Genomic DNA, 72089 nt, shown 5'->3' on the forward strand with positions numbered 1-72089 from the left:
TTGACGCGTTCTTGACTTAGAATTTGTATAATTACGCCAAAATAAATTGATTTCACCTAATCAATTATTGAATGACTTATATTCGAGGTATGCACTTGAAATATGAATTAAAAAATATATATAACTATTGTCACGTGGATTTAATTTGTCCAAAAAAATCAATAGATTTGAAATTTTTAGTTTCAAATTCACATGCAACCCAAAGGGAAAAGTAATATGTAAAGAAAATAAAATAAAATTGGATGGTCTCAAAAGTGAAAAATAAAAAGTTAGAAAGAAGCTAAAGAAAGTGACGGAGCCGGAATCGCCCGTTCTACCGGGATGGTGAGGGTGACAGACTCTCCATTCCCATCGAAGAAGACGATCATGTGGATGAAGCTGCTGACCAACAAATTCTATAACGATTCGAAGCATGCCATCGATATGTTTTCATTCATATTGTAAGAATTAATGAAAATTATACGTTTTTGCAACTTCGTCGGGAGAAGTTTTTCGATTTCGGGTTGAGTTAGATCCAACTTTCAAATTCGAGTTTGAACTCGAACATACTTAATTCGTTGAACGATTTAACAAGTTGTTAAAACCGGTGAGCCCAGTTAATAATAAAAAAATATTATTACTTTGAAACATCCACATGAATTTCTAATATTACCGAGTTCAAAAAAATTTAAGTTAAATTAAAAATATCAAGCTTCGAATCGAGCTTGAACTCGAACATACTTAATTCGAATCGAATTCGAGACTTAAAATGAAATAATAATAAAAATTGCACTTTCAAAGATGAGCAAGCAAGGCAGATAAGAAAACACACAACATACTAAATCCCGGAGTGCACATGATCCAACAAACATAGGAATTTTCTTGGGCGATAAAACGATGGAGAATTAAACGAATAGTAAAACATTTTTAGAACCATTTTTAAATTTTTTTAAAGTCCGTGGATAGCTCAAACAAACGACCAGTTGACGAACAGAAAACAGATGCAATTCGCGGTTTCGTCATCATTCAGAACTTTCCAAGCCACGGCTCTCTCGTAAGACACCGGCCTGCTCATGCTCGACAAACAGATGCCACCTTGAAGCGACGTAAAACCCTGAAATTAATTAGTTCAAAATGTTTTTAAATTATCAGCAGCTACAAAACTGAAGGTGCTGTATTGATGATATTGTTTTGGTTCGAAGGGATCGCAGTGACCTGATTCATTATGTGTGAAAACTCGGTGACGAGGTTTTTCCGCCCATGATCGTCGAAAATCTTATCCAAAGATATGTCTTGAAGTGCAACCAAGGTTGTCTCGAGCATGTCAAGACCAGCCTGGTTTGCAAATGTACAAACGGGCATAGCCTGCACAAGTTTCGCTCGTTTCATGTTATAAGATTCTAAAGAACTAAAATATTGCATGATTCAATTATAGATCAAAATATTCATACGTGGGAGACTTGAACAATTTACACAATTTAATATTTTAATTTCACTTTTGAAGAGCCAGTTAGTTTGAAAAGTTACCTTCATGGAGCAGCACATAATGGCATCCGAGTGATGCCATAGAGCTTTGAGAATGGATTCACTCCCTTCCCCGTTACAATTTAGAAGCTCGACTCCCATATAGCTCCTGCCAAATTATGAACGATGATTATTTAGCTACAGCGATGAATTAAACCACAGGTTTTGGGTTGAACTGTATCATTATATTACAAATTTGACGTACCTATAACTTTGGCAGATCCAGCGAGTAAGTGTATGTGCCTCGGGAGTTCCAAGATGTGATCGAAGACCAGCAGAACCTAGGTGAGATGGAGAGAGAGCTAATGCCACCCTTTGAACCGAAGATATGATGCTGCGAACATATTGTCGAGCCATCGAGGCGACATTGTCTTGCATGTGACTTTCGAATGCAAACTCAAATGCAATTGTCATGACAGATCTTGTAGAGGCATTTGTGACACCAAGGTCGTTCGAGGGCTTGTTGCCCGCCGCTCCAGTTTCAAGAGCAGATGCAAGGTCCAGCGTTCGGTTTGGACTTGAATTTTCCTATGTAACATATGTTGGGAAGAAATCAAGAACCGAAAGCCCCAAAAATAGAGCTTCAGATATTTAAGATGTTAATGAATTAAAGTACAGACATGACAGAAATTAGTCATGAACACTAACCTTGACAGAATCGAGAGGAATGATGCGAAAACCAGAAGGTAAGAGAGGAGCATCATCAGCAAAAGAGGCATCTATAGGGGCGAATATGAGTTCAGCACATGTTCCAACAGTGTTTTCATCCATTCCACAGCACATCTGCCAACCAGCAAGAAATGAAAAGAGGGGCAACAACGCAAAAATGATGCATAGCCACAATTTCAAATGTACTCTCTGGGAATGCTCAAAGCACTACATTTCAAAACGCAACAGGCCTCTTGGGCCCTGATATATGGACTCATTCCCATGATAACGAGATTTCTATTTCTCGGAAAATAGTCGAACTTGATTGACCAAAAAAAATAGTCGAACATAAAGTCCAATGCTCATTCTTTTCAAAAATTGTATAATCATATGAATGCGGGCCAGTTACTTTCTCCTAATCCTTAGAGTAGAGGACGAAATCTACCTGCAAGAGAAACACGTCCCTCGGCAGCATCACATCTTCAGGAGAATGGCCAACACCTTCCAATTTGATTACCTCCAGTAGCTATTAAGAAGAAGAAAATGTAGAAAAAATTGTGTTGGAAATTGACTTAGGGTTAATACCAAGTTATATCACCACATACTATATTATAGAAGCATTGAATTTAATTGACCAAAAGAAAGATAAGGTGTCTATATGGGTGAACAAATTAATTCACGTAACTTGCCTCTTCGTGCTCAATAGTCTGAGCCAAAGGAAGGATAATTTGACCCCCAAAGTTACCAACTCGGGGCCCTAACAAAGTACAGGGACCCATTTTGACGGCAGCAGCTGAGTAAGCGTCAATGCTGTTGTCAGCCCACTCTGATCTATGCTCACGCAGAAACCTGAGTAGTATTGCAGGAGGCACGTTCTGCACCAAGAAAGATAGGACTTAATGACAGAATTTTACAAAAAAATGCATCATAATCACATTTTCAAGGTTTGAGGTATGCTCTTTTTTATTATTACTTCTCCTTAAAAAATTAAAAGAATGCCCAAAAAGACAAACAAGGAAACGCAAACCGACCTGCAGAAGCATGGATGCTTTGGCGCATAAAACAGCATTGCAAATGGAAGTATATCCGTTGTTGAATGAGATATTTAACCCCATCACCTTGTCTGGATTGGAGTTTACGAGAATAGTAACATCATCCATGCCATTGTTTCCAATCAACGACCACCCTTCATCGCTGAATCCATTAAGAGCCTCGTTGAAACCCCTGAGAACGGCCAAAAATGTTTCTAAAACTTGACAAAATAATATATAAAACAAAAGAAGACACCAAAAGGAGTGTCTCATGTTCACACCGGCTCAACCGAAGGCCAAGGGCACGTAGTGCTGCTGGACGCCTTCCCATGTTGGTGCTATTAGGCTGTGAAACATCCTGAGCTATCTGCCTAAGATGGCGAAGAGCCTGCATTTGGGGAAAAATAATGTTAAACGAAAGGAAACAACACATAAAGCATCAACATTTGCCCTGGTGTTATTCAAGTGCCATCCGGAATTAAGGAAAAAAGAATGAGATCGTTACAGCCATTGTCGTCTTCTGAGCAAGCACTGTTGATGATTCATAGAGTGGCCGCAACACTTCTGGAACACTCCATGCCTAGAAAACAAAACGTTAATCGATACCGATAGATTCGAATTGCAAACAACTGTATTGTTAGAAGGTCAATTCCTCTAAAATCAAACCATACCGATTGCAATTGTTAGTAAAGGATAATCGTCTTGCAGAAAAATCTCAACAAAATGGAATGTTTCTGTCCATTATCAACGCACAAACACAATTTGACATGGCATAGCTATTAGTCAAAGTACCTCTAAATTCATGTGGTCGACAATGTGGATAATTGAACCTCCTCCATCATACGGTCTAACAAGATAGCCACTGGGAAACATTTCCGCTCTCACAAAGTTCTGCACTGGTGGCATGGTTGGACCATTTTGAGTATTGCTAAGTGATCTTTCACTGACCTGAGCATTGCGAAACAAAACAAGTCCAATCATCATCAGGCTGGTATAAAATAAATTCAAAGATTTAACGAGCTTGACTGAAAAATATACAATGCATCCACTTACCACTAGACTACCATCGTCCATGACTGAAGTATAGCGTAACAAACAAAAGTCACGACCTGGGGCCAAAGTTGTCGGCGCATATAGCTACAGTTTCCAATTTCAAAAGCCCGTTAAAGCATATAAATAAGGAAAAACATATGCAAGCCACTATGACAACATTTATAAACCTGCATGTACAAGAGTTCTACAGTTCCACCGTTTGCAGTAGGCAGCACATTGAGAACGTCCACAGCCCTGCAATAGCGAAACCACATGGGCCGATCCTTCAGGATTTCCACGACCTGTATCAAACAACCATAAGCAATTTTTCCTTACAATATAACTGAAGAATCATTAGGTGGAAACACGCAGAGAGAACAAGAGTGGAGGAAACTTACCCTGGTGGGCTCGAGACCAACCAGGCCGCAGGCTCTTGCTGCAACGCCAGTGCAACCATGAGAAATAGCAACGATTCCAATGGAATCCGGACCAGGCTACTCCATATAAACCAAAATTTAATAGGCTAAACAGGTAATATCCAACGGAAATTGCCATGGAACACACAAAAAGAGCACGTGTCTTGACATACTGTACCTTCATTCCAGGCATTTGGACCCACTCTACAGCAGTTCCAGTGGCCTTTGAAAGAAACTCCGTTAAAGTCTCTTCTGCAATGGACAAAAGCCTAAAAAAATGCAAAAAGAAAATGAATTTAATAGAGCCATTCATAAACACACAACACAATGTAGATGAATGATAGAGCATGATAACAAACACAATCTATTCCTGTCCTTCAAGAAAATAAATAGTTAATTCAGGAGTGTTAATGTATTTGAGAGGCCATATGGAAGAATTACGCATGACTTTTTAACTTTGTAACAAACGTAACCTAACACTACTCACCCTGCAGGACTTGCATCCCTTGGAGGATGCTGAGGTGTCAAGTGGTGGTGTTGACCACTCGTCACCACTGATTCACAGCTTGTGTCTTTCGTAGCAAGTGCATTCTACAATGGAAATTAATAAAACAAAAAAGGAAAACCCTTCAATTTCCTCCAGAAACCACTTCGAGTTATCCAAAATTACACCAATGAAGCTGTAAATCATGAAAAGAGCTAAGACTGATAAAGGGATGTTTCATAATTCTCACACTTGGTGTATGCTGGCGAAAGTAACTGTTCTCGTATACCAATTGAGACACTTGTTTCTGCAGCCTATCGTTCTCCTCCATTAAGAGCTTATTCATGGCTGAAAGCTTCCTATTCACAGACTGGAGCCTTGAAGCCTCTTTCCTTTGCTTTTCTCTACATCTATGTTTCCAAGCAAAGAACCAACAAATATAATTTCAGGCCCTCAATTTATTAAAAAAATATTTAAACATTCCATAAATCACAAACCAAGAATTGACCAGAAAAAGGAACACTAGAAATTCACCACTCTGTCCTTAACTTTATAAAGGATTCAAACATTTATTGATATTTCAGTAAGATAATAAATAAGATTAAAACTTCACACCCTAAACATAAAATTCGATAGATCTTAATCTATTGAAATAATCATAACCTGTTAAAAAAGCTGACTAAAGCAAAAACTAGCGCTCAACTTGACTAACAATTCTGTCAAAATAGAATGACAGTACCTCCTATTCTGAAACCACACTTTGATCTGCTTAGGCTCGATGTTGGATAAAATAGGGCACTCACGAATCAGCTGCTGTCGGCGCATTGAGCTCGGCTTCGGACAGTCGTGATAGAGCCTTTCAAGGGCTTCAACCTGTTCAGGTGTATAGCGCACATACTTACCATTATCCATAACTCCTTCCCCCCCGCTGGCTGTCGCCGCCCTGTTACTATCCTTGCAAGACATATCCATATTTCACAATTTCAATCTCCTAACAACCCAAGAGAACCTTCCCTCTAAATATATAAACCAAGAAACTCTCACTCAAACTGCCCTTTTCTTCGCTTCAAAATAGCTCAAAATCTTGTGGGCTACTGGAAAAACCAATCTTTTCAACATATAAGACAGAAATTTTCAACCTTCGAGCATAATCCCAATTCTTTTTTTTGGACAATAAATACTATACTACTATCATAAAGTAGCGGCCAAGTTGAGAATGTTTCTGATTCAGAGGCAGATTGCAACTATATACTAATATAAACGAACACGGAAAGCAAGAATCTTGATGTGTAACGGACGAACAGATTCCTGAACTGCAGCGGCACAACTTCACAGCACCAAACACAAGAACACAAAATCCCAGGAATCAACAAAGCGCCAGAAAACAAACCAAAAACACTTTTATAAGCATCATTTCTTCAATACACCAAGCATGCCTCAAATCCCACAATTTTTTCTTCATAATACAGATCAAGAACCAGTAAAAAGGAGCCAAATACTCCACCCAAAAAGAGCAAGTTAATCCAAAGACCGGATATTTAGGCTTTAAAGCATAAACCCAAAACAAGCAAAATAAGCAAACCAAACATAACACCTCATCTGCTTCCAAGATTCCTTTTCTGCTTCACTGAAATTCAAATTTATCTTCAGTTAACGCAAATCCCACATGAATGTACGAGTATCTACAGCCACATAATTACATATCGCGTGATAATACACAAACATTAGCGAAATGGATCTGGAAATGAATGAAAAACAAAAAAGTAGTTGTTGGTAAAGAAAATGGAAAGGGAAAGGGAAAGGGAACATAGGAGACCGCTTAGTGGAGCACTCTGTTTCCGGATTGGCTTATTTTTTGCCACTTTATTTCTATTTTTTTTCTAATGTCCACGTACAGGTCTACAGGAACAGAACTACATGGGCTCATTTACAATTTTATTTTATCAACCATGGATTTTTTCCTTGGTATTTAATTTTAATTAAATAAGTAAATTTATAAAGATATTTCCATTATAATAGAATTTGAGCTCCAAACTTTGCATGGTTCATCAAAATCTCAAATTTTAGTGATAATATTTATTTCTTCCAACTAAAAAAAATGACTTGGATCAAACATAAATTAAATTCATTTGTACGACAAAAAATATAAAAAAAAAATAGCAAGAAACCTGCGAGTCCTGTCAGGACTACATATCTTGTCCTTAACAACTGGTCAGCAGTAGGAATGATTATTATCCGGGTACATTGCCATTTTACCTAGTAGATACTATATACCATGCTTCTATTTTTAAAACACACGTGAAATAATTTTATTGATCAATTTTATAAAACTATATATTTTATTTAAATTATTATTTTTTTATTAAAAATATTAATTATTATTATAAATATAAACATGATTGATCTGTTTCATAAATAAATATCTATAATAACATACTTACCGAAAAAAAGTTCATCTTTCGACTCACGAATCTATATATTTAAAAATTATATATAAAATGGAGGGAAAATGTTAATTTTAAGAATATATATAATAATAAAAAAAAAGAGAAGAAATGAGTGGGGTGGCAGAGGACAGCATGATTAGGGTTTTGCATGCGCCTCTTCTTGTTTCACACTATTTTATTTATTATTATACTTCCAACTCGGGCAAGTCTTTTTAGGTTATGGCTGGTTCTCTACTCTAGGCATGCAACATCAGTCATTTTATATTTATTATTGTTTTAACACATTAATTATATTTATATTATAGGTGAGCAAATCACAAAAAAAATTTTAATATTTAATTAGTAATATTTCGTTTCTGCGTTGAAAGCTTCGCAAATCAGGTGATTTTAGTGTTTAAAATCTTTGTTTCACAGTTTAATTTGCAGAATCTATTATCGAATTTAAGTTTTCTAATGTAAAAATCTCGGAGTTACTTTGCCCTATTTCGCATAAATCTGAGGAGGCTTCACTGTGTCGTTAACTGACTTTTCTTCCCGTTTATTTTTTCTTGCTAAAATCTGTTCTTTCCTACTTAGTTGACAAAGTTTAACTCAATCTTATTTTGTTTTGTGTTTGTGTTATATGTGTGTGACGTAATCGTTGTATCTCTCCTTTGTTATATTAATTTTCTGCCGACCTTTATGCGATTTCATCAATAATATTTAAATACACTGGAAAACCAAAACCGAATGATAATTTCTCATCTGATTACTTAAGACATGGTGGTAGATGTGCGTGTAATAATCCATATTCAAACAGCGAGGATTTTGTTAATAGTAAATAAAGAATTGCATTTCATATTGACTTAAAATTTATTTTGTGTTATATTAGTATTTATTCTGAAATATAAAGACATAGAAGAAAATTTTTTTGTCCAACTTCCAGTACTGTGTATATGAAATTGTGTTGGGTATTTGTAATTGCATTTTTAAACAAATTTAAAATTGTAATATCTTTTGAAGTATCTGCAATAGATGACCATTATGCGTAGACGCATTCTGCTTTTGGTGATGCTTCATCAAATCATGTGTCGATCCTTCTTGATTATATTACTCTTGAGACGACAACGAATGAAGTTACGTTCGAAACGAAGGTGCCATTCGCGTACAACAACAGTAACCTACAGCATTACACAAAGAATAAATGTCCAATTGAACCATTTGCACCGTATTATTGAAATATGAGATGTTCAATGTGTGGTGAACTTGCGAATGAATAGGAATGGATTTGCACGATTGTGTTACTTGCTAACTAATGTTGGAGGACTAGTCGACTCTACATATGTTCGTATTGAAGAGAAGGTCACAATGTTTCTGTCTATATTGGCTCATCACAAGAAAACTCGACTTGTTGGTCATGACTACATACGTAGTGGCCATACAATCAGCACCCATTTCCATCAAGTGCTCCGTTCAATTATCATGTTACATCCTATACTACTGGTGAAACCATCGCCTGTCGATGATGCTTGCACCAACTAATCTTGGAAATGGTTCAAGGTAAGCTCAAGCTCTGGTTAATTACTTGTACAAAATAAACATTTGAAGTTATCATGTATGAACATGCTGATAGTTACATCGATAGGAACGTATTATTCATAAATTGTACAGGGATGTCTTGGTGCTTTGTCGGAACATATATAAGTGTACATGTACCTACCATGGACAAGGCACGATATAGAACAAGAAAATGTACTATTGCAGTCAACGTTCTTGGAGTTTGCGACCGGGACATGAAGTTCATCTATGCACTGACGGGGTGGGAGGAATCTGTAGCGGATGCTAGAGTTCTTAAAGATGCATTGACTCGTGACGATACAATGAAAATTCCAAGAGGTTTTGTTACTATGATTTTTTCTTATTAACTGTCACATTTTATTTTTTGTATTTCTTAATATTGGTTGCAAACCTTTTTAGTTATTTTTTCATAAATTTATTGCTTACATAATGTTAACGAGATAATAAAATCTTTATTATTTCCAGGTTGTTATTACCTATGTGACAATAAATATGTCAATGTCGAGGGATGCTTGACTCCGTACAGGCGAGTACGAAATCATAGGGATGCTTGGGGAAACAGTGCAAATGGACCACATAATTATAAGGAGTTATTCAATTGGAGACACGCGCAAGCCCGAAACATAATCGAAAGAACCTTTGGTTTGTTGAAGAAAAGATGGGCCATACTTTGAAGTCCTTCGTTCTATCCATTGAAGACACAAAACAGAATAATAATGGCATGTATGTTGTTGCATAACTTCATCAGGTCTGAAATGTCAGATGATCCAATTGAGGACTTGAATGATGACGTAAGTAAGTTCGGCCAATGACACACAAGATGATTTCATCAACAGCTTCGAATCATCGTCTGAGTGGGATACGTGGAGGGAGAACCTCGCAATGTCGATGTGGAACAATTTTAACTAAAACATTCGGATTCGTGTAGTTATGTTGTTGAACCTTTTCAGGAGCTGTATTTGTGGCATTTTATGATCATTACTTTGAAATGTTGATAACATGATTGCATTTTTATTATGTTATTTTGGTTTCATTGATTTCTGGTCCTGTGTTAAATTTTTTTTTCGTAATAAAAATCTGAGACTGTAAGTTATTGATGTTTTTCTTACATGCTTAACTAGTGGTCTGTGTTATTTGCAGGAGTAGGACAACGGAAGTGTCAACATCCTAATTATGGAAAGTGGAGGAACTTCTGAGAGTTGTGTTGGCAAAGCCAAGAAAGCTGAGAAGACACGACGTACTTGGAGTGAACATGAGGAAGAATGGTTGATACAAGCATTGAAAGAGGCTTCCACAGAAGGTTGGAAGAGCGTCAATGGATTTAGGCCAGGCTATTTATCTTTTCTTGAAAACCATATGAAAGTTGCATTCCCTAACACAAACTTACGTGGCAACCCACATATTAACTCCAAAGTGCATGTGTGGAAGAAATTGTATGGCTGCTCTTTGGTGAAAATTTTAAGTAAAAGTGGTGTCGGATGGAACGACACAGAGAAGACCATTGAAGCATCAAACGAAATATGGGAAGCACTAATTAAGGTAATTTTTTGTTCCAAAATGTTGTCCACTTATATTCTTGACAAAAATTTTGCAGCTCATTGTCTTGTTTATAAAATTCTTAGGCAGACAACAATGCACGATCAATGAGACACAAAAGGTTGATGTATTACCATGAATGGTGCGAAATATTTGGTAATGATCGGGCTATCGGAGACAAAGCGGAACATTTTACTGCAGCAGTTCAAGAGGTCCTTACAATGACACCTGAAATACCAAACAATATAGGTATGAGCCTCGAGGAAATGTTCTCTGTTGACGAGGGAGGTGCTGAGTCAATGTCTATCTCTGTAACACCATCGTCGCGACCAACGTCAAATGCAAAGTCGAAGGGTAAGAAACGGAAGCAGGTGGATGCTGATGATGATGCGATAGTGGAAGCCATTAATAATTTCGCCATCATCATGAAAGATACAATGACGGACCTGATCAAACAATTGACAAAATAAAAAGATGCGGAGGACGAGAAGATGCGCATTGCACAAGACAATGTGTTAAAGGTCATGGAGACAATTCTCGAGTTGAGCGAAGACGAGAAAGTATTGTTATTGAGATATTGGTGGACAACCCTGCCAAGTTATCACTTTTCTTGCGTTTGGGTGATGCCAAAAGATTGAGCTTACCGAGACGGTTGCTAAACTAACGTTGACTCTATGCCTGTAGTTGCTCAACTTTTGTTTTGATGTAATATTCAGCTTCACATCCAATCTTTTGGGTTATGAACTTGGGTGCGTTTCAAACTTTCTATGAATTTTGTTGTCTCATTTGTGGATGTGAATTAAGTTGTGATGAAGTCGTCCTGGTTACTTTAATATAGCATCGTTTAAATACATTAAAGCATTATGTAAATACGCGAATTCAAAATCTTATGAAACAATTATACCTCATTTTGTTATCTTTTGTGTAATTACAAGCTACACATTATAATGAAGTTGTTCCTGAAAATAGAGTAAACATGCACGCTTACATCGAACATTTTTGTTGGGCTGGAAATGTGGTAAATACACATAATTCACTGAACAGGAAAAGGTGAAGATCACAAGTTCATTACAAAACAAGTATGCTTAAGCATAAAGCGTACTAATACTGATTCGTACAAATCCCATTACGCCACAGCCTAAAAGAAAACTAGTCTTGCAAACCTAACCATGCAGTATGTATATACAACTATAATACAATCAAAAACAAACAAAAGGGTGGTTGCAAGACCGCATGACATACGGAATAAAGTAACAATTTTAGCCACCTGATTCGTCCGATGTCTCGAGATTGACAACAGGTACACAGTTATCAGTTGCAACACGATTCTTTTTCGACCTACTATCTGCAATACACCCACATCTGTTGGTTGTTAAAATCTTCATTAGTTCTTTGTAGTACATGTCGACGACAGGGTCAAAACTCGTTGTTCGGCCAGCTGTTTTCTTCAACGACAGAGTAGGAGACGTACAAACAATATTTTTGTTCTTTGAGGCTTCTGGAGGTTGATCAGCACCTTCGATTTCGTCATCTGATAACATGGATACCACTGGAATTTTGTATTTGCTAGTAACAGAACCTTCAGAGTAGGTAGGGAAAGTGACGGACATTTTTTTTCCTACAAATGTAAAAGATGTGTTATTTTCAGATACAACAATTCATGCTTCTCAAAGCCCCTTAAATACACACCAACAAGCATTTATTACACAGAAATCTACCAAAATTAATGTCATATCCTCTAAGATATAAAATTAAATTGATTTGATATTTTAGGCAATATAGGTCAAACACTACACATAGACATTAATTTTAATTCAGTTACTATGACAATTACAAGGTAATTGAGACGTAAAGAGACAGAAAGTCATTAATTATTATTCAGACGTGAATTGAAAGCATATCTCATCAATCTGCCTACATGTATGTAAAGAAACATGACAAGTGTGAAGACAACATTTTTAGCTCACTGACCTTCGGATGCAGCAAGATGGAAATTTCAGATTACTTGATTTCTTACAAGAAATGAATGGCATTGAAGAACCACAACTCATCAACACTCCTGCACCTTAATCCCTAGAAATTAATTGTCCTCTGCATTATGGGAAATCCTCTACAAACAGTTGTTGACATAAGTTCTTCTTGAATTAAAAAAAATGGTAAAAATCTGAAAATGAGAGAATGTGTTTCTTACTGTCACCTTACCAATGCGTCAATGCATCCTATTGATGGGGTTAATACTCAAGTTGCATTGATCGATGAAGGAAAGAAGCCAAATGTAATGATGAAAGTGGATTCTAAATTATATTCAACATCAGAATCTAAACTATAATTAAGTAGTATTACCACTATTTTAATGAAAGCAACAAAAAGATTACACAAGCAAATACTTTTATATTCCATAACAAAATAGTGACAACAAGAACTCAATCACACATACGATATCTAACATCAACGTGTTATACATTTCGCAACAGATATTACATAGCAGAAACCTAGTCACAGCAAAATATTTATTCAGAAATTATAATAAGAACCATGAAAAACATCAGTAAACACATTAATAGGCAAAAGCATCCAAAACAACAACAAAGTTGCTCCACAGATAAAGGTGTGTGCTCCGCAGCATTAGTGGGTCTCCCGGATGTGGTAGATGACATAACCGAATCCGCTGTAACGTGTTGTTTCGTGACAATTGTATCGGTATTCTTCAGAGTACAAGTTTGTGAACTAGAAGCTGCATTGCATGCTTGTGTGCGCCGACGAAATGTTAAAGGAGACGTGGGATTTTGTGACGTATTTGAACCCATTTCATTTTTCGATGATGGTTCATTGTTGACAGAAATCTTTTCCACATTATACCCATCGTACCAAAAGAATCGGTTCCGATGTTTCAAACCGACGGGACAGATAAAGTAATATTGGCCCGGTCGGGTTGAGTATTGACCAGCTTCACGTAATACCATAGACCCATTGCCGCACTCGCATTGTGGTGGTGTCTTCACATCCATGAAAGCTATGGAAAAGATTAGTTGAATGAATTTTAAAAATTAGTTACGTAGCTACAGACATGTCCTCGAAATGAAGTTTTACCCAACTATTCATTCGTAAACTACAACAATTTATTTATTACAAAGAACTAGTATAATATTTCTCAAATTCGTCACAGAATATGAAAATTAAATCCTACACGAATGAGAAATAGACAAATCATAGTTGAATAACATTTAAAAACTACACCCATATAACTTGCAATCCATTTCGGTTGTTGTAAACTTACAAAAAAGTTTTTTTTCCAGATATTTACAATAAACAATTCGGAAATGAGACAAAATTTGTAAAAAAACAAAAACACTAACATTGTTCCAGAAATACTCACATTAACGGCTAGTGACAAGGTTGGAGATCCAATTTCCTTCCGCACAATATTTTATCTGTCAAAATTTCTGGCTAAGTCGACGTAAAGAGAACGAGAACAATCGAAAATTCAGTCCTTCGGATGTATGATTCACCTGGAACACATCACGATCCACAGATTGTCGGGAAGATTTCATACATCTATCTGGACGTGTTCACGTTGATGTAGGCTAGGGTTTTCGTCGAAGATATTGGGTGAAGGATAGTTGTCGAAGGAAATTTGAGGATAGGAGATAAAAGTTGGTCTGAATTTAATAATTAAACAAATATGTGAAAGGGTAGTTTTGCTACTACAATGTTAATTTATTAGTTAATCACACACTTGAAAATCAAACCAAACGCAACACCTATTTGAGCGCTACATACAATCTGAAGTAATCACATTTTTAATCATTTATGTGATAATCATTTAGTAATCCTATAATTTGAACCAAACACATCCTTAGTATCTGAGAGGTGTAACAATGTGTAAATTGGCTTCGATAGAGATAAAATATCTTGCATTTAGAACTGGTGAAATAATGTGAGCTCGTATAAAAAGAGTGAATATTTTTTCTCTATATGTATCGTACACATGGATCGAGTTAGTCTCTCCATCCACTAATTAAAACCACCAAAATTATACGAGACTGTCATCTTTCAATGACAAATCGCATCATGAAATGATATGACATAATGTATCAAACTTTATATATATATATATATAGTTTTGATATGTTACACACCTACCGTGCACACCTATGTGAGCACCGATGAGGTGTCACTCACCCATTGGATGCGTAATTTTTCTATATTTCATCACATCCAATAGGTGAGTGACACCTCATCGGTGCTCACATAGGTGTGCACAGTAGGTGTGCAGCATATCAATTTCGTATATATATATATATATATATATATATATATATATATATACATATTTGAGTTCTGATTTAGTCATGTAGAAAAAAAGTTAGGCAAGATCCAAGGAAATTAGGAGCCCAAGTCGACCCATTACCGAGCCTAACTTTTTTTCATTTATTTGTCATTAATTGGTTTTAATGTTCCTGTTCTATTTATGGGTGAGTTGTTAATTAATTCGACATTCAAAAATTGAATTTTATTAATTATGATTCAATAAGTCATGTTAACTATACTATTTATCTTTTTCTATCTTAGTAATATTGAGATAGCAATCATAACGGCCTTTGGTATAACCCAATCTAATTTAAATAGTATGTTTGAAAAAAATGGTATATTTATATTATAAATTTTTGTCATTTAATGTTTATTTTGTAAATTTTTTATTTCTTCTAAATAATTGTGATACCCCTATAAGAGCTTGGGTCATGGATGACCCGAGATGCTAAATAGATAGCCCAAATCTGGCTCAATCTGCAAGATAGATTCTTCAGAAGCCGGGTAGGGAGACGCCCGGGACATTCTCCTCCCGAGCGATCGAAGAGCCCGGGCTCTCATGCAAGTGCCTGATAACTTCCACCCGGTCTACCTCGAGAATCGCACCACACTCGAGTGTATAGATATGGTCAATCTTATCTGTCATAACAACATGTCTTTGCTCTCATGCAAGTGCCCGAAAACTTCCACGCGGTCTACCTCGAGAATTGCACCACACTCGAGTGTATAGATATGGTCAATCTTATCTGTCAGAACAACATGTCTTTGGCGTGTCATATAAGTCATCAGAAAGTATGGGCAACCGACTTGACATATTTAGTAGGTAGGCACTGAAAACAATGTACATACCACATTTTCTCCTATAAATAGCAGGTATATTTCTCATTTAATGATTCTGAAATCTTTGAACTCTAAAGCATTCACATATATCTTCACATATATTGCTTGTGTTCTCCATCTCAACCTACTGACTTTAACATCAGAGTGCCCACGTTGGACACCTCTCCGGTGCTCATTCACAAGTTCCTTTCATTGTTTGTTTACTTGTCTACTCCAGAGTATGATTTCAGCTCAGTACTGATAAAGGAAGAAGGCTCTGATCAGAGGCATGTCTATTATGTCAGTCATGCTTTAAGAGGACCTGAGCTCCCGTATAGTGAGGTAGAGAAGATAGCCCTGGCCTTGGTTATTACCGCCCGGAAACTGCGACCTTATTTTCTTTCGCACCAAATCATTGTCTTTACTAATAGTCCTCTAGGGAGGATTATGACTCATGCGGAAGTGTCCGGACGGATGATCAGGTGGGCAGTAGAGTTGGGCGAGTACGTTATTGAATATAAGCCTCGGGTTGCCATCAAAGCACATGCCTTGTCAGATTTTCTATCAAATATGGTTCAGCCCGGAGAAGATGAAGTGTGGAGAGTTTTTGTGGATGGAGCGTCTAGCCTTGCTGGATGTAGAGTAGAGGTAGTAATAATATCTCCCATAGGAGAGAAGATTAAGCTGGCCTTGAGAATTGACTCCCGGGTGACGAATAATGAGGCAGAATACGAAGCTGTTCTTGCTGGTATCCAAGCTGCCTAGGACGTTGGAGATTCTCGGATTATATTGTACTCTGATTCACAGTTAATTACGCAACATATCAAAGGTGTTTATAAGGCTAAGGATGATAGGATGCTCAAATATCTACAGCTCATCAAAGTCCAGTCAGAAGTCTTTGTGGATTGGAGTATTGAACAAATACCCCGGGAAGAAAATAATGAAGTAGATGTTTTGGCAAAAATAGCTGCTTCTTTACCAGAAGCCAATACCTGGGAAGTGTTGCATGTTTCCCGGCTAGTCCTCTCCGCCGAATAAGAAACATTGCCAGTGCCCGAGAACTCCTTAATGGCACCCCTGATTAAATTCATCGTAAACAATGAATTGCCTGAAGACAAAGCCGGAGCCCAAAAGATCAAGAGACAAGCTCCCAGGTTTGTTCTCTTAAATAAAATCTTGTACATGAGAACATTTCAGGGACCTCTATTAAAATGCTTACCCGCGGGGGAGTTGGATTATGTCCTCCGGAAGATTCATGAAGGGTGCTGCGGTGAGCATCTCGGAGGAATATCTTTGGCCTGGAAGACAATGCTTGTTGGATTCTGATGGCCAACAATTAGCCAAGACTCTGCCCGAGTGGTCCGGGCTTGTGAGGGTTGTCAACATCATTCAAATTTTCAGCACAGCCCGACCACTTCTATGAAGCCTATCTGGGCATCTTGTCCTTTTGACCAGTGGGGTATGGACATCGTCGATCTTTTTCCTATTGCTCGGGCTCAAAAGAAATTTCTGTTGGTGGCTGTGGACTATTTTTCTAAGTGGGTGGAAGTTGAGCCCTTAGTCAAGATCATTGAGCAGGAAGTATTAAAGTTTCTATGGAAGAGCATAGTGTGCCGATTTGGAGTCCCCAGGAGACTAATCTCGGACAACGTGAGATAGTTTCAGGGAAGAGAGATTACATATTGGTGTCGGGAGATGAAGATCACTCGGTCTTTCACTTCTGTGGCCTATCCTCAAGCTAATGGACAAACAGAAGTTGTGAACAGAATCATTGTGCAAGCCTTGAAAACTAGACTACAGGGCAAATGAAAAGACTGGTTGGAAGAATTACCCAGTGTTCTCTGGGCATACAGAACCACTCCTCGGGCACCGACTCAAGAAACTCCTTTTAATTTAGTGTATGGCTCTGAAGCAGTTCTTCTAGTAGAAATAGGACAGACATCTGCAGGGTAGAATCTTACCCCGATAATAATGATCAAAGCCGGGCAATGGAATTGGATTTAGTAGAAGAAAAGATAGAGCGGGTCCTAATTTGAATGGAAGCTTATCGAGGCCGGTTTATGAAGTCATATAATAAGAGAGTCCGAATCCGAGACTTCCAAGTAGAAGATCTGGTTATGAAGAAAGTTAATCCAACAGGAAATGTAGGAAAGTTGAAAGCTCGGTGGGAAGGACCTTACAAAATAACCCAGAGAGTTAGCTCGGGAGCTTTTTATCTTGAAGATGCTCAAGGAAATTCTCTCAAAAGACCCTGGAATGTCTTTAATTTAAAGAATTATTTTTCTTGAAAGATGTAACTATTTGAAGATATAATAAAAGAGATGTTTGTCAGAAAATGTGTGAGTACAAATTCTATATCTGAACCTGAGAGAGACAGAGCCCCGGTTAATTAAAAGCCCAGGGCACTATACCCTGGCTCGGGGCACCACACCTCGACCATTCCAAATCCTGAGATATGCCCCCTTGCCCAGTTTTCGCACTTTGGTTATACATACAAAGGTTTTATATACTGGCTTCGGGATTCTATTTCTCGATCATTTACCAAGTACTGGGCATTTTATTCATTGCAGTGATTAAAATCCCGACTACTTATTCGAAGTTACCAGTTAGTTTTCAACACTTAGAAATTTTTGTGGTTTCTTGAATCACGATCAGTTTCATTATTCGGGTGTTGAAAAGTTTCTAAGACATTATGAAAGGCACAGAAAGTGAAATAAATAAATTTTCATTAAAACCATCTGGAGGTAAAAATTACAATGCAAGTTACAAAAAATGGAAAAACAAGTACAATGCTACTCTAAGTCCATTTGCTCGGACCCTGGCTGTTCCTCTTCATCTTGAGAGTTTTCCTTATCCTCTTCCCCATCTTTTGGGAGCGATGCAATGGCCCGTCCAAAGTTGGGAAAATTTGTCTTATCCTTGGGCAGGAGCCCAGCCTCTACGAATTGGTCTCGGCATTTATTAAAGCTGGTCTTGAATAGAGGATAAGTCCGATCTTCTACAGCTATCTTAAATTCAGGGGAGATGAGGAATGATGTTTGAAGTTGCTCCCTATTGAGCACGGCTTCAGCCAGGGCCTTTTCAGCATTAGTGGCCCAGGACATCTGCTCTTCCATGCCTTCCATCAGAGATTTGTTTTTACCCTCAAGGACGTAGAGGTGTCCTTGAAGGGTCTCCTCCCTGATGAGGCCCTCGTTGGTGGCTTCCCGGGCGATCAAGAGATATTGATGGGCCTTATCAAGGTCAACACGCAAGCCAGCCACCTCATCTGCATGAAGGGCCCGAGCCTGAGGCAATTCCTCTTGAAGCCGCTCTTGGATATCCTGGAATTGCCGACGGTTATTGGTAAGAGTGGCTGCGGTGGCTACCTCTTTAAATGCCTAGATCATCAGCTGTATGCCCTGTGCAAAAGAAAAGAAGATAAAAAAAAAATAGAGAGAGATAGAGACAAGAAAAAAAGCTTACTGCCAAGATCTTGTTGGAACATTAAAAAAAATTTGGAGTGGCCCGACAGCTCCTCAGGTGCGCCTCCTCATCCGGGATGAGGAGTTGTTTGAAAATCTTCAGCCCAGTCGGAGTAGCCCCCTCCAGAAAGATGTTAGCCCGATCGGGCTGAGAAGAAGTAAAAGGCTCCTGGGAAGGCTCTTGGGTAGGTTGTTGGCGAGGAGGGGTGGTTGATTGGCTTGCTCGGAAGGATCCTTGATCTCTTTCTTTGTTACCCTCCACCAAAATCAATTGCGGGCTCGTAATAGCCTTTCGCTTCCTTTGGAGGAGAGAAACGTGGTCTTCAGGATCGGAGATCTCTACCCGGGGCTCCTCCCGTTCCTGTTCAGTGGTTACCCGGGTTGACTCCTTCAGCCGGGCTGCCTCCTTTGCTGCCCGTTTCTTCTTCTCGGCACCTAGTTTCCGGGCTGCCATTTTCTTTTCCTTTGTTGCCCTCTCAGCCTCTCACTTTCTAAGGAATGCCTCTTGCATCTTATCTGCATAGAGAACAAGCACAGTTGTTAAAAATTAAGTACTATTTGGGATAAAATACAGGGAGGAAGAGAATTACCGGGTTGAGTGACCGAGCTTGCCACCTCATCAACTACCCGGTCCAAAGGGTCTTCAGCCCGGGCACTCAACTCATAGGCAACCAGATTCTCCTGAGAGATAAGGGTGGAGGAGGAGTATTTTTTGCCCTATACCAAGTCTTGGCTTCGGGTATAAAAGTCCTCAAATTCGTAAGATTTGGGAAGGGAAGGTTGAGTAGGAAGGGAAGGAAGGAAACCGGTCTGACAAGAAAGAGGGGCCGGGAGTTGAATATAGAAAAATCGTCCTTTCCATCCCTTCTAAGAAGAAGGGATGTCATCAAGGAACCGGACATTTAGCCGGGCAGAAATGGAGAAGGCATTATCTCCCAATCTACAAACAAAAAAATAGTGAAGGAGGAGGGGGTTGATGACAAGGTTATGCATTTTAAATAAAACGTAGGTCGAAGCCATGATACAGAAGGAAATTAGGATGAAGTTGGTTAATATGTACACCAAAAAACTTGGCAGCCTCTATATAGAAAGAAGAGATGGGAAACCGTAGGCCATTTCTAACTTGGCCTTGGAAGAAAGTGATGAAGCCGGGAGGAGGGTTATTTGCCCTGTCCGAGGGGCCAGGAATTAGAATTTGAAAATAAAAGGAATGGACCCGAGAGTCCTAAGCTTCTCATCTGCTCCCGAGCGCAGAGTGCTGCTCATTGAAGCGAACCAGGGAGCTCCCAGAGTCTCAGATTGAGAAGGAAGAGAAGCCCGAGCTTTTCCTTTACCCTTACTCTTTTTTAGAGCTTGGGAGGGGCCTGTGGAAGAATATTTCGAAGAAGAAGGTTTGGTTTGATGGGCTGTGGGTTTATTAGAAGTGTGGGTAGAAGGGCGATGACGAGGAGGAGAAGGAGATGAATCTGAGCGCAGCGCGGTGGACTCATAATCAGATTAGCCTTGCGCATTGGCTCCTGAGGTAGAAGAAGTTGAATCAGGCATTTTCAAAATAAGAAAACTTACAAGTTTCTGAAGATTGATAGTGGCTGGACGATGGTACTAGGGGTGGAGAGAGCCGGAGTTGGAGAAATTGATGCGCCGGAAAGTTGAGAGAAAAATTTGCAAGAGTTTGGCCAAGATTTTGAATTTGCAAGTGATTTAAGAAAATCTTGTGAGCTACTATATATAAGGGTAGGAATCAATCTTCACCGTTGATCTAGATCAGATCGGACGATCAGAATGAATCTTGGAAGTTGTGAGGGTAGGCGAAAGGACGTGCACAATTATCAAGGTGTCAGACTCATCATTATCTCGGAATACGGAACGTTTGAGACTGTTTGAATGCTAGGGCATACGTCATCATGACACCGTACTGACTGCCCGAGAATACTAAACGAAAAAATATTCTAAGTCCGGGAGATTTGGGGCCCCGACATCTCATTCTAAGTCCGAGAGATTTAAGGTCATGGCATCTTATCCAAAGACCAGGAGAATTAAGGCCCCGACATCTTATTCTAAGAATGGAATATTTGAAGGCCCAGATGCTTTTATAATCTGGAATTAATTATCTTCTTATTGGCCGAGCATGACTGATCGGGACAACGAGTATGACTCTAGCCCGACTATTTAGGGATGGGTGGAGATACTCCTATAAGAGGCCCGGGTTATGGATGACCCGGGATGCTAAATGGATAGCCCAAATCTGGGTCAATCTCCAAGATAGATTCTTCAGAAGCCGGGTAGGGAGACGCCCGGGACATTCTCCTCCCGAGCGATCGAAGAGCCCGGGCTCTCATGCAAGTGCCCGAGAACTTCCACCCAGTCTACCTCGAGAATTGCACCACACTCGATTGTATAGATATGGTCAATCTTATCTGTCAGAACAACATGTCTTTGGCGTGTCATATCAGTCATCAGAAAGTATGGGCAACTGACTTCACATATTTAGTAGGTAGACACTGAAACAATGTAACTACCACATTTTCTCCTATAAATAGCAGGTATATTTCTCATTTAATGATTCTGGAATCTTTGAACTCTCAAGCATTCACATATATCCTCATATATATTGCTTGTATTCTCAATCTCAACCTACTGACTTTAGAATCAGAGTGGCCACGCCGGACATCTCTCCGGCGCTCATTCACAAGTTCCTTTCATTCTTTGCAGGATACGATCGAAGCCATCTACTTTGCTCATTTTCCTAAACAATATTATCGATTTGATCCGGTAGATCACCCGACCCGGCTCATCCATTTCACCAGGATCACTTCAAATTGTTTAATTGATTTAGTATTTACACTTTTAATTTTCTATTATTAGACTTTCAAATTTAAATCATACATAAGGATATGTTTTTTAATTATGTGTTTAAATTAAAATATTTTTAAAAATTTTTATTTTTTTATTTAAAAAAAACAAACTGTTGGGTGCAATAATTGTCCATGCTTGGAAGAGCGATCGAATCATGGTGCTTGAGTTGCTGTACGGTTTAAAAGATTTGAGTTGCACCATTACTACTAGCTATAGCTTTTGATAAAGCGGCAAGCGCTCGGTCCTACAATTGGTATCAGATCCAAGGTCACGGTTCGATTACCATTGATGGCAAGGAGTGCAATTATTGGGAGAGAGATTGTTGGGTGCAATTATTGTCCCTGCTTGGAAGAGCGATCGAATCGTGGTACTTGAGCTGCTGTGTGGTTTAAAAGATTTGAGTTGCACCATTACTACTAGCTATAGCTTTTGGTAAAGCGGCAAGAGTTCGGTCCTACACAAACAAAATCATCTTGAATTGGGTTGATTGGATTAATCGGGTTCGGGTTTGACAGTTTTTTATGCTATCATGTATCAATCTGACCAAAACCCACCCGAATTGACACTCCTAAATATATTATAGTACCATGATGTCTATCTCACAACGTAGATAATGAAATTCATTATGAAGTGTATTGTATATTCCAAACACATTTCTAGTTGATTCAACCTCCTAAAAATGATAAAAGTTGTTTGAGCTCGAGACTGACATATGCGATGTAAATGTCATGTTTTATTGGTAAGCACATGTAAATGTTCATTCATACAGATGGATGCTAATTGGATGATGCACCGAACAACCTTTTATAAACTCTTCGAGTGATTATCGCTTATCGAGTGAATTAGTATGTGGTTATAGTTGCACTTCAGTCCTTAAGACCCAGGACAACATAAAGGCTTTACGTATTAACACTGCACTTTAATTCATTTACCAACTTTATTGAGCCTCATCAAATGGTGAGGTTGGATGTAGTCTCGTAATACGTAGGAGCCAATACAGTTTAGTCAATTATTCATCGCTCACATGCGGGTGAAGATATCATATGTGATCTGATAAGCTAATAACACAAAGAGTCCCTGAGTAGAACAAGACATGTGCTTTAGGAAAATTTGTTTTTCCTAGTTACACATACCGTGTCACTATTATTACTCAAAAATACATCACATCCTTATAGAAATCATTTACAACTCTCGATGTACCAATGTTCGCATATTCGATCAAGATATATGAGATGAAAGTACAATATTGTACGCCAGTCATAACTTATTAGTTCTTGTAGGCACTATATGTGGTACCTATGAGATCATGAGACAATTATTAGACACTCTTACCATGACTGATGGGTGCAATTACACTTGAATTCTGACATTTTGATCAAGAGGTTGATAAAAAAAATGAGACTAATTAAGGTAAGCCAGAATGAGGAAAAATGTTGTCCTAAATCACAAGAAGTTGCTAAGCCACAGCTAGCTATATCTCTAAACCATTGAGGGTCACACATGTATTGTTATGTTGAAATAGTCAAATTCAAATAGTTGAATTTGACGACTTTAGTTTGACGAGGATCAAACATATTGCTTAAAAAAGAGTTTATGAGTAGATTTCATTATTGAAATTTGTAAAAGTTAGCATGACTGCTAATTAAGTGCGAATAGTGCAACTGTCAAATTTATTGAAAGAGTTCTCAAAATAGTTCGCGGCCAAAAATAAATCAGTGAAAAATTTTGTTCTTCAAAATTTTCGTTTTTCGTTAGATGAACAAGATTTGTACACTCATCACATTGGCGTTGTCCAATTGTCGATCGAGATTGTAATTAATTCATAATTATTTAATTATAGAATTTAGAATAAATTATTAAATAATAACCGAGTAGTGATGATTACTATATAAGATTTTCATAAAATATTCTAGAGCATTATTGAATTAATAGATTGATTATTTTTTAATTATAATATATTATGTATAGTTGATAATTATTTAATTATTCTTGATATTTTCAAGATTAGAAAATACAATATAAGTATTTTAAATAATGAAACTTATAAAATCCTGATTTGTGATTATTAAATACAACGTTATCAAAAATTTGATAATACAACACAATTAATAAACAATGCCTAGATACGCAAATAAATTTACCAGGATTCTCTTGGAATCTCCCCTTCTCTCCTGCACACAGACAAATCGACCAACCGCTTTGCTCAGAAAAACTGTCGGCAGCATTGATTATATTTTGGCCATGCTGATTAAGAATCGAAACAAGGTCTGCGATATTAATTGTGGAAAAGGCCGCAAGTCTCGGCCATAATGATTGATTAAGAATCAAAAACCAAAGGCTGGGCAATATTGATTAAGAACAAATCAAGCATCGGCCGATTTCATCCATTCACAACTGAGCACGCTGCCGGACGTCGTTCGTATGATTTGTTATTGTTTATTATTTGAATCGTGTTGAGTAAATTAATTTCTAGCAACATTTGAAATTCCAGAAAATTTGCAGCTCCTGAAATTTTTATTTGTTTTGCATTATTTGTCATAGTTAGAGCTAGCAATTTAAGTCGAGTCCGTTTATCACAAAATTTAAGTGGGTTGGGTTGAAATTTTTTCGACTTATTCAAAGGAGGATTTAGATGGATCAACTTGCGTGGGTCGTAGGGCCCCAGGCAAGCCAGCTCGAGAAAGGCTTGGGTTGGCCCGATAAAGGCTTTGCTTGTCCTGTTTGATAGATGTAGTAATAGTTGAATAACATTTCATTAATTATCGTCTAAACTGTTATTTTCGATCTTAACAAATATTTTTTTAACCAAATGCTTAAACAAACACTTATTCCATTAAATTTTATAAATTAAAAAATTGATCTTTATTAATTTATACAAACACAAACATATCACAAAATTTACTTAAAGAACCCTTTTAAAGTATAAACTTAAAAAGCGATTTAGAACCAAAATATTTTTGTAACCAAACGCACTAAAAATAAGAAGAAAGAGTGGTCCACAAGAATTATATATATATATATATATATATATATTAGTGTTTCGACGCACACATTGCATACTTTTACAATTTTTTTTTATAATTAATTTGATTTATATTTAAATAGAAGGGTTATATCACAATTGTTAAAATAGAAGTTCTTTATTTTGTCAAATTTCAATCTTGATTTCTGTCTTTTTTTTTAAATGACGATTTTAATCAATTTTCCGACTTTCCACTAATACAACACGTATGCGACACCTACTTGATGATTGAAGTAACTGCATTTCACGCCAAAGTTTTAACATTATTCCATGTAACTCCATTCTTGAGATTTCCACTCGGGATGTTCTGGACGACTACCTGCGTTTGTTGCATAAAAATAAAATAATTTTTTTATATAAAGTTATAAATTATTAAAAGATTAATTAATTATATGTTTGAAAATGTGAAATTACGAACCAGCCCTCCGGAATCTGGTCCGCAAGCAAGTCTCCAGCTCTTTGGTTTCTAAAAAATAGTGATCAATAAGAAGTTAAATAATAGCAGGTTGAACCCTAATTTTTTATGGGCACCTCTTTAAGTTTTTCCTTCCCTTTTTCTGTTCGAGGGCTTAATAATTCCCTTCATTCAACAACCTACTTTGAAAAAGAATCTTATTTATTTATTTCAAACTGAAAAAAAATAAAAATAAAAAAAATCCCGACGAAACAACTTCAGTTAATGAGATGTTAATCTTCGAATAATATCATAAGATTATATTCAACTATTCTTATCCATTTTCAGGTGAGTGATTTACAGATAAAATCGATATGAATCTCGTCTATAAGAATAAATGTTCATTGTTGGATACAAGTTTGGGAATACCCTAATGCTATATATGTTGAACTCAACCGATAACTTCTTGTAGTTCCTAAATTTGAAGCTCATTTAAATAATTAAAAAAATACTTGATAACAAATTCTAACTTTTTGAGCTAATAAAATTGAAACATTCAATTAATTAGGCTAATAATAATTACCTCAACCATGCAGGTGGCACAGATTAACAACTCAACAATGGCCTGGCCTGTAATTATTTTACATTTATAAAACAAGCATAAAATAGGAGTTTAATTCATCAAATAGTTACGTTATTTATTCATTATTGCAATAGCGTTACTTACGTTAACACTATACAGTAATAGGCTCGCGAAATGTAACGATACAATATGTATTACATAAAAACGATAAATCAATATATAGATGATAGAATGATTTATTACACTGATCTTTTGCACGGTCATATGACCAACTAATGTATCATCTTTTTGCATCAAACCCAGTTTAAATATTATTATTTTTAAGTAAAGAAAAATTGCCAAAAAGGGCTTACATATGGTCCGTACAATTCAATGTTGTTATCCAGCAGTACGTCCCTTAGCTTCTGTCCCCCAGAAGCTGTCCGATAATTGCACGTCCGGAAACAAAATAGACTACAAAAACAAGAGCACCACAAATTTCGTTTATTTTCCATTAAATAAACACTAAAATCAACAAAAAATTTGGTTATTCCAAATTATTTTGTGTAACTTATGCTGATAGCCGGGTTCGCTTATTGGTCTTCAAGGGGTGTGGTTTCGGATTCGGTATCGGCTCGAATTGGAAATCTTTTTAGTGCAGTGAAGCTGAGATGGTTGAGTAGGTCTCTTGTGAGACGGTCTCACGAAGCTTTATATGTGAGACAGGTCAATCTTATCGATATTCACAATAAAAAGTAATACTTTTAGCATAAAAAGTAATATTTTTTCATGGATAACCTGAATAAGAGATTCGTCTCACAAAAAAGACCCTTGAGACCGTCTCACACAAGTTTTTGTCGAGATGGTTGGGGGATTTAATATAATTTCAAAGAGTAGGTCTTTTGTGAGACGGTCTCACGAATATTTATCTGTGAGATGGGTCAACTCTATCGATATTTACAATAAAAATTAATTTTTCATAAATGACCCAAATAAGAGATCTGTTTCACAAAATACGATCCGTGAGAGCGTTTACACAAGTTTTTGCCAATTTCAAATGGTTATTGATTCTATGAAGTGATGGTGAAGACAAGGTGTTATTGTTGAGGTGAAGTGTTCCCATATTTTGTGTGTTTGGATATAATTAATTCATAGAGCTATTTGGTGTCATGCTTTACTTAAAGTTGAATGTATGGCTCTAATTCATCTTTATATCATTGTGAATGGTATGGTCTAATTCATATATATTTGCAGCATACACATTTATATATGCAAATATCATTTTAGCAATATAATAATAATAAGGTTAATATTTCTTTAAATTAAATTTACAGTAACAGTAGATTCAGGTAAAGGTTTCGATTAGGACGTAAGGTGAGGAAATAGAGTGATGTGTGAATATATTTAATTTTGGGTTAAAAGTGCAATATTGTAAGCGAAAATGAAAAAACTATCGCTAGAAGGAGGGCTTGAACCTCCGACCTTGTGGTTAACAGCCACACGCTCTAACCAACTGAGCTATTCCAGCTTGAAATAAAGGTTCTTATTTATTAATATATATAATTAATTGTACATATTATATCACATTTTTCCGTCATTTTCTCTTAATAATGGAAGAAAAACTCGTTACAATTTGAATTAATTCAACGAAGATTAAAATTACCAATTTAGACAAGATTTAAATTTCACAAATTTTGAACTAAACTAAAACATAATTGAAATCTTTATTTTAATATTTTTTGTCAACTGTGTGCAAGAAATCACATAGTATGCGCAGCAGAAAAATCGATAATGTTACCTCCAACCATCTACACTTTTTTCTTGGTTCTAGAAAATCTAGATTTGAGTTGTAATCTTCTAATCCTTTACATTTTCTATATGATGGTGTACATGCTTAATGAAATTATTGAAATATGGACCAATGCTGTCTTCCCATTTTATAGAGTTATGACACCCTTCAATCAAGATTGTTACATTAGAAGAATCTAATCACTTGAGGTAAAAATTTATTGAACAATAGATGTTGTTATTTATAAAATAAAATAATGAAAAAATAAATGTAATCTTGAATCAGATTTAACCTGATCCGAATAAAATGGTACTATAGATCCGTTTTCAAGCAGCCAATCCTGAACTGACTAAACCGATTCCAAATCGAATCAGATTCAATCGAACTGGTTCCGAATCGATCTGATATGATAACTTTGTGTATATCTAATCTCTCAAAATGTCATTCTATCCACTCCAAATAATAATAATAATTAAAAAAAAAAGAGCCTACCTATCGATTTATAAAAGTCGAATTCAATGTCTTATTCAGGCGGAATTGAGGTTCGTATCAATAAGAACAATTGGTATTCACTTTATCTATCTTGGGCCGTAAAGTTTTGTATATAACTTTCACTATAGGGATGGGGTGGCCTTCGGCTGTCCTATATTGGAGTTATTAGCCGTTTATATAGGTTAGGGTCACTCTCCAAAACAATTATCAAAGCCGCCTAAGATCAATTTAAAAAACGAGAAATTGGCCTTCAGTCTCTAGCCGTCGTTTTTTTTTTTTGTGTTCAGTCCCTGGATACTTTTTTAGTACCACATTTCCACATGAAGTGTACCACATTTCCACATGAAGTGTACCACATTTTGTATGACATAGTACCACAATTTTGTGGGTAGGGAGTGAACCCAAAGAGATGTTTTGATTGAGGATTTTTCACCAACTTCCCCTTTAAAAAAATCATAAACTTTAAAATCCAAAACCATAATAATATGTATTTATATATATTATTTGAGAAATATATGTATTTATATATATTATTTGAGAAATTTTTTTTTGAGCACTTAAAATTTACGATAGAAATTATAAAGAACACGATGATCGTTGAAGGAAAAAAAAATTTATCGGATAGATTTCAAATCTACTTGATCATTTTGATGCTTGTTCACACAAATATAATGGAACATGAAATTATTGAGGTTAAAAGATAAATTAGTTTGTTATATTAAGTAATGAATTATAACAAGAGTATGTCTATTGTGAGACGATTTTACAAATTTTTATCTGTGATACGAGTCAACCTTATCGATATTCACAATATAAGGTAATACTCTTAGCATAAAAATTAATATTTTTTCATGGATGACCCAAATAAGAGATCTGTCTTACAAGATACGATCCATGAAATCGTCTCACATAATTTTTTGCCTTGTAACGAAGACGGAGGCTTTGAGTTGTAGATTAGGAATAATATGTAGCTTTATATGACACAATAATTCGATTCATAGACCACACACAAACCCACGCAAGGCTACAAATTCCCCATTCTATTCTAGCTAGCTACTTCCTTTACTTATGGCACACGCTCCCCAAAGTGCAAGAGGCTATTGACAAAATCTACAAAATTTTAACCAAACTTTAATTTAATCCACAAGATCTGCAGTCGATGTTGGGCAATATAACAAAATTATATATATATATATATATATATTTTAATTTAATTTCGGTTTTTTGTTTCTCCATCATTGATTGTGTCGAAACGAGTCGGCTTGTCATGTCACCTAACTTAAGTGGACTGAGATGATAATTTCTCGTCCGGTCTCTTATGTCATTACGAGGGACTATCGGTCACGGACGTTAAAAAAGCGGGCTTGATCACCATGGGTGGTGAATAGAAAGATCCATAAAGTATATGCAAAAACGAGGTAGGCATTTAAGTGGTGGATGATAAACTAAATTAAATTAAGACTAATGCTCTCTTATCCAACTTTAATACACAAAAGGGTATCCAAGAAAATCAGCAAAATGTACAAATTTGAATCATTCAATTATTAGTCGGAGGGGGAGGGGGGGGGGGGGGGGGGGGGGGGGGGGGTTTCGGGGTCACGATCATATAATGTATATGTGTCTTTTGAGCAAGAGACAGTGTCCGAACCGGACAAGATTAAATAATAAGAACGCTCCAATGGACAATTAAAATGAGATAATACGTGTGTGATGGAGACCATCACTCGGGGATTTTTTTTATTCGTGTGTGGGTTCCGTGTTCACATAAAGACAACTTTTTAAAATACATTCCGAATATTTTGGTTTGAATTTTTTTGGGTTTGCTTGTAATAGTTATGACATAAATTATTCATGTTGGTTGTAATTCTTGGGCACGTAAGATAGAAGATTAGGAGGATAATTGTATTCTTTCTTTCAAGATCCAATCAAGTGTGCAAATTTGAAGTCAAGGATCTTGTCCGTCCAATGGATTCTAAATTGATTATTAACGTTACAATTCTCCTAATCTTAAAGAGCGTGTAGCTCTCAAGTTCCCATTGGTGAAACGTGATGGTCTTTGAATATATATAAATTCTAGAACCATTAAATAACATATTGGATTTAGATAGTTAGAATTTATGCACTATTTTTTGGTTAAGGGCGAAAACAGTTTTCCTATTTCTTATACTACACATGACTAAAACCGAATTCTGATAACATATAGAAATTAAAGAGAAATTTTCAGTTTGGTCATGTAAAATTGTTTGTTTTTCATTTTGGTTATCTATATTGTCAACTTTTAGTTTTAGTATATTATTTTTGTATTTCTTGCAATTTTGGTACGTGGAGTTGATGTGACTCTAATAGGCCTGAAGTCAACATAACGTTCAAATATACATTGCAACATCATCATTCAAGATGAAAAAAAATGATTAAAATTGTAAAAAATAAAAATAAAAAACTGAAATTTAATTTTGACAATACAAAGAACCAATTACATGACTTAATTTATATAATAAATAATCAATCTTGTTGATAGTTGATGTACTAACTTTAATTAGTGATATATATTTTTTGAAAAGTGATTTTGTTTCTAGTGCAAAATAGCAAATAATTTATGGGGTCAGAACTATGATGAAAAGGCAAGAATTTAGCGAGGAAAACAATGTGGTATTATTTTATGTATATTCTCTGTCTCAACTATGTTAAAATTGAAATTTGTCAAATTTCCAATAAGTATCCCATCGCTCTCATACTCTAACGTTCACTTTATGTTGATATACATTATTATTTTAATTAATACAAGATCGCTTGTTTTGCTATATTTTAATATAAAATCTTGATCCAATAATGTCTATTTTTACGTAGTAAAAACATTGTATATATATATATATATATATATATTTATGAAATTAAATATGTTTATAAAAAATAATATTTTGAATCCGTAGATACCTCTATCAAAGCTCAACTAACTCTTTGTTTCTTACATATATATATCGGTGAAATGCATTTAATTCTCTGAATACATAATCCTAGCAACCTTCTCTATGTATTGTGTGAATGATATTCGCTCTCCCCAGCGGCCATTTTAGCTCGTTCATCTAAGCAGGTCCGATGGCAAAGCCGCCAGCTTCAGCCGCCGAAACCACCGGGAAAACCCAAAACCTTGGTGGACACGATGGAAAGGCATGCAAGAAAAGAGGAAGTAACAGTGGGACTAAACATCCGGTGTACAGGGGAGTGAGAATGCGGAGCTGGGGGAAATGGGTCTCCGAAATCCGTCAGCCGCGGAAGAAGTCTCGCATTTGGCTGGGAACTTACTCGTCGGCGGAGATGGCTGCCCGGGCTCATGACGTGGCGGAGTTGAGCATAAAGGGTGACTCTGCGGTTCTCAATTTCCCACAAATAAGAGATACCCTGCCACGCCCGGCTTCTCTGTCGCCGGCTGACGTGCAGGCGGCGGCGGCTAAAGCGGCGGCCATGGAGGAGCTCAGCCCGATGTGTTCCTCTTCGACAAATTCCAACTGCGGTTCTTCAAATTCTGAAGTACTGAACACGGGGTCGACGGATGAATTGGGTGAGATAATTGAGTTGCCGAGTCTGGAGGGGAGCTATGACTCCGGCGAGTCGGGGTGCAAGTTCCCGGTAGTATACACGGCAGAGGGTTGGCTGAATCCGCCGTGGTGGGAGTTGGATAGATACTTTAACGACCATTTTCTTGATCAAGGAGAGAGTTTGATGAATTCCATACAGATTTGAGAAATCGAACTTAGCTAGCCGAAGTAAGTGTACCTTGTGCTTTAATACTTATACTTTCGATTGCCTTGCACATTCAACTATGTTGTACATATCGATAAATCTTTTTGTTTTTCCTTTTAAATAATTGATTAAGTACCCTCCGAGTATTTGTCAATGCCAAAATATACGCTTTGTATACGTTTTCAAATTCTCAACAATTAGTATTACACTAGTGTGATTGTGATCAGTTGTGCCTTTAAATATGGGAGTATGTCTCTTTTGAGACGATCTTGCGAATCTTTATATGTGATATGAGTCAATTTTACCGATATTCACAATAAAAAATAATACTTTTGGCAGAAAAAGTAATAACTTTTCATGTATGACTCAAATAAGATATCCGTCGCACAAAATATATGACTCGTGAGACCGTCAGACACAATTTTTTTTGACTATATTTGGTGCATATGATTTGGTTGATTATATACATACATATACATAAAATGGGGTAATTATTTTGATAATTAAAATGATCAGGGATTAACAGCGAATAATTAAGCTTTTAAAATGGGAAACATTAAAAATTCAATTAGTGCATATATAAAGCGAGATTCAGCCACATGTCTCGTTCTTTTTTCTTTAATTAGTGAATTTGAATCTTTCGCTACAAGCTTCGATATATTATTATTTTTCCTTCTAGACAAGGAGTGACGTGTTTGGAAATAATATTAATTCTTTGTTTGATGCGCTCTTTTTTATTTAATAATAATAATAATAATTAATTATACTTTGAACTAAAACAATGCAAGTAAAAAGAAACTATATCAAATTTGAGCGAAACAATATTACGTTGGTAAAGACAAATTATCACTCGTACTTACGACAGCATAATTTGTAATTTAACTTCTAAAAAATATTTTTTAATAAATTATGAGCTTCGTAATTTTAATTCAAGTACTTCAAATCCTCTTATTTATATATATATAATTTTAATTTGAAATATATATATATATATATATATATATAGTAATTTAATTCAAGTACTTCAAATCCTCTTATTTATATATATATATATATATAATTTTAATTTTGCCCACATCTCAGGTTTGAAAAGTCTAGCGTAATTAATATTGATGCCAACCTTTTTTAAAATTGTTGGGTCCCAAAGTTATTGTTCGTTTGCCTAGTTTCTTTTCTTTTCTTTTCATTTCTTCCTCTGTGGGGGCAACATCTCCTGGATTTGTTCCCCCCCTTTTTTTTTTCTTGATGATGAAATAAAGATATACGATCAATTAATAGTTTTAATGATTTTTATGTAATTCAGATGTGGTTCGGCTATTTACAACGTCTTTGCATTTAGGTCACTGTTTTTTTTTTAAAAAAAATAATGAGATACAACGTCTTTGTATCATTATGCGTTTAGATCAAAAAATCATAATTTGAGTTTAAAAATAGAGATGTCATATTTATCTTTAATTTATTGTCTCATTTTTTTTAATCATATTATCTCAGAGCCATTTAATTCATCAATATAATTATAACTTAGTGGTTGATTTTAAATATATATATATATATATATATATATATATATATATATATATATATATATATATATATATATATAGCATGTTCAAAATTTAATTCACCACTTTAAAACCAAAATGGGCCTGAAAAATAAATAAAAGATGACTAAATGACCGAACCACTCTTCAATACAAATTTTCTTAGATGAGGAACACAAAAGATCTATTCCATGGAAGGGGGTTTCATTATTATTAAATGTCATTTACTCAGAAATAAAAAAAAAAAAAACAGAAAAGGCTAAATATCTTATATTTTCAATATTTTAAATTTTAGGTGAGATATTATAATATGTACAATATTTTAATCAAAATATTGGAAAATATAATGTTAGAATGTGTATAACTAACATAACACCAACATAATACTATAGTATAATTAAAATAATACTAGCAATTATTATATTATAATTATAATTACAGTAACATAATATTGTGGTGTAACTAAAATAGCACAAGCAAATAGAACGTTTAGACAAATCCATAAAATATAGTTTAATGATCATTGGACCGCATTTAAAATGTAGACATTCTTGGGCCTGACCAATCTCTAATTGCTTCCATATTCATTGGGTACATCTCTACTCCTTGCTTTGACAAAACGTGATCCAAATATGCCAATCTCTAGAGGTTGAATTTAGAACTTATTGGATTTAACATACGATTGTTTGTCTTACAATATTGGATATCGATATATTGAGTGTTAGTTGTCCCGTATCAGTTGAAAAAAATATTTGAGAGTTGCATATATAGAACTTAGACAACCTTCTTCCTTGAACTAACTTTTGAGATTGAGTTAGTTCCAAGTTTTAATCTTAACTTGGTATCAGAGCTCAGATTCACCATTATGTGCTGTCAATAGTTAGGTCACCCGTTAATGTCTTCACGCTCTATATATTCATTCTTAGACGTGAAGAGTACATGTTAATTGTCTCACATTGATTGAAAAAAATATTTTGAAGCCGTATATATGGGATTAGGACAATTTTTTTTTTTGAGTTAATTTTTAAGATTGAATTAAGGACAAATCTCAATCTCTGTTTAATACAAAAAAAAAAAAAAATCGATAAAAATTTACGGTTTGACAAACCAAACTGTCCCTACAAATGTCGAGTAAATCGTCATTTCCCAATCTGTTTCCAAGTTTCCTATCTACTGCGTTCCATTCCAGTTTCCCACCGCGCCCGAAATGGCCTACACCCTTCACTTCAAGCTCACATTCTTACAGCCCGCCGCCACCATCAACCACCGTCTCCCCACCATACGTTGCGGGCCACGAGACAACCGCGGCCCACTCCTAAAAGGCAGAATCCTGAGCACAGAAGCCATACAAGCAATCCAATCACTGAAACGCTCCCACCGTACAAACCCCACCGCCCCCTCCCTTCCCAGGCACATCCTCTCCCGCCTCATCAAATCCGACCTCGTCGCCGCCTTTAAAGAGCTCCTCCGGCAGGAACACCTCACCCTCGCGCTCGAAGTCTTCTCCACCATCAGGTCTGAATATCGAGCTGATCTCAGCATGTACGCCGACTTGGTCTCCGCTCTGGCGAAGAAGGGCTTGACGGCGGAGATCGACGGATTGATCGGGGAGCTGGAAATGGACGGTGGGATTCCCTCCGGCGACGATAAGGGGCTGTTGAAATTGGTGAGGGCGGTGATTGATGCGGAGAGGAGGGAATCGACGGTCAGGATTTACGGGCTGATGAAAAGGGGCGACGCGGGTTCGGATCCTCCCGATATGGATGAATATTTGGGTAAGGTTTTAAGAAACGGGTTCAGGAGATTTGGGGAAGATGCATTGGCCAACGAGGTTGAGGAGAAATTTGGGAGATTTTACAAGGATATTTTGGGGAGACCATAAATTTGGGAAAAAAACAAATATTTTGATATTTATCTATATGTTTTCGGAGATTTGTTATTATTCATTGGGAAATTGATTATTCTAAGTCTATTTCAAAGTCTTAATTTCAAAATTAATCTTTTTTATTACACATTTTACATTATGTTTTATTTAATTAAAAAAAATCCTAAAATACCTTTTTCACTATGAACACTCATGTTCATTTTGTGATTCATTTGTTTAATTATCTATTATTTCTCTTCAAAAATTGATTTAACATTTGTTTTATTTAATTATAATATATTAATTTTTTTAATACTACTTACTTATATCAATAAACATATTTTAATAACATTATGAATTGTTACTTTGAATTAGTGCATACGAAACCACCAATGTTATCATATTTTAATTATGATTGTTGTTCATCTAAAATAATATAAACAAAATCACCAATTAACATGAAACATAATAATTACATCAATGTAAGTTTATACAAATACAAACAAAAAATATGATGATCTCAATTAAGTCTCTACTTTATTCCATACTAACACTTTATGAGTATGCACAACAAACCTTCAAAAAAATAAAATGCATAAAAATGATACTCGACAAAAAAATTATTTCAAATTATTACCACTCTATGTCCAAATGCATGGAATTCATAAGATTATTCGAGAAATTTCGAAAATCAAATAAAGAGTTTGAGATAAAAAAATTGATGGTGAATAGAGTTTAAATGATAGTGGATATCTATATAATTTGATATGATAAAAAGACTATTTTGGTAAATTAATTTAACTGAAAACTAAAATTGATTATAGTAATTGTGTGAAGTTTATTTAAGAAAATCTCCCTCCATATTTTTATGTGATTTTGGTTTTGGACGTGTGTAGGGTTGAACAAGATTTCAGTTAAATTGAATTAATCGATCAAACTGAGCTAATTTGGAAATTCGTCTCGGTAATTTCGGAAATTAGGTTTTCAAATTTAAAAAAAAAATCGATTAATTCGGTTCGGTTACGGTTTTCAAAATTTTGAAATCGGTTAATCGAATCAATCGATATATTAAATACTATTATTTATCAATTTTTATATATTTAACTTTTTAATTTTAAAATCAACCTTAATTTTAATCTAATCTAAATCTAAACGTCTTGGTTTTCTCGTTCTCACTTTTCAATCCTCTACTTTTGATTTCATCTGTTGTCCACCCAACTCTCGTCACCGATCGAGACGATGTCCACCTATATTATGTTATTTTATAAAAAAAACATGTATTAATTGTATTCAAACAAAACTTATATATTTGTGATGTATGTGTTTTATATTTTTATGCATTTTTGTAGACTATAGTGTTTAAGCAAAATTACATATATAATTAAAGTTAAATCACAAATATTTTTTTAAAGTTAATCGGTAAATTCGGTTACCGACCGAACTATCCGATTTTAATTCTGTCGGTTCGATTATTGATAAATATTTCGGTTCGCTTCGATTATGACTAATTCGATGCGGTCAGTAACCGAACTGATCGAATGTTCACCCCTAGACATATGTGCCTAAAAGATAGAATGAGTTAAGTTTATGAAAGTGGTGCGTCATTTTATTTGCATAATATACACGATCTATATAATTATTAGTAACAGTAATATTTTTTTTATGATATTATACATAACAATGATATTATAGTAGGTTTTTTTTTTTCGAGGATTGACTTAATTTATAATTATTGTAAAAATTAATATTTTTGATATAAAAATTATATTTTTCGTGATATTTTTTTGAGACAAGGAGTCGTACTCTTTATCCCATATTTTTTTAATATATTCTATTTTGTATATTTTCTAAAATAAAGTGTCCGGCTCATTATTTTTAAAATAATTTTGAAATTGATAAGTCAGTGCTCCTTAACCGGCAAACCTTCATATATTACTTATATATATTCTCTAAAATAAGGTGTCTATCTTAATCACACTTCCTTGATTTTATTTTTTGTTTAAATATTTTTTTAACATTCCATACTCCTTCATTATAATTTTAGTTTTTAGATTTTTTAAAAATAAAGAGTGGGATTTAATCCTGTCTCCTTCATTTTATTTTTTGTTTTTACATTTTTAAAATAAGGAGCCGACCACTTTAGGGAATTTATTTTTTTAATGCCTTTTAAAATAATCTTAATGTTAATTAAATAGGGAATTATTGTAATTTATTTCCACTTTTTTAAGGGTTGTCTTTAAAAAAAAAAATAATTATTGGAATAGCCCACTTGAAGAAGAGGAAAAAGGAGCTACCTCTCGGATCTTTGAAAGAGTACTCGAGTTGAAGTCTAGAATGTTTCAGGTCATTCAAAAATATAGTGAAGTGTGAAAACTTAGCTAGTAGCTTCAAGTGGCATCTTGGACATGCTAGAAATATGTAAGTAGCATCAAGAATATTTTAGGGAAGTCTTGTAATATGTAGAATAAAATTGATGTAGAAGGTTAGAGTGAAATATTCGAGAAACTCTATTCTAAATATCTCGGGACATATCCAAAAAAATATTCTTCGGAATGTTCTAGAGACTTAATCTGCACGATTCGATATAGATCTTAGTCATTCATTTCATAAGTTGAGTAGTATAAATATGATCATGACTTTATTTGTAAACAACAACTCAAGTTTATCAAGTTATAAAAACAACACTTTTTTTTCCAAAGCTAGTATCTCATCCCCGACAACCATGTCGCATTAGGCAAAAACTTACTGTGAGACGATCTTATGGGTCGTATTTTGTGAGACATGTTTTTATTTGGGTCATCCATGAAAAAATATTACTTTTTATGCTAAGAGTATTACTTTTTATTGTGAATATCGGTAGGGTTGATCCGTCTCACAGATAAAAATTCGCGAGACCATTTCACTAGCGACCTACTCATCGCATTATTGTGCAGAAGCCATAAGCTGTTGAGAAATTCCAATGACCAGAAATTTGGTAACCTTCTAATTGTACAACCACTAGTCCTGGCACATCATGGAGTTGATCACTAAAGAATGTCTACTTCCTCCCGACAAAGCCCTAACGAATTTTCTTTTCCAAATAAAAACCTACACAATTTTACTATTCTTTCATTTATTTCCCTCAGTATGCAGCAGAAGGAGGTCCTATGTGATCAATCACATTTTCATCTCTCTTTACAATCTCAAATTTATTAGAATGAACTGAACATATCACAAAATCTATCAGAATCTATCTTTTTCATTCAAAAATCTCTCCTGAAAAATCATCTTAAAAACAGGTTGGCATGTACTTTATGGAAAGATTTTCTGAATAATATTAGAGCCTATTTGGCTAATATTGGCGAAAAAATAGCCATTGTTATTATCCAAATGTGTCGAGCAAAATGGTTTAGAGGAGGAATAGGTATTTCAAAGACGTACTATGTCACAAAACTAGTTGTACATAGAGATACAGAGGAAATTACTGAATTTTTAAATAAATATTTCTCATTAATTTTAAAGAATTTGATTTTAAAACATATTTCTCTCAATTGTTTAAAAATAAGAATATATATAGCTTCTTAGAAATCGACGGATTGAATATATATTTAGGTTGGTGTGGACATCAATACACCAAACATAATCAACACGATTTCATTGTCATCGTCTAAAACAATTATATTCAAACAATAGAATAAATTTGCGAAGATAACGAGGTTGGTAAATTTATTGAAAATAAAATTTTTAAATAGGTTTTATGTATATTAAATATCAAGACTTTTACTTTTCTAAAAATATATACTTTATAAATGTATAAGTTGGAAGTTTCTGGTTTTGGCAAAAATTGTAGGTATTGAGTCTTCTCATGAATAATCATATTTGTTATGTAAGAAATGTCCGGAAAAAGTGATTTCATTGGGTGAAAAATTTTATTGTAAAAGATGTGAAAAATTTATTGTTACTGGAAATTTGAGGTTAGTTAAACAATCTTCTTTAAATTTAGTTTGTTAAGTAATAAATATTTGAGTAGGTCTCTTGTGAGACGGTATCACGAATCTTTATCTGTAAGACGTGTCAATCCTACTGATATTCAGAATAAAAAATAATACTCTTAGCATAAAAAGTAATACTTTTTCATGGATGACCCAAATAAAATATCCGTATAACAAAATACGATCAGTGAGACCGTTTCACATAAGTTTTTGCCTAAATATTATGTAAGGTTTGTTGTTTAATTTTTTTTATTTAAACAAGTTCAAAATCCTGCTTAAAGTTGTTGGCAAAACTGGAAATGTTGTTTTCTTATTATGAGATAGATATAGTGTATTGATCTTACCGAGAAGCGATCATTGGGTGCGAGGGTTAATGCCGAGCATGCGGTTATTTATAGTGATAGTTTTCATTTTACTTTTGTTTCCTTCAAATATTTTAGTATTAATTATTTTTATATTTCAGAGATCACTTTTAGGAGAAATCCCAAAGTACATCGAGGATTTGGTTGATCGCAAAGTTTTTTTCAAGATTCAAGTACGACCAGATCAGATTTAAGGATTCTTTGGAATTTTACTGTAAGGCCTGAGAAATTTATCCTGTTAATCCGAAATGATTTGGGATAATTGATATGATTATAAACGGAAAGGATTAGATCGGAAAAGACGGAGGAAAACATGGAATATGTGTGAGGACAGAACACCTCGCGCATATGCGTGACAAGGAGCCGCGCATATGCGCGTGGGTGGGCTCGCGCATATGCGCGAGTTGATAAATTCAGAAGTGCCGGGCAGAAAGCCAGGCGCATATGCGCGGGCCTTGGGCGCGCATATGCGCGAGGCATGCAGAACATAAAATCGACATTTGGCTCACTATGAAACTTGGTATATATATATATATGTGTCTAAGAAGTGTATCTTCAGAATTCAAGAACGAAGGAAATCGAAAAGCTTCCGAGGAGATTTTCTTCAATTTGAGAAATTGCAAGTTACGAAAGATCCGTCCGTCTGATTTGAAATCCGAGTATAGCACCGAGTTCCTAGCGACGACAGCTAAAACTGGACGTAAGTTTTGTTACGTTTAGATACGATTTGAAATTATGATATTGTCAGAATTGAATAGGAATCATATATGGTGGTTCTGATACAGTGGACATCGTATATTTGAAGTCAGATTGAAGAACAGACTGTTTATGTAATTGTTATGATTTTCAGAGTTGATTTGATTAAGATTCAATATCAGAGTTGTATTGTTATTCAGATTATGAGTTGTACTGATACTGATGATGAGTTCTGGTATTATATCTGTGATGTTTAGATTGACGGGGATATCGAGACTGTATTGTTATGCCGTCGAAACATCAGTAGATTGATATTGATAAGATTTCGTATTGATTAAGATCGTACTGTTGTATCGATTGATAGTGATCAAAGTATATCCTGATTTGAGTATTAATTAGAACATGTATTGAATTGAATTGTATATTGATATTGTACCTGTTTAATATTGTCATTATCAGATTGGATATGGACAGAGTTGCATTCGGGACTTCAACTTCGTCAGACCGCGAAGACAAAGGTATAAATTTATGTTGATGTGGGATTGCACAACTCGAGTCCGATTGACTTGAGTTTCCCAAAATCACATACTTTACTTTATTGCATCGATATTTGCAATTGTATGAGATTGATACCTTTGATTTATTGATTTATGTATTGAGTCATTAAGTGGATACGCCTAATTGTGAATGAGTAATCTTGTGACAGTAGTGCCGGATAGTGATGGAATCGTCACTGGCACATTGCACATTGTCACAGGATAGGATATTGGTGAAAATGCCAAAGTCTGTGACGGTTAGGTCAAGACACCGGACGTTTGGCTATATCGGAGTTGATAGAATTGGAGTTTCTTCTATTACTGGTGTTCGATATGGAAAGAGCCAAAGTCCGTGAATAAGAACATACCACCATCCCGATCGGGAGTATAGGTGGGTGTATGTTCTTATTCCGATCAGGATCCCTAGATTAGGACTGAGTCGAGTCTGAGTCTGAGAATCACGGAAAGTGATTCATTGCTTGATATTGAATTATGTTCCTGATTATGGTACATATTTAGAGTAAAGGTTATTGTTGATATTGATTCATGTTTCGAACTATGATACATGCTACGAATGTTTGATTCATGTTCTGATTTTGATACATGTTATGAATGTCTGTTATGTGCTTTTATATTGTTCATATGATTGCATGTATACATGGTTTATACTGGGAATGTAATTCTCACCGGAGTTATCCGACTGTTGTCTTGTTTGTATGTGTGCATGAAAACAGGTGGGGCAGGATCAGTGTCAAGAAGAGAACGAAGCTGGACTAGATAGCGTGGAGATCCGGGCTCAGAAGTAAATTAGGAGTCAACACTGATATGTAGTTGAACCTAGTTGAATTATTGTAGACAATACATGACTTGTATGTTTATATTAAATATGTAATTCAGATTGATTTACATAACGTTTCCGCTTTGTATTTAAAAAAAAAATATTTAGACCATGTTTATTATAATTGATTGATTAATTCTAAGAACGATTAAAAATTTTAATTAGCGTCTGGGTCCCCACATTTACTGTCATGAAAGTGTGACATTAGACCTGAGTATCGTAGAAAATATTGTATAGAAACATTTTAAGGCAGTATTTTCAGACATTTAAGTTACATATTGTTCAACCCTTAATTCTCTATTATAATTATGATTATTTTCTTCATATGATGTTTAGACAATTATATCGATTATTGTTTGGATATTTACGAGAATTACATCACATGAAAAAATAAATTTAAAATGAAGTATGTGATCAAGAAGGAGAAAGATTCTTAAAAATTTGAAGACATTTAAATAAAAAAAGGTGCAGACGTTCAAATATAGTACTGAAATTTATAAATACATCACATGAAATAGTAAATTTAAATTGACAAAAACTTGTGTGAGAAGGTCTCACGAGTCATATTTTGTGAAACAGATATCTTATTTGGGTCATCCATGAAAAAATATTACTTTTTATGTTAAGAATATTACTTTTTTATTCGTGAATATCGATAGAGTTGACCCGTCTCACATATAAAGATTCATGAGACCGTCTCATAAGAGACATACTCATTTAAATTTTAGTGTCACGAGTTATTATACTGAAAAAAGTCTGAATTTGAAAATTTTTAAACTTCAATAAACTTCTTTAAAAAATTAGCTAACCAAGATTATTAGATCGTTCAAATTTTGAAACTCAAAGATATCATTAAACAAGCTTCTTAAATTCAAGAAAACTTAAAAATTATCATGAATTATTTTACAAGAGAGATTTAAAATAAAGTAAATTCTTAATTATAATAATCACAGAAATTTGCAACAGCCAAGCAAGAGCAGTTAGCATATTTTTAAACATTGAAAGAATCATCGAAAACAAGTACAATAACCCAATATCTGAAAGAATCATCGACAACAAAAAGCTCCAAACAAACAATATGTATAGTTTGAGAGTCATATTTGACATATTTATCAGATGATATTTTATACAAGCAATGTAACCTGCTGCGACATCCAGGTATCTCTCAATATATTATATTATTTTATGTTTTATATTTGTGCAGGCTAGACGTATATGTATATATGTGTGTGTGTCTCTCTCTCTCTCTCTCTATATATATATATATATATATATATATATTTTCTTTTTTAGAATTAGTATTTAATAAGAATAGGATTAAAAGTCATGCATCGGTGAAAATTGAGAAACTATTGTAAAGATGTGGAAAGAGTTTACATGGATTTCAATCAATGTCATTTTCGAATGATCAATATTTTCAGTCTTCGCAAAATAGGTTAATGCATGATTAGTTGCGTTTGATAGAAGAACTCTGTCGAGAGAACATCACAATCTCCTCAATAATTTGAACAATAAAAAACATAATGTATATGACACAATTGTAACCGCAGTTAATTCAAATACAGAAGGCATTTTCTTTGTATATGGATATGGATGTACTGGAAAAATATTTGTTTGGACAACTCTATCATCATGCTTCAAATCAAAGGATAAATTGTTTTGAACGTGACATTCAGTGATATAACATCTATTTTCCTCCATGGTGGAAGAATTACACATTCTCGCTTTGAAATTCTACATGCAATATCAAACAAATGAGTCATCTTGCAGAACTTATAGTAAAATCTAAACTTATCATTTGTGACGATGCTCCAATACATACAAGTTTTGTTTTGAAACTTTGGATAAAACCGTGAATGATATAATGAGATTTGTCCATTCTTCAAACCTTCATCCACCTTTTGGAGGCAAAACAATTTTTTTCGTCTGGGATTTTCGAAAAATATTGATTGTTATTCTAAAAGACAGTAAACAGAATATTATTCTCCTGACTATGAATTCATCGTACCTTTGGAGACATCCAAAGTCTTGAGATTGACGAAAAACATGCGACTGCAGAATTCAGGTTCTGATAAAAAAAATACCAAAATGAAACATTTTTGGATCAAATTGCTTATTTAGGAGATGGAAAAATCAGAGAATCGAATAATGGCTATTAAAAAATTGATATTCATGATGAACTTTTGCTGAAAGATTACATTGATCTTATTGCAACAATGGTTGAGAGCTCATATATGTTGTTTGTCAATATTGTCACCGTCTCACCGATGCAACATATTTGCAGCAAAGAGCTATATTGACCTCGACTTTTGATGTTATTCGGTGCATAAATGAATACATGATTTCTATGAACCATTCATATGGAAGATTGTATCTAAGTTATGATACGACGTGTTATTCAACTAGAAATATTGATCTATTGCAGGATATGCATATCCCAAAGTTCTTGAATGCAATTAGGTGTTTTGGAATATCAAATCATGAGTTAAACTTGAAAGTAGGAACTCTGGTTATGTTGATGTGGAATATAGATCATTCTTGTGGATTATGCAATGAAACTAAGTTGATTTTGACGAGGTTAGAAAATAATGTTTTGAAATGAAAGATTCTAACCGAAAGGAATGTAAGTCATAAATTAATTATTCTAAGAATATCATTGATCCATATGATACAAGTCTTCCTTTTAAATTTCACAAAAATAATTTTCTTTGATTGTATCATATATATATATATACACACACACACACATATATAGAACCTTCAATTTAAGTTGGGAGGACACAAAACTTTTTTTATCATATGTTGAAATTAAGAAAATAATAAAGGATCGAAATAAATCGGTTTTTAAAAACAAGGTCCCATCTGGGAACTCGATCCGATAGAAAGAGAGAAACCAGAGTGTTCCCCAGAATCTCGATCGAATTCTCCAAGCAAACTGTATAGCAAGAAACAGTAATCATATGCCACAGAAATGGATAGACAAACCCTAGCTTCATCATCTTCATCTAGCATAAGTTCTTCTATCAGTCCGCCGCCGCCGCCGGAGGATTCTTGGGTTGATACTTACCGCAAGTTGCTACCTCGATGGCTAGCTTTTTCCTCAACTAGCGGGGTAAACCTATTCGTTTCCTCTTATTTACTGGATGATTGTTTTAACTTGTTGTTTTGTTTAGTTTTTGAAATTGTCTTATCAGTTTGATGGAATTAGTCAGTTGTGTGCAGTTCTTGTAAATGTGGATTTTTCAAATTTTCATTGCCTGAACGTGTATGGCGGGTTTTCATTGTTTATTTGGATTCTTGTGTCAAGAACCTAATAAAAGACTAATGTTTTAAGCCCGTGGCTTGCGTTCTTATTACAAAAGTCAGATCCTGTTTTGGGATAAGCTTAATGAGCTTGTTGGAAGTATTTGATTTTGATTTTTGGGAAGATGTGCAATGAAGGATATATTTTACGGTCAAGTTCCAACTTTTCCCTTGAGGGTGGGCTGCTGAATAGAGGTGTTGGGGGACTCAAAACTTCAACTAGTTTAGTTTTATTGTTCCCCCCCTTCATTTTATGACTATTATATTAGAGAATTTTCTTTAACAGGAGGTAATTCCAATCGAGATTTCTAGAGTTAACCAGTTTGATGCTGCAAGACTCGATATTGAAATGTCAGCCATGTTGAAAGAACAGTTGGTTAAAGTTTTCTCTTTGACGAAGGTAAATGTCTCACTGCTAAGTTTTTCTCACCTGAAGAGGTTTCAGGGAGTAATTTGGGAGTCGATAAGCATTTGATTATTTTGCATGCCATTTTGAAATTAGCCAGGAATGCTATTTCAGTATGAGCCAGAGCTTGACGCTTTTCTTGAATTTCTCATTTGGAGATTTTCCATTTGGGTCGATAAGCCTACTCCGGGTAATGCACTCATGAATTTGAGATATAGAGATGAACATGCCTTCGAAACCAGGAGCAAAGGTCAGTGGTTCTTTATGTGGTTTCTGCTTCGTTTAGGTGAAATAAAACTGTTCAATTATATTCTTAGTTTGATCATCGTTTTCTCTTTTGCACAAATAAGAAGCCATTTTATGTTTTCTGATTGTCTGTGATCAGGTAGTTTAATGCTTGATCAAGATACGGATAGTTTTATTTCAGAATGCATTTTAATGTCCCCATATGTAGCCTGTAGGTTCTGCTATAATTAGTGCATTCTCTCTTTGATCTTGTTGTCAAAACTCAAAAGCATCATTATCTTCTTAACTTTTGTGGACTCGTACCTTGGTTTTCCATTTAATATAATGCCAATAACTTCATTGACAATTTTTGGGTAATGCTGATGACATGAAATTATGCTGGAAAGAAACTCACCACTGCCTATGCAACAGCATACCCATATGGATTTTGCTCGTCATCTTAAACAGGCACATTAGACAGTTCAATGCCATTCAATGCTTTGACTTGTTAAACTTTATTTCATATAGAAATTCATGTTATGAAATTACCTCGAAGGCCCTTCATCTGTGGGTTTTTGAATTGGTCATCAATGTTGCCGGAAACTATGATGAAGGCATCTTAACTGTCCAACAAGTGAAAATTGATTTATCCTATACCTTGAGTACGACTGTTCTCTAGAATATGCTTATGAATGATATTTTTTTTATAGATATGACGAGTTCTCTGAAAAGCCAATGCTTTTTATTGTTTCCTGCAACATCCATCTGACATTTAAGTCGTTTTTTTCTAAAATTTTGCAGTTGTATTATTTAGTCGAGTCTTCAAGCCTCTTGCTTTTACTGCTTCAGTTTACATGCTCAACAGTATGTGCTTTCACTTGTACTTTGTAGTTAGAACTGGGCTAGAGGGGCCGGGATTGACAGTTTCTCAGAAGATCTGGTACTGTATTGCAACTGTCGGTGGTCAGTATGTTTGGGCCCGTCTTCAGTCATTTTCAGCTTTCCGTAGATGGGGCGACACTGAACAGGTCCTTTTTACTTCAGGATAGAACTTTGTTATCATTTTATTCTGTTTTTGCATTGACAAGACAGACATTCACACAATCTTGTTTGTCCATTGATGTGGATGCAAGAACACAACATGCACATTAATATCCATGTCTACGTACAATAAAGGTAACATAGTCTAGTTTGTTTTTTTCTGCAGAGATCACTAGGTCGTCGAAGTTGGTTTCTGTTGCAACGCATAGAGGGAATTTACAAAGCCACATCATTCGTAAACCTGCTCATATTTCTCTTGACCGGGAGGTATGTTAATCGTTCACTTATTATATCATTCTATTATGCGTGTCTTCTTTTGAGAAGAAAAAATTGAATATATCTTGAAACTGGAAATAAAAAACAGTTCTGAATGCAAGTTGCTGTTGTAAGCTTTGCTATATGAAGTTCTTTGGACATCTGTAATAGATGAGAGCTTAGAGGTGTTATTATGCTTATATTTGTTTATCTTACTGATATTCGTATAGACCTGCAAAGCAAGAAAACTATGGCAGGATTCCTCATGGATCACATGTTTGGCCGAGAAGACTATGTTGTGCATTATTTTACGGGTTGTAGTTTAAAAATTAGTATTGGAGCATTCTGTCATGAACATACTTCATGTTGGATTCGATTTTAGTTACATTGATCCTGAATCCCCTGATTGTTCGATTTTGTCAATGTAGAAAGAAAAACTGCCGTGCAATTGGCTCTTATTATCATACATAATAGTCTATGTAGCACTCATTATGGTGAATCTAGACTGAATGATTTTCTGTGATCTTGCTTCCTTTCCCCATCCTGTATGTGCACTCATTACTTAAGAAACTCTGTGGATTGTAACTGTATGGATAGGTTTGCCTTAGTGCTGAAGAGAACGGATTCAACTATATATGTCTATAGCTAAATTTTATTTTTTCCCAACAGCTTTAACACAATGTCATATAATGTACCTTTCACATTGCATTTGAAACTCATACCTATCCTCTCTCAAATTTGATACTCCCTGGGAAATTGTGATGGCCAACGAACACCATTCCAGCTATGAAAACTCACTCCCAAATTATTGAAAATCTTCTTTCTTGTGATCTTTCATAGATTTTATTTCATTAAGCTTTGTTATATGAGCGAGCATAAGGAGTAGTTGCTGCTGGTATTGACTCTTCATATTATTCAGGTACAGAAGTCTCATCGAGAGAGCTCTGAAAGCTAGACTTGTGTATGAAAGTCCTCATATGAATCGATCTGTGAGCTTCGAGTACATGAACCGCCAGCTGGTGTGGAACGAATTTTCGGTGATGTCCCACTCCCCTTATTCCATTAAGTTAAGAAAAAAGAAAAAAAAACTGTTTTAACAAATCAATATACCATATTCTTCTCTATAACCCCTCTCTACTTTTTTTTTTTTGTGGAAGTCGCTGGTAGGTTTTTCAATTAGCTTATGTATTTTGACTAACTTATGATGGATTTAAGGATTATTTCATGGTGCACTTTGTTGTTTTTTTACTTGTTTCATTATACCATTAGAAGCCCAAGAAAAATGGTTCTATGTGGATTGTAACTGTAAAAAGACTTCAATTAATTTTGTTGTATTGTATTTTTTGTCAATAAAACTTGATTTGTTTATCTGTGAGTTTTTATTATTGTATGCATCAATCATGTGTGGATATGCTTGGAACATCTGTCTATATCCTTCAATTTTACGTACTGAAGCATGAAATATATGCAGGAAATGTTGTTGTTGCTTCTACCTCTACTCAATTCATCATCTGTGAAAAATTTTCTCCGTCCATTCTCGAAGGATAAATCATCAAGTCCAGAGAGGGATGAAGCTCTATGCCCCATTTGCCAGGCCACCCCAACCACCCCATTTTTAGCTCTCCCATGTCAGCACAGGTAGTTTGATTTTGTTAGTTATTTTCATATAAATGCCATAATCTCTATCAGGACCCATCTTAGGCAACACTACCTAGGCACTAGCATCTTACAATTTCCTTCACATGGTAGAAGTGAGCCATTACAGAATAAACCTGAATGTTTGAAAAAAAGCATAGTGCTATGCTAATTTTTAAATGTGATGCTCAGAATCTTAGAAGACCACTCCTTCAATCATGTCTAATAACTGCCACTTGTGGTTCACTTATATCACTTGGAATTATGGAGTTGTAATATACTTGTGGTTATTGGTGAAATTTTGTATTAAGTTGGACACATATACTTCAATCTCATCAGATCTTTTCGATTTGCCACTTAAATCCCATGCCGATGTGGTCGCTGTTTCAACTCTGGCAATCTAAGATGTTTATAGATCTTTTGTGTTTTGCTAGAACTCTATATGCTAATATAATCTTGCTGATAGGTACTGCTACTACTGTCTACGAACTCGCTGCTCTGCTTCTTCAGCCTTTCGGTGCTCTAGGTGCAACGAACTTGTTATTGCTATGCAGCGGCATGGGGTTACTGTCAACAAACCTACCCAGAACGAGTAATTATTACTCAAGGTTAATGAAACATCAAATATTACCACAATTAAAATACTGTGTCAAAAATACCAGAAGGTGGCGCCTTAGTAAGTTCACTTGATTGAGTAAATGAAAAAATTACACCAATCCTTCCCAGGATCCAAGTCATTCACCATCATGGTAAGCTGCTGGAAAAGCAAGACCAATCTTTGATCATTTTTTCTGATTTGGTGAGTCAGGTTTGTTGAACCGCTGTATCAGCCATTTTCAGTTATGTGCCCCAACCTCTTGTCAGCCTTTGGTAGCTAGAAATTCCAACTCTTTATCTGCAGTTGCAGTTGTAGAAGATGACTAAACTGGGAAACAATACACTGTCCAAAAAACTTGTTTAGATGAAGGCAAATTTGCCATATAAAAAGCACCTGAAATTGGTAGATTAAAATATTTCAAGCTTGCCAATGCATCATGTGCCCTTTTATGTGATGAATGCATGTTTGTTGTTGCCATTGGGAACACTATTTACGGGCATTTCTTTTCTTAGGTTGGAATGAAATGCCAACAAAAAGAATCCAAATTCAATTATGGATCATGTTACAATACACGTTTTCCCGCGATTTTTCTATTCGTCCAATGTGAGTTACATGTCCATTATAGGGAAAGAACCAAGTCTCTTTTTGGTGTCTGAAACATGTGGCGTGTCCTATTTATGGAAAACGATTTATTTCCATTATGCTCGTGGATTTATGGTCAACTTCTTATTTATTTTATATACCATTGTGCCAAGATGAATTCGTCACCACATCAGATATAATACTGAGCTGAAACATGTGACTTGTTTCATATGTTCCTAATCTTGAGAATACTCAGCTGTTATAATTTTTCCTAAAAAAATATTTAGACAGTATAAATTCTTGAACACACACCTCTAGTGCAAATGATAAAGACATTTCATCTGACGTTTGACTCAAATTATACAAAATATTATAGTTATAAATCATTATTTTATCAATATATATTTAATTATCATCTAAATAATATTCATTCTTCGTTTTCTCATCCTTTGAACAACACTTGTCTTAACATATTTATATGCTTATCAAAATGACGGAAATCTAAGCTGAATTGTTATGGAACCTATACCTTGGGAATCCATGAGAGAAGCCGACTCTCCAATTTGATTCGAGTTTCCAAATGCAAATTCAGACATAACAATTATAAAAAAGAAACTGATTTGTGTCACATCCAACTTAAAAGTTGGTTCATAGAAAATTTTAAATGTTACTGGAGACAATTATTAACCAAATATATATACATATAATGATAATTTAAAATCTCTTAATTAATTAGTTTTTTTGGTCGAAAGATATAGTGATTATAAATTCTTTGGCACATTTGGACAAATGCATATTTTGAATGTAATTTAATGAATAATAAAATTTACATAGAACAATTAATATATTGAAAGTTTTAAGGGGGCAAAGATATTCTTAATACCAAAATATATATTGCTGGATGAAAATTTTTCGTTGAGACTAATTGCATATGGGAGTAGTGGCTGGTGGGTCAGAATAAAAAGAATGTTACATTTCTTTGCAATTATAAGTTGGTAAAAACTTGTGTGAGACGGTTTCATAGGTCGTTTATAAGTTGGTAAAAACTTGTGTGAGACGATTTCATAGGTCGTATTTTGTGAGACAGATATATTATTTGGGTCATCCATGAAAAAATATTACTTTTTATGCTAAAAGTATTACTTTTTATTGTGAATATATATCGATAGGGTTAACCCGTCTCACAGATAAATATTCGTTAGACCGTCTCATAATAGACATATTCTTATAAGTTAATAATAATGCGCTAAGTAATATAATATAAAAAAATAAACAAGTGTTTAGTGGCTTTAAATTGTAATTATTAAATTAATCTCAAAATCCCTTGTAAAAATTATCCCCCCTTAATATAAAAATCTATATACACAGTATATTGGCAACAACTTTTTTGTTGTTTGTTTAATCTTATAAGGTCAATAAGAAAATGACTCCCAACAACATAGAAAACTCTAAAGCTAAGCTTTTTTCTTCATTTAATTATTCAAATCTAATCTTTCTCCATTTCATTTGAAAAGTTCATTAGTTAATTATGATTTATTTTACTACCTAATGATAAGAAATTCCATCCGTTACACACACAATCACTAGCCACTCAAGCTTCAATAACTATATTATATTAAAAAATGGACTATTCCCAAAATTAATTAACATTTCTAAAATATCCAATCTGTTTTTTTTTTTTTAATTATTATAAACCATCATAAATTTTGAAAATAACAAAAAATTTCTACGCAGTAGCTACTTGAATCAATATGAATAATCTCTGAGCGCGCACAAACACACAAATATATATGCACACACATATAATATAGGATTTCGGAACGAACTCGAAAAATTGATTAACCTAGACTAAGAGAGCGAGACGATCCACATCTTTCTACTTGATTAATTCGAAGTCCTTAGAATCCTTTAGTTATTATCAAAGAATGATGTTCCGTGGGAAGAATAAATTCTTACGTGATTTGCACAAAGTAATAATCTTTTCTACATATATAGAAATGTTTTTATCATTGTTACTTTACTAAACTTATGGGACTGTTATATAGTCATTTCTCCAATATTTAAAAATTTAAAATAAAATATGATTAAATCTTATTTATAAAATATGATTAAATCTTATTTATAAAATTACATACATATATGGAATTTAACATTTTTCATATAATTAATTTTTTGATAAAAAAAACATATAAAACCTAAACTTAACCTAATTCTCTAACAATTCATATATAGTTTCCACCCCAATTCAAGGAAATAAGCTCCACGGCCTTTGTTTTTTGGCCTGAAAACACTCCCCATCAGCTTTTCTGTCGCACTTTATGATAAAGTTAAAGCAAAAATATATAAAAAGACAACATACATATAATAAATTGACTAATTAATAATAAAAATAAAAAAATAAACATGGAAGGGAGATGAAACAAACAAAAGGCTTCCCCAACCCCACAAGTATAAAATACTCTTATTTAATAAAGACATGGGATTTCTTCATCTTCTTTTCTGAGAAAGCCAAACCATAGTTCTGAAAGCTTAAAAAAAAGGCTCGTTTTGGTGCCAAAACAAAGAAGATGTGAGAGAGCAAGAAAAAAATAGATAAATTTTGGAAAGAAAAAGAAAACAGAGAGAGATTACGAAAGAGGGTTTCTATTTCTTGAAATATTTTGGAGGATTTCTGGTTAGTTTTAGTTGGTGATTTTGTTGGGTTTGAGTGACAAATGATGGCTGGAAACCCTAACTGGTGGAGCATGAATGGCATGCATCCACAGTTATCTCAGTTTGTATATGGCTCAAATATTTCTGCGCTTTCTTCCACCCCTTCTGAATCTGATCATCATCCTGAACAAGATTTTCCTGTTAGGTCTTGGAGCCAACTTCTCCTGTAAATTTCTCCACTTCTCTTTTACAAGTAAATGAATTTGTTGGCAAACCCTTTCAATATCGATCTCTATGTTCCGTTGATGTATAACGCTTAAGGATTCGTAGAATTTTGTTCTTTCATTATCATTGGCTAGTACTTCTTAGCTGCTATCAGCTTACCTTACTTATTCACACACTCATACACATATTTTTTGTGTGTGTGTGTGTGTTATAATTTTTCTGCTTTTTTTAAATCTGTATAGCTTTAACAGCCTTTTCATGTGAATCTTAGCAGCCTTATTACATGATTTTTTAATAATTTACCCCATTTATCCATGCTTCTTGGCTGTACATATCTATGCACAAATGGTTTAATTTGTACTAGCTAGTACATGTATGTGTATGTATGTGTGAAATTACTTGTTAGTTAACTCCAGTGATTTTATGTATGTTGAGCATGGTCAGAGGTGGATTATCTGGTAATGAAGAGGAAAACAGGTATGGTGGCAGTCTTTTTCAGCAGCAAAAGAAGTTGGAGAATTGGGAAGACCAAGTCTTGAATTTGAACTCAACTTTTACAAGGGATTGTGCTATTAATCTTGATGTGAAGCAAGAAGTTTCGCAAACCAACAGTTACGGCGGCGGCCAGCTTTTTCGGGAGCATCTAGATTATGATAATTTTCAGTCCAATAGTTCACAGACATCTAATTCTAATTGGGGACATCATCAAGTCATGCCTGTTTCTTCTCCCACCTCCTGTATCACAAATTTGAGTAACAGCTTGTTGAATTTCTCTGGTGGGAAGGGGTCGTCAGCAGCCGCCACGGAAGGAAAGAATCATAGGCATAATCAAGAGCATTCGTCTGAGGTAAGAAAGCAAGATGGATAAACATACATATAGATCATAAATAAAACAACTACCTGATATGTATGTTTTTAAAAGTATCCATTAACGAAAAAACGCAAGGAATCCGTAAGATCAACTCATAGTTACAAGTCTTTTGCTCGATTATGATGTATATACAACCATTATGATTACGTGTTAATTATATACATGAATCCTGTATGCCTGATTAACTAGAGTGTGTGTATATGAACACTTGGGTAACAAATTGTTGAAAAAAGAGATCTTTAATGTCCAAAGATACATTATTACCACATGAAAACACATAAAGTAACAAACTTTATGATTTTCTTTGCACGCTACTATGGTTTAATGATTAAACACATGCTTTACGAAGAATCCTTGAAAAGAAATCGGTATTATTCTTACGCGAATATTTATATATATAGTTATTTAGCTGTAAGATTCCCCTCCATGGTTTAGTTTTCTTGATGATCAATACTATTCTTTTATATTTTCCTTTGTCAAAAGTGCAACAGCACTGGGACTGGTGGGGTATCTAAGAAGGCTAGGGTTCAACAGTCTTCATCTGAACCAGCTTTGAAGGTCAGGAATCTCTCTTTCATAAAAACAAAAACCATTTGATTGCAATATTCTTGAGAAAATATGGACTTTATGAAATTCTACGCAAGTTTTCACAAATCTTGATGATATTACAGGTGAGAAAGGAGAAGTTAGGGGATAGAATTACGGCTCTCCATCAATTTGTTTCTCCATTTGGAAAGGTAAGTAAAATCTTACCAACTTTTTTTTTTCTTTTGAAGGAAATTAAATTAACATTAAGCACTATAAGTATGTACACAGCATTTTCCAGAATAAGGTTACCAACTTTGTTAACTATAGCTTGCAACTAATGTGTTATTTACTTTAATTGCTGTTAAATGAATATCAAAGACTTAAAATAACCCAAAAATAACAAAAATATTCCTCTTTTCTTTAAACTTTATTTATCACTCCATCTAGGGTTGTCTTTTGAAACTAAAGTAGAGCTTTGATAAAAATGACTTTAGGGGTGTTGTGGCATGTTTCTCTTTTGCAGACTGACACTGCCTCTGTCTTGTCAGAAGCCATTGGTTACATTAGATTCCTCCAGAGTCAAATTGAGGTAATATTATTTTGCTACTTCGATTATTCCTTCTAATTATTCTTAATTTTAGCTAAAAATTATCAGTGGATGGTCTTTCATTTCAGTAAAATTCTAGTACCAACCTTTCTTAGAACTATTTGTTTTCCTTCCATATTAGATTTCAAATTGGAATGGTACCATCCTATTGAACAGTTAAGTTTTAAAACAATTTGTATAATCTTTTCAAAACTTTTTGGGAAATTGCAGGCGCTAAGCTCTCCATACATGCGCAATACTTCAGGAAATAGTTCACATCATTGTGTAAGTAATCTTTGAACGGGTAACATATTTAATGATTAAGACGAAATGACTATTTAATATTCTTTTAGTCTCAAATAGATAAATTAGTCTGTCTCTTCATACATATTAAAAAAACTTTAGAAAAACAAAGTTTATATTGATAAAAAAACAAGAAAAATGTTACTATATTTGAAACAATCGAAAAATAAAAAATCAAAAAATAAATTTTATATTTGAAATATTAAATTTGGAAAAATATGGTATATTTTTGTGCGTTTCCGATGATGTTTGCTCGTATAAAAACATTTTCACATTTTCCAATGCGAGACAAAGATTTTCGCACGCACAAAGTTCACAACATACATTGTGTTGCTAAATGGGAATGGGAATGCCAAATAATGTGAATTTTTTCCGAATATAATAATCTGATTTCTTTTTTTCTAGGTTCGAGAAAGGAATTGTTTATTTCGCGAAGAGCCTAGCCAGGTATATACTAATACAGAGGAATATATTTAATTAATTATTAAAGTGGTATATTATTACATACTTCGGATAGACGGTTCAAAATAAATTTTTATATATATGCAGGAGTCACAAGGCCGAGGAGGACCGAAGGATTTAAGAAATAGAGGGCTTTGTCTGGTTCCGATCTCTTGCACTCAACACGTGGGAAACGACAATATCATCGGAGCCGATTATTCGGCTCCGCCGCCCCCTGCTCTTGGCGGTGGCTTTTGAGCTTCCGACCGGTCAACCCACGTTAAGTTATAAGTAGTATCTCTTTTGATTTGCTGGAACATCAGAAACAGTCATTTTCCAAAACTCTCACGGCTCTGAATGCTTCTGATGCTACAGCTTACTGTATTAATATCAATGCTTGTGTATTTCTTGAAAATTAATTCACCTTATAAATAATATGTTTAGTGGCTAACTTATTAAATATACATGCATGAATGCTTAATTTGTAGACTTTTATATACTTATAATTGTGTTTCAAAATTTTATGCAAACCAAGTGCTACATGCCTGGATGTATGTATGTTTTTAATAGTAAATTTGATCACTTCGCTAAAGGCATAATATGTTATATATATATATATATGTACGTGCTCGCGCGTGTAAGTTTGTATGTATATATTAAAAGAAAACTAGTTTTTATCGACATTTAGAGTGTTTCTCTCCATAATGTGATGAAATTTTAGCTCTCAGATAAATAACATATGTTGTCAACTTCCACTAATATGTGAAAAAATTGCATACAATATAATGAGGTTGAAATTAACATGATGATAATTACTCTCAGTGGAGCATAGACTAACATTGTTTTTATTATTCAGACCAAATTATAAAATATCGAGTTAAAATATATGGAAAAGGTAATAATTAACCAATGCACACTAATACTATATATAAATGAATGAACGAAATGAATCTTTTATCCTTATTTTAGGAATGAAATTAATCAAGAATAAAATTTTGCGTACATACAAAGGTATGTGTGCAGGAGTGTTACTTACTATTTAGTCCATAATTTATGTTGCCTAAACTCTAAGAAATATTCTTCCATACATATACCTAACATTCTTCTTAACTAACCATTCAACTATTAAGTTTGTACTTTGGGAATCACATCGAACTCGAAGCACCTACGAACAAACAATTTATATTTCAACATATTATATTCATGCATGTATTTTGTGTATGTATGTAATGCTTGTATTGCTACTACAACATATGAATGAATGCTGCAGATTTTGAACATTCAAGGAATATTGTTTTTTAGTAAAAAATTGTGTGAAACGGTCTTACGGGTCGTATTTTGTGAGACAGATATCTTATTTGGGTCATCCATTAAAAAATATTACTTTTTATGCTAAGAGTATTACTTTTTATTGTGAATATCGGTATGATTGACCGTCTCACAGATAAAGATTCGTGAGACCGTCTCACAAGAGACCTATTTTTTTTTGGTCATGCATATTTGTCTTTTTGCAATGTTGATTTTCTATGTTGTTAAATTTCAGTATTAATACACTATTTTTTGACAATTTCAGTCTTTTTTTCTCGTCATGTCACTGATGTAGCACTATTGCAGAACTGATATGTGTAGTGTTACATCAACACTCTTGATAAAAAAAGACTAAATTGCTAAAAATCTCAAGATACATGATTAAAATTAAAATCCGTTGACATGGATGACCAAAATCATAAGTAGACAAACACATTTCCAAAAATTTAATTACTTCAAACATATTAAGTTCTGGATTTTGAGGACTATGTTTAAACTTTAAAAACATTTTTTTAACTTACAATCTGTACGTAGCATTAGCTATGAATTATACATTTTCAAAAATAATATTGATTTTTCAACTTTATTGATCTAATTTTTTTTTTAATATATAGTTAGAAAAACAAACCTCGGCTCGTTGCACTTTTTGGGGTATGCAGGAAATTCAACTTTCTCAGGTGTAATTGTACGTTTATGAAATGATGAAGAGAAACCCTCCATTTTTCTCGTCTTTTTATTTTTCAACTTTCACAGCTAAGTTAGTTCACAACTTCTTGACGCAACCTGACGTCATTATTTCATCATCCCACACTCTAAATTTAAAAATAAAATAGACTTTGTTTTTCCCTTTGCTTTGCCTGCTGTTTACTAATCCACTTTGTTCTCCACTCGCAGAAGGGTTAATACTATTTATAAATGTCATTTAGATTTATGTAAAAATTAATGATAAACAAAGGGAATTATATTTTGGAGGACATTTTATTCAGGACACATTGCGAAAAATAATATCCATTGCGCTGAAAAATAAAAAAAAACTAAGACCGAAATATTACCTTCAACGATTGAGATAATCGCGAAATTCGATAGATTGTTTAATTTAATTCGAAACGAGTGATCTTATTTAGCCAAATGGTATGGCTAAGGAAGTGGGTGAGACATTCATCTAACATCAAGATCTCAAATTTGAAATGAGGTCTCGGCTCGATTTTAAAACCCAAGTATAACAATCTAATCTCTCAACGTGGATAGGGTCAATGGGAAAATAAAATTTGTTGGTAAAGGTCAACACAATCGTCAATTCATCAATCATGTTGTCATGTTTTGCTTTTCAAAAGGGCTCTTATCTTTATTTCATTTTATTTTATATTTATATTGTTGGTCCCACGTGCAGAATTTGAGATAATAAAACAAGAAAAATAAAGAATAAACTGGACACTGAGATTTACGTAAAAAACCCCTAAAAATTATTAGGGTAAAAACCACGGGCAAGATGAAAAGAATTCCACTATAATATTTTGTGGTGTACAACTCACTCACTGTGTTTCCAAAGAGAACACACACTCTCTTAATACAGGAGAACAAAACACCTCACAAATATTATAGAACTAAGCACTCAAATACTTATAAGATGAGAGAAAACTCAAAGAAGGGATGATTTCAGAATGAAGGGGGGAGCTCTATTTATAGAGCCCCTTGTCAGTGTGAAGACGCGTATAAAACGCGTCTTCCATCTTTCCACGAAACCTTGCATCCCTCGTTTTATAAAAGTTTTTGCCAACCCATTTTGAAATTCTTCAGCCATTTCCCGACATGCAATAAATGCACACTTCTTTGACCATTATTCTTCTGCCGACATTTCTCCCACTTGGAGATTTGATTGATAATCAAACACATCTCTACACATCCTTTCAATCTTGTCATTCCCTGCTGCTTACGTTTCTGCTAGACCACTTGAGGATCTACACAACTCAAACTTTTCAGTGTTCACTGGCTTGGTCAGAAAATCAGCTATGTTATCCTTTGTATGAATCTTCTGCATATCCACACTTCCTTCTTCTACTACTTCCCGCACAAAGTGAAATTGTACTTCAATGTGTTTCGTCCTGGAATGAAAGGCTGAATTCCTTGCGATGTGCAAGGCACTCTGACTGTCACAAAACAAAGGAACACTCTCTTGTTTGTGCCCGATCTCCTCCAATAACCTTTTAGTCCATATTGCCTCCTTGCAACCTTGAGTAGCTGCCATGTATTCTGCCTCTGTTGTAGATAACGCCACAACTGTCTGCAGTTTTGAAACCCAGCTTACTGCTCCCCCTGCAAGTGTAAACACATAACCAATAGTAGATTTCCTCTTATCAGGATCACCTGCATAATCTGAATCGACAAAGCCCCTGAGTGTAAAATCCGATCCTCCATAACATAATGCAGCATTCGAGGTACCCTTAATGTATCTAAGGATCCTCTTAACAGTGCTCCAATGCTCTCGTCCAGGATTCGCCATATACCGACTAACTGCTCCCACTGCTTGAGCAATGTCCGGTCTTGTACATATCATGGCGAACATCAAACTTCCCACTGCTGATGCATACGGTACTCGAGACATCTCCATCCTCTCTGCTTCACTGCTAGGACACATCTCGGAGGATAACTTGAAGTTAACAGGAAGAGGGGCCAAAATTGGCTTACTATCTTGCATGTTGAAGCGTTGCAAGACTTTCTTCAAATAATTTTTCTGGGAAAACCAAATCTTTCTGTTACTTCTGTCTCGGTGAACTTGCATCCCTAAAATCTTGTTTGCTGGTCCCAAGTCCTTCATATCAAATTCCCTAGCCAACTGTGCCTTCAATCCTTGGACATGATCTTTGTTGGGGCCTGCTACCAACATGTCGTCCACATAAAACAGCAAAATAATATAATCATCACCAGACCTCTTGAAATACGTACAAGGGTCTGCATTCAATCTGTTGTATCCAAGGCTCATGATATAGGAATCAAATCTCTTATACCAACATCTCGGCGCCTGTTTGAGACCGTACAGAGATTTGTTCAACCTGCAAACCAAGTTCTCTTTGCCTTTTTCCGCAAAACCTTCTGGCTGGAGCATATAGATTTCTTCTTCAAGATCTCAATGAAGAAATGCCGTTTTCACATCTAGCTGTTCTAGATGTAGGTCAAACACCGCACACAATGTCAGCACCACTCTGACTGTTGTAAGCCGAACCACAGGAGAAAATATCTCATTGAAGTCAATGCCTTCTTTCTGAGCATATCCTTTTACCACCAATCTAGCACGATACCGCTCCACTTGGTTATTGGCATCTCGCTTGATCTTATAGACCCATCTGTTATCGATGGCTTTCCTCCCTCGTGGTAGTGTAACAAGATCCCAAGTTTTATTCCTGTCTAATGCCTCCAATTCTTCTTGCATTGCTATCATCCATAAAGATACATCCGAGCTTTGAGTAGCCTCGTGGAAACTCGATGGCTCACCATCCTCTGATAACAGGCAATATGCAATGTTGCTTTCAGTGACATAATTTGAAAGCCAACCTGGTGGTCTTCTGTCTCGAGTTGACTGCCTCACATTAGAAACCTCAGACTCAACATGTTCTTATTCTTCGTGCTCTGGTACTGCTTCACAAGAAACTTGACCTTCGTCCGTCTTATTTTCCACCTGAAAGATAGTAGTTTCTGAATTCAATGTGCCTTTGTCTCCCTTTACTTTATCTTCCTCGAAGATAACATCCCTGCTGATGACAAGCTTGTGGACAGTAGGATCCCACAAGCGAAACCCCTTTACTCCATCAGCATAACCCAAGAAGATACATTTTCTGGATTTCGAATCCAACTTCGATCTTTCTTGCTCATTGTACAGAACGTACACATGACTTCCAAATGTATGCAAATGAGAATAATCTGTCGGCTTTCCCAGTCCACATCTCCATCGGAGTCTTCAGATCAATCGTCACTGAAGGAGAACGATTGATAATATAACAAGCGGTTTTGACTGCTTCTGCCCAAAATGACTTTTCTAGACCCGCAGTCCTCAACATAGCTCTTGTTCTGTCCAACAAAGTTCTGTTCATCCGCTCCGCCACTCCATTCCGTTGAGATGTGTAAGCCGCCGTGAACTGTCTCTTGATGCCCTCATGTTGACAAAATGCATCAAACTCGTCACTGGTATATTCTCCTCCATTGTCAGTCCTCAGACACTTGATTTTCTTTTTAGAATCAAGTTCAACCCGCGCTTTGAAATCTTTGAAGATCTGGAAAACATCTGATTTCTTCTTGATTGGATACACCCAACATCTCCTAGAGAAATCATCAATGAACGAGACAAAGTATCTCGCTCCTCCTAGGGATACAACCGGTGCTTGCCAAACATCCGAATGAATCAGATCCAATATGCTTTTGCTCCTGGCAGTAGAAGTGCCAAACTTTAATCTGTGTTGTTTACTGGTAACACAGTGCTCACAAAAGGGTAGTGACACATTTGTAAGTCCCGGCAACAGCTTCCATTCTGAGAGAATTTTCAACCCTCGTTCTGACATATGCCCGAGCTTTCTATGCCATAACACTGTTAATTCTTCTGCTGAACCAATTGATGCAACAGCTAGTTCTGCCTCTTTGTGTGTTTCTCCCAAAAGTACATACAGATTTGCAGCAACCTTTTCCGCCTTCATAATCACAAGCGCTCCCTTCACAATTTTCGTGATCCCGTTCTCGATCCGAGTTTTGCACCCGAATTTTTCTTCTTACTTCTCGACTTTGATCTACCTCGCCTTTGACTCCCACTGGAATCACGGTCCATAAATCTTCCTCTTATCATCGGTAACGCCTCTGCTTGCTTCGAGGTTACCAACCTATCTTCTTTATTCTTGCGCCGGCTTTCTTCTCCGAGAACCGCAGTTAAGACATCATCGAATCTTAGAAAGCCCATAAGAATATTGTTGGTTATGTTGATGATAAGTTGATCATATGAATCTGGTAGACTTTGAAGTAGAAGCTCCGCACGTTCATTTTCCCCTATTTTATGCCCCATGGAAGTGAGTTGGGCAAATAGAGTATTTAGTGTATTGATATGGTCGGTCATCGATGAGGATTCCGCCATCCGAAGAGTATAAAGCATTCTCTATAGGAAAATCATGTTGTGTAGGGACTTGACCTCGTATATCTTTGTCAGAGTATCCCAGATAACTTTGGTTGTTTTTATCTCAGAGATACTTGACAAAACTTCGTCAGCTATAGCCAAGTGTAAATTGGCAACATCATTATCATTCATCTCGTTCCACTTTCTATCATCTGTAATCTCCACCGGTCTATCTTCAATAGCCGCCAAGCAATTCTTCTTTCTTAAAACTGCTTGTATCTTTATTTTCCACAGCATAAAATTGCTTCCATTGAACTTTGCTATCTCGTACCTTCCCGCCATTATGTCTACAACAATTTAGTAGACTGGACAAAATTAATCCCGCCTTAAATAAAAAATCTCAAAAAATCTTTTCTGATGTGGAAGATCAGTCTAGGCTGCAACCACAGAGCATACTTAGAATTTTAAGAAATTTTAAACCAAGGACTCTGATACCACTTGTTGGTCCCACGTGCGAAATTTGAGATAATAAAACAAGAAAAATAAAGAATAAACTGGACACTGAGATTTACGTGAAAAACCCCTAAAAATTATTAGGGTAAAAACCACGGGCAAGATGAAAAAAATTCCACTATAATATTTTGTGGTGTACAACTCACTCACTGTGTTTCCAAAGAGAACACACACTGTCTTAATACAGGAGAACAAAACACCTCACAAATATTATAGAACTAAGCACTCAAATGCTTATAAGATGAGAGAAAACTCGAAGAAGGGATGATTTCAGAATGAAGGGGGGAGCTCTATTTATAGAGCCCCTTGTCAGTGTGAAGACGCGTATAAAACGCGTCTTCCATCTTTCCACGAAACCTTGCATCCCTCGTTTTATAAACGTTTTTGCCAACCCATTTTGAAATTCTTCAGCCATTTCCCGACATGCAATAAATGCACACTTCTTTGACCATTATTCTTCTGCCGACATATATTATGCAAATGTAGAAGGTCAAGTACGTGTTAGGACATTTGGCAATGGCTAGGATTATCTAATAATAAATTAGAACTTAAGTTTAATATATTAACAATTTTTTTGTAAAAAACAATTATATATAATATGAATATTTATTTAAAATGACATTGGTTTCATTGCCCAAATTAAGCCCAATCAAACATAACTTGTGGCTCGTGATCAAACGTTTGGAGAGCTTTGACCTTGAGAAAAATAAAATGCTGGTGAATTTCAAGAAACAAAATAGTCTAAAAATTTTCACATAAAATTGAAAATAATTCCCTTGAACGACAGTTATTTAGAATTAACTCGCTGTTTCAACATTTTATATTATCGCGTGACACATAGAATAGACGCAACAAGCAGGGGCGTATCTAGAATTTCGACTCTGTGGGGGCCGCTTATAAAATACAGACAAAATGTTAAAAGAGGAAAGACAAAAATTACATCGGTCATATTCAACTAAACATAAACAATACGTTTTAAAAAGAAAATTTTTAACTAAAAAGAATTCGACATTCCTTAAAATTTTCAAACTCTTCAATAATAACAACTATATAAATATTTTAAGCAATTTCTCTTTAAATAAATAGCATCAATACATCCGAGAGAAAATCATCATTCATTTTGCTCTGAATCCTAGTTTTGACGATATTCATAGGTGAGAATGACCGTTCTGTAGTAACGATAAAAACTGAAAAAGTCAGCAGACTCATCACCTGATAGTAGAAAAGACTTTTCATATATGATAAATTTAAAAGTAATAAAGTATAAAAAAATTAAAAGTAAATCAATTATTAATTTAAAAAATGAAAAAACAATCTAAGATTCGAACCTGGGTTTACACTTACAGAAACTCTTGTCTTGCCATGGAGATACATGCTCTTTAATTTATTGTGGTGGGTCATTTATATATATATATATTTCAAAAATTAATATCAACTAAAAAATTTTTAAAAAGTTGGGGGGCCATGGCCCTCATGGGCCCTATGCTAAATCCGCCCCTGGCAACAAGTGTGCGTCCACACCAAATGTGAGAACCCAAATTTTTGGGCAGGTAATTATTTAATTAAATATAGACATGTATAAAAATTTATTTCGAGTTATAATAAATTCAAAAATATTAAATAATACATGGTATTGGAAATTCCAAACCAATAAATACATGAAATTCAAAATTCAGTACAAATCATGTATTAATTTCAAAATAAGGCTGTATATCAATCAAATTTGGAAGAAAATATTACATATAAGACATCTTTTCTCAACAAGGAAGCATATCAATAGTTATGGAAGGAGCATCTCGAAATTTTGGAAAATATATCAATCGAATTATTGTAGGATTTTCACCTCATCCCTATAAATACCACCCTATATCATTCAACATTTACATCATTCTAAACACTCTAAATTTCGAAAATTGCTCTCCAAGTGCTGCTGAAATTTCGACATTTTCTCCCAAAAATTCTGCACGAGTCATCAAAAATTCGTTTCTCTCGTTCGGTTGCTCTAAATCCAATCTCCACCATTCAGAATATGATTCGCTATGTTTCGAATAACATATCCAAAATTTGGCCGAATCCAACTGTTAGTTTTTCGTTTATAGCCTTCGCAAGAAAATTGCTCGGATTTTAGGCGGGAACAGCATACCTACAGTTTTTCGTCCATAAACAGGTCAAAAATCTTCCAAACCCGATCTCCATCGTTCATGATTTATTTGACGTACTTATGAAGGTACTGTAAAGGCTTAAGCCCGATCCAACGGTTCATTGAGGCGCAAATAATTTTACAAGACGACTGATTTTTCGGCAGATGTGCTGCTGCGTTTTCTAGGTGTCGGTTGCATGATTCTTCTATGATTTCCGAATTCCTCACGTTTTTTTCCAGTCTAAGGTAAGTGTGTTTGTTTTAAATATTAAATTTCGTTATGCATGTTTCTTCGTTTTCTTGAAAATATGGTCGAGTACACCTTCTTCTTCTTCTACTCCTTTTCTTGTGTTGGTTGTCATACGGTTTTGGGCACTGTGAGGAGTCGACTCTATATAGGTGGGAATCCCAACCATGATATGATCCTTACGCGGTGGGGATGTAATCGTCATATGGCCTCGCCCCTTAGAGGAGTAAAAATTAGGGACTGATATTAGTAAACAATAGAAAGTAGATGAATCTCAGTGCCTGATCAATGTTATGAATGTGTTATGAATGATGTTATGCAAGTCATGTGATTTTCAAAATTATGCATGTTGTTATATTGTGCTCGAACGGCCCCCACTTGCTGAGTGACGACCATATCACTCAGCTCTTACTCTACCCTCCCCAGACAAATCTGAAGAAAAAATAAAGAAAGAAGAGTCGGACACCAGTTTTGGGGCTGATAGTGGACGCATGAAGAATTTTAATTAAGAATATGGTCTTGTGAGTTTTAATTCAAGTTATAAACGCTTCCACAGATTTGTATCGTTTTCAGAGTTACTATTGTAAAGACGATTTTATTTTTATGGTATTTATGATATAAACTGATTTTTGTTTATACTGTACTACGAGGCTTGTTGTTTAGAAATTATGTGATTGTTGAATAACGTCGGTGTCGTCTAACCCCGGTCTCGGGGCGTGACACCAGACAAATAATAACTATCAGTAAGAAAATTGGAAAGGATAAAATCCCTTATGGATAAAGATGAATGGCCTTTCTCATTTATCAAATAAAATATCATACTCTAATTATACACAATTGAATAAGGGCAAATAAAGAAATACAACAACAAAAGTTTTTTATGCTGTTACTAAACTCTATCCAAGGATTCATCTAGAATTCTACTCATATGTGGGTTCGCATATATTCAGTGCCGACTTGGTTCAACTCACTTCGGTAGATTTCAACGCCATCCTAGGGATGAACTTATTATCTACGAGAAATAGTATATGGCTAGAATAAGCATGTCAAACTCTGAACCCCGAAGAAGAAATCAGGTACCATGGTGATGCCAAGGAACATAAATATATATTTTCTGTTTTCCAGACTTGGAAAGCAATAATATAGCGAGAAGAAGCTTACCCAGCAATGGTGAACAAAGTGCAAGAAGAAGATGAGCTGAAGTTGGAATATATTCCAATAATACGATAATTTTTGAAATTTTTCATAAGGGCTTCTTGGAATAGTCCCGAACTGTGAAGTAGAGTTCGAGATAAATTTGGTAGTTTGTGATGCACCAATCTTCAATACACCGTACCGAATGGCTCCAGGTGAACTCAAAGAGCTAAAAGAACAACTCTAAAAATTGTTAGACAAAAAGAAGATTAGGACAAGTCCATCCTCTTGGAGAGCTCTAGTCCTATTTGTAAATAAGAAAGATGAAAATATGAGATTGTATATAGAAAACAGAGAACTCAATAAGATCACAATAAAAAATAAGTATCTTTTTCCAATAATAGACGGTCTTTTCGATCAACTTAACGGAGCTACAGTCTTCTCCAAGATTGACCTGAGGACATGCTATAATCAGCTAAAGGTCAGAACAGAAGACACCCCAATGTCAACATTCAGAATAAGGTCATGTAAGATTGAAAACATAAGTATCAGTAAACCCAAAGAAAGTATAGGTAATTCTACATCAGCCGAAACATAAGAATGCAACCGAAATTAGAAGTTTTTTTGGATTACCAGGATATTAGCGGAGATTTCATCGAGGGATACTCTTCTGTAATCATATCACTGACGAGACTCACACAAAAGAACTATGAATTCAACTGAAGAGAAAGATGTGAAAAGAGCTTTTAAACATTAAAAGAGAAGCTAGCATCTACACCAATGTTGGTATTATCTACCGAGGACAAGGATTTTACCATCTGTAGTGAAGCATGAAAGGAAGATCAAAGAGACGTAATCATGGAAGACATGCTAGTCAACTAAAGCCGCATGAGCAAAACTACCATACTCACGATATCGAGTTGGCAGCAGTGATCTTTGCTTTGAAAATTTGTAGACACTACTCTACGATACCTAGTGTGAAATATTCACAGACCACCAAGCCTCAAGTATTTGTTCATTCAAAAAGAATTAAAAATGAGGCAAAGACGGGGGATAAAGTTACTCAAGGACTATGACTTGACAATAAACTACTACCCCGCCAAGGCAAATAAGGTTGTCGATGCTTTAAGTCAGAAAAACATGGGTAAGATAACCCTAGCATCAATCTCCGTGCAACCATGCCTTCAAAAAGCAGTCAAGTTAAATCAGAGTAGAGACACGACACTAGAGAAGTTCAAAGAACAAGTCAATGAAATAAAGTAGTCAGATTTTGTAGTGGACCCAGACAAAATTCTAGGGATGAGAGGACGATTGTGTGTGCCAGACATCGACAATCTTCGATAAGAAGTGATGTAAAAGGCGCATAAGTCCACATTCCAGATCTATACCGTCAGTACAAAGATGTATAGGGATTCGAAAGAAAATTTCTGGCAAAGCAGGATGAAATAGATGTCGCCGAGTTTATATTTAAGTGACAAGTATGCCAACAAGTGAAAGTCAAGCATCAACGACTGGGAGAATTACTGCAACAGTTAGAATCTCAGAATGAAAATGAGAACATATTTCCATGGATCTCGTAGTAGAATGGACAAAGTCAATACAGAGACACGACATGATACGGATAATCGTAGATAGAGTCACAAATTCTGCGTACTTTCTCCTTGTCCAAAAAAATTATAATATTGACAAGTTGGAAACTCTATACATGGATAACATTATGCGGCTATATAAAGTGCCTGCAATCATAATGTCAGATAGAGATCCAAGATTTGTGTCACGTTTGTGGTAGAGCTTTCAAAAAGCCATGAGAACAAAAGTTACTGATCTTAGTACTTCTTATCACCCTTAAAATGATGGTCAGACAGAGAGAATGATTCAAACCCTAGAGGGTTTGATAAGGGCATGTGCCATATACTTCAGTAGTAATTGAAGTGAACATATACCCCTGATAGAATTCTCCTACAATAACAGTTATCACGGCAATATTGGAATGACTCATTTGAAGCCTTTACGGACGGAAGTGTCGATCACCACTGTACTTGGACGAAGTAGAGGAGACATCCATAACAGGCCAAAACTATTCCAAGCGACAATGGAAAAATTGGCCATTATCAAAGACAAACTCAAGGCTGCATAGGACCAGTAAAAGAGTTAGGCAGATCTTAAAAGGAGACCAGTGGAATTCATAGTTAGTGAAAAGGCTTATATAAAGGTCTCACCAATGCAAGGAATCCTTAGATTTAGTAAAGCTGAAAAAGTGAATCCTCGATACGTAGGACATTCAAAAATTCTGGATAGATTGACATGTTGGCTTACAGAATAGCATTGCCACCAGATATATTGAATCCACAATGTATTTCACAAGTCCAAACTAAGGAAATGCATCTCGAACTCAAGCCATGTTATGAAAATTAAACCACTCATGATCAAAGGTAACATGTGGGAAGAGCTGAAATATGAAGATGTCTATATTCATATTGTGGACACCAAGGACCAAGTATTGAGACGACGTATCATTCTCTACGTCAAGGTGCAATAGTCAAATTACACATAACGATAAAACTATTTGGGAGTTTGAAGAGAAAATGCGCAAGCAATGTCCCTACATTTTCGAATGTCAAGTCGACTCAAGTTTTGAGGACGAAACTTCCAATAAGGAGGGAGGGATGTGAGAACCCAAACTTTTGGGCAGGTAATTATTTAATTAAATATAGACATGTATAAAAATTTATTTTCGAGTTATAATAAATTCAATAATATTAAATAATACATGGTATTGGAAATTCCAAGCCAATAAATACATAAAATTCAAAATTCAGTACAAATCATGTATTAATTTCGAAATAAGGCTGGATATCAATTAGATTTGGAAGGAAATATTACATACAAGGCAGATTTTCTCAACAAGGAATCATATCAATAGTTATTGAAGGAGTATCTCGAAATTTTGAAAAGAATATAAATCGAATTATAATAAGATTTTCACCTCACCCCTATAAATACCACCATATACCATTCAACATTTACATCATTCTAAACACTCTAAATTTCGAAAATTGCTCTCCAAGTGCTGCTGAAATTTCGAAATTTTCTTCTAAAAATTCTGCACGAGTCATCAAAATTTTGTCCAAAGTTCAGAAATTCGTTTCCTCGCTCGGGTGCTCTGAATCCGATCTTCACCGTTCCGAATATGCTTGATATGTTTCGAATAACATATCCAAAATTAGCCCGAATCCAACGGTTAGTTTTTCTTTTATAGCCTTCACAAGAAAACTGCTCAGATTTTTGGCGGAACAGCATACCTACGGTTTTTTGTCCATAAGCAGATCAAAAAAACTTCCAAACCCGATCTCCACAGTTCATAATTTATTTGACGTACTTATGAAGGTAATATAAAGGCTTAAGCCCGATCCAACGGTTCATTGAGGCACAAATAATTTTACAAGGTGGCTGATTTTTTGGCAGATATGCTGCTGCGTTTTCGAGGTGTCGGTTGCATAATTCTTCTATGATTTCCGAATTCTTCACGTTTTATTACAGTCTAAGGTAAGTGGGCTTGTTTTAAATATTAAATTTTGTTATGCATGTTTCTTCGTTTTTTTGAAAATACGGTCCAGTACACCTTCTTCTCCTACTCCTTTTCTTGTGTTGGTTGTCATACGGTTTTGGGAACTGTGAGAAGTCGACTCTATATGGGTGGAAATCCCAACCATGATATGACCCTTACGCGGTGGGGATGGAACCGCTATATGGCCTCGCCCCCTTAGAGGAGTAAAAATTAGAGACTGATATAAGTAAACCATAGAAAGTAAAAGAATCTCAGTGCTTGGTCAATGTTATGCATGTGTTATGAATGATGTTATGCAAGTCATGTGATTTTCAAAATTATGCATGTTGTTATATTGTGCTCGAACGGACCCCCACTTGCTGAGTGACGACAATATCACTCACCCCTTACTCTACCATCCAAAACAAATCTGAAGAAAAAATAAAGAAAGAAAAGTCGGACACCAGTTTTGGGACTGATAGTGGACGCATGAAGAATTTTAATTAAGAATATGGTCATTGTGAGTTTTAATTCAAGTTATAAACGCTTCCACAGATTTGTATCATTTTCAGAGTTACTATTGTAAAGACGATTTCATTTTTATGGTATTTATGATATAAAATGATTTTGGTTTATACTGTACTACGAGGCTTGTTGTTTAGTAATTATGTTATTGTTGAATAAAGCTGGTGTCGACTAACGCTGATCTCGGGGCGTGACACCAGACAAATAATAATTATCAATAAGAAAAGTGGAAAGGAGAAAATCCCTTATGGATAAAGATAAATGACCTTTCTCATTTATCAAATAAAATATTCTACTCTATTTATACACAATTTAATAAGGGTAAATAAAGAAATACAACAAAAGTTTGTTATGCTGTTACTAAACCCTATCCAAGGATTCATCTAGAATTCTTCTAATATGTGGGTTCCCATTGCTGATGTGGATTTGTATTACTTAACTTTGTTGATGTGAATTTGTATTACCCAAGTGAGATTGAAATTTGAGGAGTACGAAAAGGACTATGAGGGGCGGCAAGAGAAGAGGAAGGTGTACTGATGGATGATAAGGATGTAGCAACCTGACGTTGAGAAGTAAGGAAAGGAAATGAGTTTTTATCAAACTTGACATGTCTGAGAATGTAAAAACGGCCATCTTCGCTGAGGCATTTATAACCTTTATGCTTCGTGCTGTAGCCAAGGAATGTACATGCTGTAAGGCCCTGTAATTAATTATCCGATAATTTGGCATAATTAGAATATCGGAGAATTTAACGATATAAAATACATATAGAGTTTAAATAACACACGAGAGCAAAATAAATACAAACCGGGATTATTGGGCATGTGTTACTATTTTTTTTAGTAACTAAATATACATATACATACACACAACTTATCTTATGAGAGAGAGAAGAGGAAGAAGCCAATTTCCCAAACCCATTCCCGTAACCCATCTTCATTTTCGTCACTTTCAGCACCTTCATATTGGAGAAGCCATAACTTTCCCGTCCGACGTTGAAATCTCCAACGGTTTGAGGGGTTGTCTTCCTTACATCAATAGCTTCATTTTGAACCATGAATCGCTACTTTTGATGCTCGTTTCAACCCCAATCGAACCCTGTTTCGTGGCTGCTCATGTTCAAGTTTCTTGTTCGATTTTAGGTGAGCTATTGTTTGGTTTTTCTTGGTTCTTTGGAGTATATTGAGCAAGGATTTGAAGCTTAAATTTTAACTTGTTGTTCCTGCATTTTTCAGCTAGTTTTCAGTTCGGTTTTGGTCGTGAATAGTGTTTTCCGGCGTCATCTCCGGCGATCATCACCTTGAAACCGATAGCGAGTAGTTAAACTCCGAGCTTGGTAAATTTTTGCTAATTCCAGCCTTTGGTTGATATATTTATAGGTTGTCCGGGGTTGGGTTTTTACCCATTTCAATTTAAATTGGTTTCGTCGTTCGAATAACGTTCTATTGACGTATTTATTGGATAATTGTTGTAAGTTCAGTCATTGGAATTATTCGAGGTATAATTTAGCGAGCCTATTAATTATGTCGAATTGTTGTGTTATATTGAAAGATGTTATAGTATGGTTATTATCGTTAGAATTAATCTAAGGATTATCGAGTTGATAATGGTTGGAAAGTAAATAATGATGAGTTGTGGAATTAATCGGCTTATTTTATTATTTTAGGCTAAGAGAGTTCAGTTAATCATTCTTGAAGATCATTTTTGTGGTATAATGTTACAGCTCGGTAACATACGACGGTAAAACATAAATTATGTTTAATTGTCATTATGTGTTGCACTGATGCTGTTTATGATTTGTTGACTGTTGTAAGTTGTTAAATGCCTTCGTTGTGATATATGTTTAGTATTGGGACATATTATTGGCATTTATCATAGGGCATACTATTATGACATTCATGTTGAGCCCTATAATTCTTGTTAGCCCGTTGTTGATATCCATTGTTATCTGGCACTGTTGTTTATCTCGGGATCATAGTGTGGCTGATAGGCCTATACATATGAGACCGTAGATGTGATTGAA

General features: G+C 35.1%; 7 protein-coding genes and 1 non-coding gene across 8 annotated transcripts; 6 read left to right on the forward strand and 2 right to left on the reverse strand.

Moving 5' to 3' along the window:
• Positions 1–798: 798 nt before the first annotated feature.
• Positions 799–6972, reverse strand: LOC142528697 (homeobox-leucine zipper protein ATHB-15-like). The gene is made up of 18 exons (XM_075633797.1): positions 5854–6972; positions 5365–5524; positions 5118–5221; positions 4809–4899; positions 4613–4708; positions 4403–4516; positions 4236–4319; positions 3975–4130; positions 3688–3762; positions 3464–3570; positions 3183–3375; positions 2841–3026; positions 2597–2677; positions 2152–2286; positions 1709–2031; positions 1507–1612; positions 1195–1344; positions 799–1093 (listed from the first exon to the last, which is right to left on the reverse strand). Exons 1-18 carry the CDS (start codon positions 6084–6086, stop codon positions 947–949), a joined length of 2541 nt encoding a protein of 846 aa, XP_075489912.1. The 5' UTR covers positions 6087–6972; the 3' UTR covers positions 799–946.
• Positions 6973–10218: 3246 nt separating this feature from the next.
• On the forward strand, positions 10219–11349 carry LOC142529753 (uncharacterized). The gene is made up of 2 exons (XM_075635376.1): positions 10219–10657; positions 10741–11349. Exons 1-2 carry the CDS (start codon positions 10292–10294, stop codon positions 11122–11124), a joined length of 750 nt encoding a protein of 249 aa, XP_075491491.1. The 5' UTR covers positions 10219–10291; the 3' UTR covers positions 11125–11349.
• Positions 11350–16231: 4882 nt separating this feature from the next.
• On the forward strand, positions 16232–16822 carry LOC142529403 (uncharacterized). Its single transcript, XM_075634937.1, has 2 exons — positions 16232–16532; positions 16614–16822. The coding sequence occupies exons 1-2, from the start codon at positions 16232–16234 to the stop codon at positions 16820–16822; spliced, it is 510 nt and encodes a 169-aa protein (XP_075491052.1).
• Positions 16823–27536: 10714 nt separating this feature from the next.
• On the reverse strand, positions 27537–27610 carry TRNAN-GUU (transfer RNA asparagine (anticodon GUU)). The gene has a single exon. It is a non-coding gene; the product is annotated as a tRNA-Asn (tRNA).
• A 3686-nt stretch (positions 27611–31296) lies between these two features.
• LOC142528968 (dehydration-responsive element-binding protein 3-like) lies at positions 31297–32327 on the forward strand. Its single transcript, XM_075634278.1, has one exon. It carries the CDS (start codon positions 31460–31462, stop codon positions 32102–32104), a length of 645 nt encoding a protein of 214 aa, XP_075490393.1. The 5' UTR covers positions 31297–31459; the 3' UTR covers positions 32105–32327.
• Positions 32328–34771: 2444 nt separating this feature from the next.
• On the forward strand, positions 34772–35605 carry LOC142528981 (protein THYLAKOID ASSEMBLY 8, chloroplastic). Its single transcript, XM_075634308.1, has one exon. It carries the CDS (start codon positions 34853–34855, stop codon positions 35525–35527), a length of 675 nt encoding a protein of 224 aa, XP_075490423.1. The 5' UTR covers positions 34772–34852; the 3' UTR covers positions 35528–35605.
• Positions 35606–44747: 9142 nt separating this feature from the next.
• LOC142529445 (peroxisome biogenesis protein 2) lies at positions 44748–49790 on the forward strand. The gene is made up of 8 exons (XM_075634982.1): positions 44748–45024; positions 45502–45615; positions 45718–45871; positions 46738–46874; positions 47054–47154; positions 48062–48179; positions 48614–48780; positions 49244–49790. The coding sequence occupies exons 1-8, from the start codon at positions 44884–44886 to the stop codon at positions 49371–49373; spliced, it is 1062 nt and encodes a 353-aa protein (XP_075491097.1). The 5' UTR covers positions 44748–44883; the 3' UTR covers positions 49374–49790.
• A 2649-nt stretch (positions 49791–52439) lies between these two features.
• On the forward strand, positions 52440–56008 carry LOC142529776 (transcription factor bHLH68-like). The gene is made up of 8 exons (XM_075635408.1): positions 52440–52835; positions 53279–53681; positions 54189–54263; positions 54377–54442; positions 54757–54822; positions 55051–55104; positions 55528–55569; positions 55672–56008. The coding sequence occupies exons 1-8, from the start codon at positions 52672–52674 to the stop codon at positions 55819–55821; spliced, it is 1020 nt and encodes a 339-aa protein (XP_075491523.1). The 5' UTR covers positions 52440–52671; the 3' UTR covers positions 55822–56008.
• Positions 56009–72089: the final 16081 nt, after the last annotated feature.

This window comes from Primulina tabacum, chromosome 16 (genome assembly GCF_025594145.1).
Source record: "Primulina tabacum isolate GXHZ01 chromosome 16, ASM2559414v2, whole genome shotgun sequence".
NCBI classification, from domain to species: Eukaryota; Viridiplantae; Streptophyta; class Magnoliopsida; order Lamiales; family Gesneriaceae; genus Primulina; species Primulina tabacum.

What these genes read in the sequence shown, in the direction of transcription:
- LOC142528697 (XM_075633797.1), bottom strand. Translation starts at nt 6,086, where the DNA reads ATGGATATGTCTTGCAAGGATAGTAACAGGGCGGCGACAGCCAGCGGG. An exon ending in TAGAACTCTTGTACATGCAG is followed by an intron (nt 4,320 to 4,402) that starts GTTTATAAATGT and finishes TGGAAACTGTAG; the next exon opens with CTATATGCGCCGACAACTTT. An exon ending in CTCAGAAGACGACAATGGCT is followed by an intron (nt 3,571 to 3,687) that starts GTAACGATCTCA and finishes CCCCAAATGCAG; the next exon opens with GCTCTTCGCCATCTTAGGCA.
- LOC142529753 (XM_075635376.1), top strand. Translation starts at nt 10,292, where the DNA reads ATGGAAAGTGGAGGAACTTCTGAGAGTTGTGTTGGCAAAGCCAAGAAA. An exon ending in TATGGGAAGCACTAATTAAG is followed by an intron (nt 10,658 to 10,740) that starts GTAATTTTTTGT and finishes TAAAATTCTTAG; the next exon opens with GCAGACAACAATGCACGATC.
- LOC142529403 (XM_075634937.1), top strand. Translation starts at nt 16,232, where the DNA reads ATGACTCATGCGGAAGTGTCCGGACGGATGATCAGGTGGGCAGTAGAG. An exon ending in ATACGAAGCTGTTCTTGCTG is followed by an intron (nt 16,533 to 16,613) that starts GTATCCAAGCTG and finishes AACATATCAAAG; the next exon opens with GTGTTTATAAGGCTAAGGAT.
- LOC142528968 (XM_075634278.1), top strand. Translation starts at nt 31,460, where the DNA reads ATGGCAAAGCCGCCAGCTTCAGCCGCCGAAACCACCGGGAAAACCCAA.
- LOC142528981 (XM_075634308.1), top strand. Translation starts at nt 34,853, where the DNA reads ATGGCCTACACCCTTCACTTCAAGCTCACATTCTTACAGCCCGCCGCC.
- LOC142529445 (XM_075634982.1), top strand. Translation starts at nt 44,884, where the DNA reads ATGGATAGACAAACCCTAGCTTCATCATCTTCATCTAGCATAAGTTCT. An exon ending in CTTCGAAACCAGGAGCAAAG is followed by an intron (nt 45,872 to 46,737) that starts GTCAGTGGTTCT and finishes TGTACTTTGTAG; the next exon opens with TTAGAACTGGGCTAGAGGGG. An exon ending in TGGTGTGGAACGAATTTTCG is followed by an intron (nt 48,180 to 48,613) that starts GTGATGTCCCAC and finishes AAATATATGCAG; the next exon opens with GAAATGTTGTTGTTGCTTCT.
- LOC142529776 (XM_075635408.1), top strand. Translation starts at nt 52,672, where the DNA reads ATGATGGCTGGAAACCCTAACTGGTGGAGCATGAATGGCATGCATCCA. An exon ending in ATCAAGAGCATTCGTCTGAG is followed by an intron (nt 53,682 to 54,188) that starts GTAAGAAAGCAA and finishes CTTTGTCAAAAG; the next exon opens with TGCAACAGCACTGGGACTGG. An exon ending in GAAATAGTTCACATCATTGT is followed by an intron (nt 55,105 to 55,527) that starts GTAAGTAATCTT and finishes CTTTTTTTCTAG; the next exon opens with GTTCGAGAAAGGAATTGTTT.